Source organism: Nicotiana tabacum, chromosome 3 (assembly GCF_000715075.1).
Source record: "Nicotiana tabacum cultivar K326 chromosome 3, ASM71507v2, whole genome shotgun sequence".
Taxonomy (NCBI): Eukaryota; Viridiplantae; Streptophyta; class Magnoliopsida; order Solanales; family Solanaceae; genus Nicotiana; species Nicotiana tabacum.
The window spans coordinates 136,088,705-136,160,793 of NC_134082.1; the positions used below are offsets into that span (position 1 = coordinate 136,088,705).

Consider the following 72,089-nt stretch of genomic DNA (forward strand, 5'->3'; position numbering starts at 1 on the left):
AATATGAACATGAGAAATACATTTGGAACAAAGACTTCAAGGTGGGTGATCTTGTATAGTTGTTTAACTCAAGGTCCGGGAAGCAAAAGTCTAAATGGAGTAGTCCCTTTGAAATTGTGGGTGTGACACCTTTTAGTGCATTAGACTTGAAGAACAAAAACAATGAAGTATTCTGAGTTTACCGGGTAAAGAACTACTTGGTAAAGGTTGGAGATAGCCATATTGTGGCGGTCATTGATATCACTTGAGGGTATTCTACGACGTGCTGCAACGTTAAATCAGGCGCTTCTTGGGAGGCAATCCATGTTTCTTTTGCCTTTTCTTTTGTAGTTAGGTGTCATTTCTGTTCTTACTTGATATGAAGTGTCCTACAAGGGTGAGTGTGACTTACATGAACTATGGACAAAAATATGACTAAGTGTTCTGAGGGATGTTGACCGCATTTGAATTTTGTGGACCACACAATTGTTGGTGCTATGACAGAAGAACATTGCGGCCGCAATTTATATTGCGCACCGCACAATCGAGTTGTCAAAAATACCAACTCTCTGAAGTTTTAGCTTGTCAGTGCGGAGGTCGATCTGCAACAACACGTGAAATCTGTTGTTGCACATAAAAATAAAGATGAGGTCCCAAGTAATAGAGTGCAGACCGCACATGAAAATGTGCGGCCGCACTCGTCCTTCCTCCTCTTAGCAAACAATTGGTATAAATAGAGGAATAGGGCCGATTGTACACTTTTCACGCTCTAAACTAAAAATTATGCTCGGTTGAATTTTCTTAGAGATTTCTATCTGCCCACACACACCACCACCTTGATCATTCACTCATTACACTCATTCTATCGGGTATTCTTCAATTTCACGCTACTTTTTGTGTTATTTTAATTTGTAGATTTTTATTTCTTTTTTAGGCCATTTATTATTAGAGTCAATTATGTGTCTATGTGGGGTAAATCTGAAATGGGTTAACTTGATACATGCTCTATAGGGACTGGTTAGTATAATTTTATGATTTTATAATGTTTCCATGTCTAATTGTACAAGATATTGAAAAACCTACATAGAAAAATTAGCTTTGTACATAAAATTTTAAATCTGCGGCTGCAGTTGAATTTGTGCGGTCTGCAGATGTTGAATTTGGACAACTAAGTGAAGAAGAAATCTGTGGCCACAAATTAAAATGTGTGGACCGTAGAATTCCCTTTACGGCCGTAGATTAGCACATTTACTGTCATCACAAAGTCCTCACTTTGAGACTCTAATATGCTTGCTGCAAGTCTAGTTGTGCAGACCGCAGAAATCCTTTTGCGGCCGCATATTAGCCAATTCTCTATCATCGGAGAGTTGGTATTTTTGGGATTCAAAGCTATGGCTACAGCTCAAATTGTGCGGACCGCACTTCACTTCTGCGGTCGTACAACAAAAATGTGCTATCCACAAGTCCCTATATACGGACGCAAGAGAAATTGTACGAACCACATATCACTTTCCCTGCAAGTTTGATTTAACTTTCCATTCCCACTGTGTCTTATGGTTTCCCGTTTACTCACATGTCTCCTGTATGTGTTCAAACATCGACCTACAACTAACAATTGCCTTTTCTTGATTCAGACAATGGTTCGATCTAGAGGATGAGGAGACACTTCAAAAGGGAGAGGTCGACCTTCTCGGGGCCGAGGCAAAAGTTACTTGCCCTTTGGCCAGCAAAAGACAATAAGAAAGAAAGCAATAGCCGGCAGAGGGAGAGGTGCAGACCTCTCCTAGTCTAGCTCTGATGTCCCGTCTAGGGAAGTTTCAAAGGGCAACTTAGCCTCTGTTCAGGAGTAGCCAGCCACACAGCCGAGGTTGCAGGGGAGATACCAGCTCAGGGACGAGCTGTCTTCATCGCATAGCAGTTCCGAAGGATTAGAGAGCGCTAGTCGGGCTTTTGAGCCATCAGCTACACTAGTTCCTGAGGAACAAGTTTCTGCACCAGTTCATGACATCCCTGATGATGGCAGAGGGGGAGATGCTACAGCTTTTGTCCTTGAAAGATCAAAGAATAAAGAGGTTTGGGAGGATTGCTTGTCAGCCTGGCTGCCTTCACCAGCTTCCGCATGTGGTAGCTAGCGAGGTGCTAACTCTTGAGCGACAAATTCTGCTGAAAGATTTGGAGAGGTAAAACCCAGCTATATTGAGATAGTTCATGGAACGAAAGGGGTTAATGTGGTTCACCCAGAGTGTAGTGGACGCAAAAGAATACCTTGTCCGCAAATTCTATGCCACTGTGGCTCACATAAAAGAAAGGACAAAGATGACCAAAGTACGCTACCTCAAGGTGAGGTTTGATCAGCATACGCTAAATGTGTACTTAGGATTTGAGGATGTTGAGCCAAAGAAGTATTTGGAGAAGTGTGGACTGGGGGAGGAAGACTGACCTTGGTTAGCTAATATTCTAGCACCACTAGGGCCACCACCACCATGGATTGCCACCGAGGTTCCCATTCAGTAGAACACATTGATTTTTGAGGAAAAGGGGTGGCGGACATTTATTTGTAGTAGGTTGGATCCAAGCCATAATGAGACTCACCTTCCCATCCCTCGGGCAGTGCTTGTGGCTTCCATCATGGTCGGCTTCCCAATCAATGTGGTTGTTGTGATGTCAGCCAACATCTCTTTGATAGCACGACAGGATATCTCGTCCTACCTGTATCCCAACACTATTACATAATATCTTACCGATGAAAAGGTAGAGCCAAGGGATTTTGACACAAAGGTGAAACTGAAGAAACCTTTTGATTGGTATTCACTTATGGATGCGAGTAACCCGAAGAAGAAAGTTCAACCTCCTACCACCACAGGCCACACTGATGAGCCAGCCATGGTAGTTTCTAAGGGAGTTGATGTCCCATCTACTTTGGTCGAGCCTTCCTCTAGTGTCGTAGTTATGCCTCCACCATCATCCACAGCCCCTTTTGCAGTTCCTGCCACAGTCTCCACTTAGGCTTTGACCTCAGTTCTGAGGCTAGTGCTCATGCCTACTGCCTCATTATCTACGCTGTGAGTCTCCCAGACATTGGTGAGTCTCAATAACTGAATGCAGACAACTACTACAAAGCTGTCTAACTTGTCCAGTACTGTTGTAGAGTAGTCCACTTATTAGGCACCCCAAGTTCCCTCGACCATTAATGAGACACTGAAGGAGCTCTTGGAGAACCAGAACACGATTATAGCTACCTTGGTACAACACAGGTCAGTGATTGAAAAGCTAGGAAAGGAAGTAAAGAAGATGAGGAAGTCCCAGGCCAATAAGAAATCACTGGATAAGCTTCAGAGAGAGGTGAACAGAATTGGTACAACTAGAGACCTTCCCTTTGACATGCTGCTTGACCCCCGCCAGACCACCCCAGATCCTTCAACCCGATCTGCACCGGTAGTACCAACTGGCTAGTCTAAAAAGCTAAACCTTGCTACTGACACTGCTGAGGCAGTGCGTGAGATGTTCACCAACCCAGCCACGCCTAGACTTGAGGATGATGAGATTCAGTTGGATGATCCTGAGAGCGACTATATTGATGGGGACACTGAGATGTCCAAGGATCCATAGGGAGTTTTCTTCACCTTCTCCTCTTTTACTCTTATTTTGCTAAGCATTAGGGACAATTCTTATTTTTATTCGGGGAGGTGGAGTTTATTTGACATATTGGGTACACTTTGATACATTTGGCGTGTAATAATTTGATGATACTTTTTCTTTTTCTTATTTGTATTTAACGATTTTCTCTGTCTCTCTTACTATGTATATTCATTCTATCTTTAGTGGTTTTGCCCATTAGCTTCTTTATCATTATTTTTTCTTATTAGCTTATTTATCTTTTCCATATTTGTTCTTGCTTGTTAAGTAGCTTCATTTTATGCTTTAGTAGATAATAAGCCTTTGTTTTTCTTAACGCCACAGTTCTTTTCAAAGGTAGTTGTGTGTGAACCGGGTGACTCATCCCAAAGATGGATGGCCTGACAACTTTCTTAAGGGAATGAGTCTGTTTTTGTGTTTAGGTAATAATGGTAGTAGTAAATGAATAAAAAGACCTAATTAAGTCATGCTCGAAGTGTCAACCATGCTTCAATTGGCACCAACACACCTAACTATATGATTATGGTTAGAGACAAGGTTTTCAAAAGAAATAGCTCTAGTTAGTGACTTTGTGAATCTTGAGTTGACTTTGGCAATCATCGAGTGGTTTAACTGGACCAGAGTGATATTTATACTTGAATGTAGTCGTTGTAGGTTTTCGACTCTATCCTCTTTTACAATCTAATTATGTGAGGGGGTGAGATGAATTGTTTCTAGTCCAAGTATCCGTGCGAAGGGTCAAGAACTTGCTCTGAATGTGTTTCAAGGCAAAATCATAAGTTTTCCTTGGTTTAAGAAGTGATTGTAGTCTCTCCTGGGCCCGTTTGAGCTTACTATTGCCAACCAATGTTGCCATCCCTAGTCAACCCCCTTTAAGCCTCTAACCATTATCATTTGACAACCATGTTATAAGCCTTTACCCATTTTGTCGTGACCCTCTCTTGGCACCCGAACTTTCCTTAACACTCTTGTGAAACTTATGGCTTAAAACATAAGTTTGGGGAAGAGATGAGGAATTTAAAAAAGGTATCAAGGCACAAAAAGAGAAAACAAATGGTCTCTATGAAAGAGAAGGCAAGAAAAGAAAATAACAAAAAAGAAAAATGCAAAACGTGAATAAGTAGAAGGACTGGTGGATTCAAAAAGAGGTAATGATCCCAAATATTGATAAATCAAAAAGGGAGAAAAAAGAATGAAATGATCAAGAAATAGTGATGCTAAGTCTCTCTAGTCCCCAATTAAAAGTAAGTGCCTCTAAATATTGGCATTTGTGAGCCGAGAAATGAAAGATGGAGTACTTAAGGAAAGGTGTAACTGCTTACCCATACGATATCCTACACTAACCGAAAAGCCTTCATTACATCCCGAAAGAAGTCCTACTTGATTTCAAACCGAGGGAACTTACATTAGTGGCGATCTACATGAGGGGCAAGCCTATGGTACTTGAAGTCGTACTTGTGGCATTCTCTTGTGAGAAATGAGTGAGCCTTTCATGAATCTTCGGATTGAGTGTTAACTTCTTATGTGAGCTTGGTAAATGGAAAGTAGAGGAAGAAGAGTTTGGATTCCATCATGGCCTACATGATAGAATAAGAGTTCTTGATGAGTAAAGTCAATTCTTAAAGCTCAAATGTCACATTAGAACTATATGTGTATAAATATTTGACTTGTCACCTTGTTGATAATGCATGAGTAGTGTGGGTAATTGTTGATCCCAACTGATGTGTGAATGGATCACCTTTTACTAGCTGAAATGACCCTTAAATTTTGGAGGTGGGAACTAATTTATTTGCTTGAGGACAAACAAAGACTTAAGTTTGGGGGTGTTGATAAGTGGGGATTTTGACTACTTATTAGCACTGTTTTTGCTTTTGTCTTAGTCTGAAAGTATTGATTGATGTTCCCAAAACTAATGAAAATATACAAATTGTAGGAATGTTGGAAGTTCGGTCTACCATGATGAAATCCAACTCAAAAGGGAGTGTTCCGAATCACAGGCAATAAAGGGTGAAGAATCGAAGAAGTGCGGTCTGCAGAAGGATTTCTGCGATCGCAGAAGAAAGTGCGGACCATAGAATTCGATCTGCAGCCACAAACCAAGTACAAGTCTAGCAGAACTTCGGCCAATGTACGGACCGTGCATGAATTGTGCGGCCACAGAACAAAGTATTCACTGACAGATGATTCCAAGTTCAGAGAGTGTACAAAAGACCAAGTCTTGAAACCTTGATGAAGTGCGGACCGCACAAAAATTGTGCGGCCGCAAAAGATACTTCGCAGCCGCAACCCAAAAATGTGCCACTGCAAAACCCACTCTCCCTCCAACTAAAGAAATATGAGAACCTCACATGGAATTGTGCGGCCACAGAACCTCCCAATCAACAAAACAAGTATTAACGTATTTATCCCATTAGGCGAACACCTAGGTTATGGTCACATCCCTAGGATTTTAAACTATTTGGAAAAATACCAAAAACAATCATTCATTTATAGATTATTTCCCTTAGCTCACAATTGTTAGAGTAATAATAGAAGTAGAAATCAAAACTTTTTGTGGAAGTGCAAATTTAGTTAATCCATTCACTTTCTTCAAGCATATACTCCTAACACCCCTTATAACTCCCTGTGGATTCGACCTCGACTCATAGTTAGGTAATTTATATTGCGTGTGACCATATCATATCTCTAATCTAGGCGTGTTGTGGACGTTATCAAGTTCTTCCAAAGCTAGTTAGCAGTCTAGGGTCCTAGAAAAGTCATTCTCCTTCTTCAATAGTGAGACGAACCGATGGCTTTTGTCTGAGGACCTCAATATGAACGGCCCAAGGAGGCTATACGCTCAGTTAGCCTCTGAATGGCCTTGACAGTGTCCACCATGGTGATGTCTTTTATAGCTTTTATTTTTTCAGATTGATCTCAATCCCCCGGTTGAACACCATGAACCCAAGGAATTTTTCGATCCGACCCTGAATGCGCATTTTTTCGGTTTCAGCTTCATATTATATATCTTCAATATGTCAAAGGTTTCCTGCAAATGTTTCAAATGGTCCTATGCTCGTAGGGACTTGACTAACATGACATCAATATAAACCTCCATTGATTTTCCTATTTGTTCTTCGAACATCCAGTTTACTAGGCGTTGATAAGTGGCTCCGGTATTTTTTAACCCGAATGGCATTACATTATAGCAATAGGTGCCGAATTTAGTGATAAAAAAAATTCTTTTCTTGATCTCCCGAGTCCATTCGGCTTTGGTTGTACCCGAAATAGGCATTGAGAAAGCTGAGTATCTCGTGCCCGGTAATCGTATCGATCATGCGATCGATGTTAGGCAAAGAAAAAGAGTCCTTAGGACATGCCTTGTTCAAGTCTTTGTAATCCACGCACATTCTTAATTTATTCCCTTTTTTAGCCACTACCACTACGTTAGCTAACTAGTCCAGGTATTAACTTCCCGAATAGAACCTATTTTAAGGAGTTTAGATACCTTGTCTTTGATGAATGCATGTTTGACTTCGGACAGAGGCCTCCTTTTCTATTTAATTGGGTGAAACTTCGGATCCAAACTCAACTTATGAGTAGTTATCTCCGGCGGGATCCTTATCATATCAAAATGGGACCAAGAGAAACAATCTATGTTAGCTATACAAAATTAAATGAGTTTTTTCATTAGCTCGGAAGTTAACCTTGTGCCCAGGTATACCTTCCGATCGGGAAAGTGTTCGATCAATATGACTTGCTCCAGCTCATCGATCATCGATTTGGCGGCATAAATCATCAGGGGTGATGAACAACCTAGGGACTCCGTAATCATTATCCTCGCGTGCTCCCCGCTTCTTCAGTTCGATCGGGGCCGGTATCGGTGATTGCTATTTAGTTTCTTCCTTCCTAATCAGCTCCATGTTCTTTGATATCGAGAGCACGGGCATCAATATCACCTCGTAGAATGCGAACATTTCTTTTCCAGCCTGCTGCTCTCCATAAACCGTTTTGATTCCTCCTGGTGTGGGAAACTTTAGTGCTTGGTGTAACTACTGCCCTCAATGAACCCATGGTCTTCCGAATTGAGCGTTACATCTCATATCCCCTTCAATCACATAGAACTTTATTTCCTGGACGGTCCCGGCGGTGTTCGCTGGTAGGGTTATCTCCCTTTTAGTGGTTTCGCATGCCATGTTAAATCCGTTCAACACCCGGACTGTCGGTACTAGTTGGTCTTGTAAACCCAACTACTCCACGACCCTCGATCTAATGATATTGGCCGAGCTACCTGGATCAATCAACACACGCTTAATTTGAGATTTATTTATAAGTATAGATATTACCAGCGTGTCATTATACAATTGTATGATGCCTTCGGCGTCCTCATCGTTGAACGAAATGGTTCCCCCGGGATATAATCTCAGGTTAATTTTTCCCTTGTGATGGACATTTTAGTGTGCTTTATCATTGGTCCCTAGGGGACATCGACCCCTCTAATGATCATGTTGATGACATGCTGAGGTTTTTGTTGTTCGGTCTATTTGTTGGAGTCCTTGTTACTGAAGTGATTTTTGGCTCGATAGCTCAGAAATTCCCGGAAATGCCCGTTATTGAATAATCGGGCCACTTCTTCTCTTAATTATCGGCATTCCTTGGTCCTGTGGCCATGAGTGCCATGATACTTTCACATCAAGTTAGGGTCTCTCTAGGTAGGGTCGGACTGCAATGGTCGAGGCCACTTGGCATCCTTGATGCGCCCGATGGCAGATACGATGCTGGCAGCATCATCACTAAAGTTATATTCTGATAATCTTGGTGTCTCCCTGACTCCGAGTGGCTTATCAAAATCATTTTTGCTCATTAGTCTTCGGTTAATGCGGCCTCGATCGCTCCTCTTCTCATTCCCCGTATGATGATGCCCAGATCTGTTACCCTCTCGATCTCCATTATATGCTTGGTCCCGATCTCTGCTTGGTCTCGGCTTATGATCGACGACTTTTCTATATCTGTCATTAGTTCTGATGGGATAGACGAACCCAGAAGGGGCCCCGATCTGATCGTCCTCGACTCTGACTTTTGACTGGTACCTGTTGTGGACGTCTGCCCAAGTTACCATCGGGTACTCCACAAAATTTTGTTTTAATTGCTACGAAGCTGAGGAGCTTCGGGGGTTAAGTCCTTGAGTGAACGCCTGAACTACCCAATCATCCGTAACTAGAAGAAAGTCCATCCGTTCTATTTGAAACCTCGATACGAACTCTCTGAGCATTTTGTTGTCTCTCTGTTTTACCTTGAAAAGATTCGAATTTCTGTTCTCGACCTTGATGGCCCCGACATGCGCTTTCACAAAAGTATCTTCAAGCATAGCAAATGAATCAATAGAATTTGGGGGTAAGTTGTGATACCATATCATTTCTCCTTTCGAAAGGGTTTCTCTGAACTTCTTTAGCAAAACCGACTCGATTTCGTCATCGTCTAAGTCATTCCCCTTGATGGAACACGTGAAGTCACGTGCTTATTTGGATCCGTGGTTCCGTTATACATTGGAATATCGGGCATACGAAGCTTCTTCGGGATTGGCTTTGGTGTCGCGCTCGGAGGAAAAGGTTTTTGGACAAATTTCTTGGAGTCCAGGCCTTTCAATATCGGGGGCGCTTCTGAGACTTGATCGACCCTGGAGTTATAGGTCTCTACTTTTTTGTCGTTAGCCTCAATTTTCTTCTCCCTTGATTCTATCCGTTTTGTCATTTCCTCAAGGATTTTCATTATTTCGGGGTTGGTCCTACACTCAGCTTCATCCGGCCTTTCTATGACCTGCTCATTTCTTCGAGCATTTTCCTGGGACGGTTCGGGGTTCAACTCTGATGGCGACGTGGATTTGATTCTGCAGTTGTGTTGTCACTGCCTGTTGGGCCTGTAACGTTTCGAAGATCACCCGCAGATTGATCCCGTCGCTTTCACCTTCGATCGTACCTCGAGCCATTAGTCGGGCTCCTCCACGAACGCTGTTCTCAGGGTCGGTCGGCAGGTTGGCGTCGATGGACATATTCGAGTTGGCATCGACTGGGTCTGCAATTGGGACTCCGTTGGGATAAGTAAGGGGCACCTCGTTTCTAGGCACCATATTGTTGTTTTCGCCATGATGGCCAGACTCAGCATCAATGTTCAAGTGAGCAGATTGAGAGTTTGACATTTTTAGGTCGACCTGAAATTAATATCTCAAAGAACAAGCATAAAATAGAGTATGGCTATCATGGTTCTTGGTACCATTAAGTGCATACAACTAGCTAGGGCAACGAGAAAGGCGATTAGAGAGAGAAAGTTGAGTTTCGAGCTCTCATGGCCAATCCGGCCGGTGGTCAGCCACCTACTGTGGCGGGGCCACCTCTACAACCACCCCCCAACAATCCCCAGCCATCGACGACCACAGATAATACCCAAAAACCAATGGATTATGCGAAAGTTCTGAAGCCTCCGATGAACAGTACCATGCAGACTACTGCTGCTGCGTCTGTGGAACCAATTGCACCTCGACGAGTTAAAATCTTTCAGGGACAGCCAACTGTGTTCTTTACTGAAGCTGAGGTTCGACGAATGAATATAATTGAAGGGTTGCAGTATGCAATTGTGTGCAAATTCTCTTATGGTTGGCCTGATATTAATGAAATACGTCGGATAGTTTATTGCAATGTGGAATTAAGGGTGAGTGTAGTATTGGATTCTTATGTGACAGGCACATTCTAATTCGTATGACTTTATGGCAAGACTATGTTGATTTTTCTTCAAAAAGTGTTTATCATGTTAAAGACAAGTATGGGGAGGAGTATCAGCTAAGGACCTTGATTTATGATGAAAAAATTAAAATTGGAGAGGAAACACCTAAGGTTATGGCTTGGATTTCTTTTCCTAATCTGTTGCCTACTTATTTTGTCAAAGAATGTTTATTTTCTTTGGCTTCAGCAGTAGGAATTCCACAACACCTAGATTTGGCTACTATTAAAAAGACGAGGCCTAGCTGTGCTCGTGTGAAGGTGTTGGTGAATTTACTGGATGAGCTGCCAAAGAAAGTGAGAATGGATATTATTGATGATGATTCAGGTGGTTTGAGAATGGAGTGGGTGAACATCAAATACGATTACATTCCTAAATATTGCAAGGAGTGTAAATTGCAAGGGCATGATATGATGGATTGTTGGAGGTTACATCCTGAATTGTTACCAAAGAAATCAGATGAGAAACAGGACATTAATGTGACTGACAAGGTTGCTAATAATCAACATGGTAAGGGGGCAGGTCCTTTGATGATCTTGTCAAGTGGTAAGGTAGTTGGCAATCCAAGTGCTAAATGGAAGGAGGTACGGGATAATAGAGGCAAAGCGAAGGAGAAAGTAAATGAAGGAGGTACAAAAAATGGGAAAGAAATGGTGCCTGTTAAAACAAATGCTACTGTGACCATGAACAATTAGCAGGTGCAGATCACAAACAAATTTGCAGCACTAGGTGATGATGAATCTAATGAAGTGCAGGGTAAAGAGTTGGCAATCATAGAAGAGGTGCAGGAAATTAGTCATGTGGATGTTGCATCCCCCTCAAAGAAAAGAAAGCAAGGCAATGGAAAATATAATACTCAAAGTGGAAATGGTAATCAAATGGCAACGGGTGAGGTGCAGACAACTCCGAGAAGTACAGCAGGAAGGAAAAAAGAAGCAGCATTTCAGCAAAAACAGCAGATAGGCAATGAGGGTGAAAAACTTAATCCTGCAGCTCCAGAGTTTAATAGAAGTTCAGCTGGTATAGGTTCAACTAATGGAGGAAGTGAGGCAATGGTTAATAAACCCAAGAAAACAACAGCTCAATGGGTCCAAAGGACCTTCATAGGCAATACATTGGTGGGAGTCAACACATCTTGTAAGGACACTCCTTCACAGGATACAATGGTTGAAATGGAGATGGCCAACATTCCAGAAATCCAAACAAATGAGAATTTCCTTCCTCAGATGAAGGAGAGAGTACAATGGAGTGGAGGTAAACTTTGGTCAGAACAAAGGGAAGATGATTCAGAAGAAAATGAGGTTCCTGTAGGGGCTAAACATGATGAAGAACTAGTTCTTGAAGAAAAAGAAGAAGAGGAAAAAAGTGTAAATGGAGAGGAAACTGTTACAGTCACAAATAAAGAAGAAATTGCTGCAGAAAAGAGGAAAATTGAAAGGGACAACAGCAATGATGAAACAGCTGTCCCAAAGGAAAAAATTGATGCAAAGGAACAACATACAACAAAACAGATTCAGGAAGGCAACACAGATCAGTTACATATAAAAGAAGGAGTTGGCATGGATGCAATTGATTCAGGAGGAACTGGGGATGGTGTAGTTGTAACTGGTAACTTGGAACAATCTAGAATGCAGGATATGAAAGAGCAAACTTTGGTTCCTAATCTGCAACACAAGCATGATGTTAGTGTTGCTGATGCTCAGAAGTTTAAGGAAGTAGAAGATAAAGATGCAAGGGCAGGCCAAGATCTAGATGAAGAGTCCACAACTCAAAATTTCCAAAATGTAGCCAGGCAAGGTGATTTGTCTCCCATAATCATTGAGACGGCCAAATCTGCAGCAAAGGGGAGGAAGAAACATCAGAAAGAGAACCCAACTGTGCATGTAGGAGGAGTTCAAACAAGGAGAAATTTGTCACTTTCTTTATCCAAACAGTAATGGATGCTCTCATATGGAATATTAGATCAGTTAACACTCAGCAAGCATTTGAGATGCTGATCAAATCACATAGAAAGAATCACTATGATTTCATTGGTTTAATGGAGCCTATGCAACAAGCAAGAACTTTGGAAAAGTATAGAAACAGAATAGGCTTTGCTCAGGCGATTGCTAATGTATCAAATAAGATCTGGGCTTTCATAGATGAAGTATATGAGGTTACAGTTATGTATAACTTGGTGCAGCAGTTAACTCTAAGGCTATATCACTCTGAGACTCATGTGAAATTTGTTCTAACTTTGGTATATGCTAAGTGTGATGCTATTGAAAGGATTGAACTGTGGGATTCATTGTATTATATGGCATCAGATATGACTATTCCATGGTTGGTAGGAGGTGATTTCAATGTTATATGGGATGAGGAGGAAAAATTTGGAGGTCTTCCAGTACACTTGAATGAAATAGATGATTTCAGGTATTGTATAAATACTTGTAACCTGTCAGATCTTGGTTTTAAGGGTAGTATATTCACATGGTGGAATGGCAGGGCAGAGGAGGATTGTATTTTCAAAAGGCTAGACAGATGTGTGGCCAATGTAGAATTTCAGCAGATTTTTCCAGGTATTGAAGTTCAACATTTGGCAAAGATAGGGTCTGATCATAGCCCTATGCAGCTTAGATGTGATATAAAGAATCCCCCAGTCAAGAAACCCTTCAGGTTTCCGAATTTTTTGGTGGAACATGCTTCATTCAAAGAGGTAGTAAAGCAGAACTGGAATGCTGACTTCAGTGCAAACCCATATGTTCTGTTCAATCATAAGCTGAAGAAGGTCAAGAAGGCTCTATCTGGATGGAGTAAATCAACATATGGGGACATATTTCAAAAAATAGCTAGTTTGGAGGAGGTTGTAATTGTGCATGAAGCAGAGTTTGAAGCTAACCCTACAAAACAAAACAGACAAAGGTTGCAAAAGGTACAAGTTGAATTGATCAGATATCTAGCATTGGAAGAAAAATACTGGAAGCAAAAATCTGGAATGTCCTGGTTTAAAGATGGTGACAGGAATACTAAATTTTTCCATGTGCAAGTTAGAGGTAGAAGAAAGAAACTGCAACTGTCCAGAATTCAGAACAGTCAGGGTATGTGGATAGAAGAAGAAGAGGAGATAGCTGCAGATGCAATTCAATTCTTTCAGGATCAGTTCTCAGAATCTGCAGCACCTACATCTTTTGATATCATAATACATGTTCCTTCATTGATAGATTCAGGCCAAAATGAAGATTTGATCAAGCAGCTAACGTTAGATGAGGTAAGGGCAGCTGTATTTGGGCTCAATGGAGACAGTGCAGGTGGCCCAGATGGATTCACAGGGAAATTTTATCAGTCATGTTGGGATATTATAGGAGATGATCTATTTGACATGGTGAGAGCATTCTTTAATGGGCATGAATTGCCAAAATGTGTGACCCATACTAACCTTGTGTTGCTTCCAAAGAAAAAAGAAGTTTGCACCTTCTCAGATCTTAGACCAATCAGCCTCAGTAACTTTACTAATAAGGTAGTGTCAAGGGTTATCCATGAAAGGCTTGTGGGGCTGCTACCTAATTTGATATCTGAAGAACAAGCTGGTTTTGTTAAAGGGAGGAGCATTGTGGAAAATATTTTGTTAACTCAAGAGATTGTCACTAATATGAGACTAAGAATTAAGGCAGGTCCAAATGTTGTATTGGAGCTGGATATGACCAAAGCTTATGATAGGCTTTCTTGGTTGTTCTTGACTAAGGTTCTGAGAAAGATGGGATTCTCTGAAAGATTTATTGGCATAGTTTCAAATAACTGGTACTCAGTGCTGATAAATGGTCAAGCACATGGTTTTTTCAAATCATCAAGAGGGGTAAAACAAGGAGATCCTCTGTCTCCTACTTTGTTTATCTTAGTTGCTGAAGCACTCTCAAGGGGTCTTAATGCTCTGCATCTGAATTTGCATTTCTGTGGATATGGTTTACCTAAATGGAGCCCAAAGATAAATCATCTTACATATGCAGATGATACAATTATTTTCTCCTCATCAGACGACACCTCCCTTAGGCACATAATGGAGGTACTTGCAGCGTATGAAGAAGCATCTGGGCAGCTAGTCAGTAAGGCAAAGTCAGCTGTGTATCTCCATCATTGGACTGATAGTGAAGTAGCAGAGAAGGTGGAGAGAGTTACAGGAATTAAAAGGCAGGAATTCTCAATTGTGTATTTGGGATGCCCTATTTTTTATTCAAGAAGGAAAATGGAATATTATCAGCCAATGATTACTAAGGTATTGGACAGATTACAATCATGGAAAGGCAAGCTATTGTCTATTGGGGGAAGGGAAATTCTTATTGCCCATGTGCTTCAGAGTATGCCAATTCATTTGTTATCTGCAGTCAATCCACCTGCATATGTGATTAATAGACTTCACAAGATTTTTGCTCAATTTTTCTGGAGCAGTTCAGTAACAGGTAACAACAGGAATTGGGCATCATGGAGTACCTTATGTATGCCACAGGAAGAAGGGGTATTGGTTTTAGGTCCCTTCATGATGTAGCAAAAGCCCTGTTCTGCAAACTGTGGTGGAAATATAGAACAAAACCTAGTCTGCGGAGCTCATTGATGAGTCAGAAGTATTGCAAAAAGATGAATTCAGTGGTAGTGCCATGGAGAAAAGAATCACATGTTTGGAGAAAGATATTGGAGTGTAGAGACCTTGTTGAACACCTGATCATTTGGCAACTAAGGATGGGTTCTTCTTTGTTCTAGTATGACAACTGGACAGGTTAGGGGCTTTGTATATTTTGATTCCTCAAAATTTTGGAGTTGATGAATCAGTCCATAATGTGTGGGATGTGGTGGATGGAGGAGAATGGAATACACAAAGGCTTTATGAAATATTACCTGAAGAATTTGCAGAACACATCATAGTAAACCTTCAGCCACCTGCAGCTTAAGGAGTCTTGGATGTACCTGTTTGGAGTTTGGAATCAAAGGGTCAGTTCAGTGTTAGAACAGCATGGTAGTATGTGAGGAACAGAGCTGAACCAATGTCAGCTTATAAGAAAATTTGGGTGAAAGGTCTGCCATTTAATATAGCCTTTTTCATGTGGAAAGTATGGAGGAACAAGCTGCCATTGGATGAGTTTTTCAGAAGACTTGGCTATCAGATGGCATCTAAGTGCTGGTGTTGTGCAGATCCTTTGGAGGAAACAACACAACACTTATTTTTTACATCATATGCTGCAAACAAAGTATGAAGGTATTACCTTGGGCATGCTGGTATTGTAACAGAAGGACTCACACTACACCAGGCAATTATCAAATGCTGGACTACAGATGTAGTACCTCGACTGAAGCCAATTTTGCAAGCCTTGCCATCAGTCATAGTATGGGAATTATGGAAGAGGCGAAACAGTTATAAATATGGAGATGCAGTCACTATTAACAGGGTGGTGTACCAGATCTCTTCTACTCTGCAGTCATTGATTAAAGTAAGGAAGTCAGGAATTAGTCAGGTTTCTCATAGGTGGCCAGATATGTTGAAGATGATGGAGCAGTTCACACCAAATCTCAGGTATACAAAGGTGAATTGGGATTTTCTAGAACAAGGTTGGGTGAAAGTCAACACAGATGGAGCTTCAAGAGGTAATCCGGGAAGGATTTCAATTGGTTTTGTCCTTAGAAATGAGGAGGGTGATGTCCTGTATGCATGTGGCAAAGAGATCCAAGAGGGCACAAATTCAGTTACTGAAGCTAAAGCTATCTCTGAGGCTTTGAAATTTTGTGTACAGCATGACTATGTCTTGATTGACTTGCACACAGACTCTATGGTGCTGCAGAAAGTGATTACAGGAGAATGGAAGCCCCCTTAGGTCTTGGGAAGTCTGGTAGAGGAGATTATGGATTTTATGAAGAGGGCTAATGTTAAGATATCTCATACACTCAGAGAAGGAAACAAGTTAGCAGATCACATTGCAAATTATGCCCTGGACAATGGCTTGTTGGAGTGTTATGGATTTGAAGATTTGGATGTTCAGGGGAGAAAGTTGGTGAACTCTGATAAATTACAATGTCCATACATAAGAGTCTCAGCTTCAAGGAGATAGGAAGAGGTGGAGGAGCTACATCACCTGCAGAGGGGGATCAAAGGAGTCTGTATAAACATCATCATACTCAAATCCTTTTGGAGGAGAGTATGATGAGATTTTTATCTAACAATTTTTTCTTTTTTGTAGGTACAAATGCTGTAGCTATGTTTTGGATCTTAAGGGAACTTTTTATGGTGGTATTAGTGCTTTGCACTCAGCCCAGAGAAGGAAACTCAAATCCAAACATAGCTACAGAAGAAAATCAGAAATTTCTGATGTCACTGAAGGTTTTCAGCAAATATAAGGTCACAACAGGAGCTTTAAAGCCCAGAATGTCTAATCGAAATGGGTTACCTGATCTTGGCTATGTCAGCAGCAGGGGGTACACTTATTAGAGGGGATAGGAGCATGGAGTTCATGTAGAAGGAAGGATCAGGTGGAGGAGCATTTCAGCGGAATAAGCAGGGTCCAGAATCTGGTTTTGAGCAGCAGGGCATTCTCAGGGATAGGGAGTAATATGGAGTTCAGGGGTTGGAAGGAAGGGGTCTATCCACAGCAAGAGAGGGAGTAGTAGACACACATTGGGATTCAGGGAGCCAGGCAGGTGCTAGAGGAAAAGGAATGGTGACAAAAAATGAAAAGGTGAGGAAAAATGAAGTGCAGCAGCATTGCAGCTGCAGGTTATCTGTATGGCCTCAAGAAGTACAGGATACCTTATCATATGATTTGGTGTTGTCTGAACGCAGTAGAGGGATGATATTAGGGTGCAAGGAGCAGGTAATGAGGAAGGGTAAGGAGATAGGCAGAAAAACAGAATATACTCCAAGAGAAGATGGGGAACAAAGATGCTACTATGATGAACATCATGCTCAAATCCTATTTGAAGAGAGCATGATGAAGCTTATTTCTAACAAAGTGTTCTTTTTTGCAGGAACAGTCTCTAGGCCCTATTGTTCACTGAAGTTCTTACTAGTGGTATTGGTGATTTTCACCCAACCTAGTGGAATGAAGGTAGAAATAGGATACAACCTAGAGGAACCAAGGTACAAAATTCAGACATCAAGCAACAGGACATATAGATCATTATGGCATATTAAGTCAGGGGTGCACAGCATAAAAAAATTCACAAGGAAAGGAAAACTGCAAGCAATCGAGAAAAGAAGCACTCAAATGGTTGGGGTCACACCTGAACACACATTGTGGACAGTTGATGTACATAAGATCAACTGGATGAAACAATCTTGGACATCATACAGTGGGAATTGATTAGCAGATCTTCAGTTTACATGGATTTTACACAACCTTATGAGGAGCTTGCTGCTGGTGGTATTAGTACTTTGTACTCAGTCCAGCACAAGTGAATTATGGGGGAGTGTAATTACAGTTCAGGAAGTCATAGGTACTCAGTCATTAAGCTGGTACTGTTCTCGACTTTTGGACTACAGCAGAAGAAACATTCAGGAAATGGAGCTCATGCAATGCTCGCTGCAACTGAAATGGACAAGGCAAGGCACAGGGCAACCTTGGATAGGTTTTTCAAACAGGAGGGGATCAACAAGGAACAAGAATACAGCACATCAACACAACAGAAAATGCAAAGAAGGAATTCAGAAGTGGAAATCAAGCAGACATATCATAATGGCGGAGGAAAACTACAACAAAGTAGAGGCAGATGGACGCGAAAAGCTGGAACACTGTTACATTGGTTATGATCTCAGAAGGACATTTTGGCACTCACCCTTGATCTGGATATCATTTACAAATATGGCTAGATTAGTTACACATTTTGTGATGCCAATGGTGAATTCAATACTCAATATTGGTAATAGGATTAATGTAATCTTCATTTGTTATTATTTTTATAGCTTAAGACCTCCTGACAAATTCATTGTATTCTTTTGATTTTATGAATAAAACCTAGCCCTAGGTCATGGCTAGTGGATTGCTTAAAAAAAATAGAGTGTGGCTTAAATAATATTTTAATGTGCACACAAGGTTTAATATGGAAGGCATGGCAGACAACTCATGCTGGTGAGCAAAGGAATCAAATGGAAAAGTGGAATGCACATGAAAAGTTATCTAGGATACATAAAAGCATGCAATACTCTAGGATGAAGGTAACATGGGATATATTTCTTTATGATGCTGCTGTAGGTGGAGCTCACGTGCTTCCACAAAGCTGTCTTCATGAGCTCAATCAATGAAGCAAATTGAACGCAGCAAGGGGAAATTACAGCAGGAAAGCAGCAACGGGAAAACTGAACGCAGCAAAATGAATGCAGCAAAATTAACGCAGCAAGGGGATAACTATTCGATCTTCAAATAGTGTGCTGATTTTGAGATTTTGGGAGTGAAGATTACAGCAGGAACAACAACAACAAGAATGGGAATAGGTGCATAATGCTATCGACACTAACGAAAGTAATGCACGCGCAAAGGAAAGTAAACACAACAGCTGAAATTGTTAAGCACGAAAAGAAGGCAGCTACATCGAAATGTGCTTTGTGGCTTTTTCTGATTTATAATAATATTAATATGGAAGGCATGGCAGACAACACATGTTGTATCTCACTTGCTTCAAAGCAGTCTTGAACTAGGCGTCTTCGATGTCGTGCTACAGCAGATGTGGGCAACGAGCAGATGTCGTGCAGTGCAACCAGCATGGACGAACGAATAATGGCAGCTGAAACGTGATCGAACATGGAGGAACGACAGTTGCGAATGGATTTGCACGCCAAGACAAGTTGATAAACGTACCTCGAGGAGAGCATGTGAGTCTACTATGGAGAATGGAGGGAACTCGATATGGAATCAAAGTACAGAATGCTTTAAAGAAGGAACGTTGCATTATGCCTTTCACATGCACAGTCGTGGATGCTGAATAGCTTAATAGCATTAATGTGACGTCAATGTTGAGGGCAAAACTCAATTTTGATAATAGGATACTTGTTAAGTTCAAACTTTATTTCTTTCTTTCCGTTCATAGGATATCATGACATTGTATTTCGTATTTTATATGGTTATAAATAAAACTAGCCCTAGGCGTTTGCCTAGTGGATTGAAAAAAAATAGAGTATGTTATGAAAATTTGTATCAAGCCATCACTATTATCTTTAGCCCCACGGTGGACGTTAAACTGTTTACCCTTTAAAATGGATAATAATTGAATTTATACGCAGTTTAAGGATATGTGGATTAGTTCAATACAAGTGATCGATAATGTTAGATATGCGCATTAAAGATAAAATAAATAACCAAACCAGTCGTGATGTTAAGTCCGAGCTCGAATCTGAGCTTAGTGATTGGTCTTCCCTCGATTCGATGCCAAATACTTATGAAGAACTATTAGCAAAAATAAGAACTTTGAATAACTTTAAAAGCAGAGAAAACAAGTGTATATTGCCTTGATATGAGTATTACAGTGTCCCTCTTGAATAAAAATCATCCACTTTATATAGTAGGAGAGTTTCATTCCTAGTACGTAAAATCTCTTTTTTCATTAATCACTAATTTGATGCCGATACGGGTGAGATCTACGCCGTATATCCGGTTGGGCACGGATATCACGGCCCTTTGTTAGTCTTGTGCAGACGTTTGATAATGCTTTCTGAGGTCTTGGAGCTCGAACCAGATCCGGGGGGACGAGGTCTCGATGGCTCTGGTGGTAGGTGCTTTGATGGGGCCTTAGTACGAGCAGGGGCGAAGGCACGCTACCTCAAGCGGTGTCTTACTATAGGAACATATAGAGAATCTGGTTTCCTATACTGTTTGATTTTACAGTCTGCTGCTTACTGTGGGAGATTGGTGAACTCTTAATTCCTATGAAAAGTATTAAATTTTTACACAAATATAAAATCTAAGCAAAAGTTAATTCGTTTGTTCAAACAAGGGAGAACTACAACTTTCTCAAGTTGAAAGTTGCGGCGTCAACGGCACCAAATAGTACAATCGGAAGGATTACTCAACCAAACATTATTCAAATAATAAATTTTCCAAATTAATTGTTCGGCTCCTTTGGATGGATTCTGAACGAGACACGTAAATATTTCCCAGAAAAAATAGACTGAAGATTTGTCGTTTCTAGAAGGTTCGATGACAATAAGATCAAGAATTGATGCTTTGAGATCAGATGTCAAACTATTAATAGCGACGATTGACCAGCAGAAAGCAAAGTTTCGAGTAGAGATGCTGTGCTTCTATCTTACTTAACAGTAGTCCTTATTTATTACTATTGCCGTGTGAAAACCAAAAAGAAAAGACGAAAAACAAAGGAATTTCATTTTCCTCCGTTCATATTGGGTGTAATAATACGTAGGGAATAGCAGGTTAATTATCTTTTTTAATATGAATTAATTAGCTATGTAATATTTATTATATATATTTAATTGTAATACTAGTAATATAACTTTGTAATTATTTTTTATATCTTTCAGCACATAAAACTTAAAATCTTTGAATAGTACGCTACAATTTTTTATGCTTGTTGTTTATGTAAACCGTGGTTAGAAAACGTTAAATTTACTTCTCTTAAAGGGAATATGCTTGCTCTAATTAGTGATCACATGAGATGCTCTCCGATAAAATAAGGCTTATGCTTTGCTAAATTTTTTCTTAATGATAAATTTAATTAAAGATAAAACGTCGAAATACAAGACTGATTGAGTGGTAAAGAGGAAAAAATGTCCAGATTTTAGATCCTGTTCCACTGACCATTTTAAACTACCAGTTGAAGTACATTTTGAACAAGACAAAAGTAAACGAAATAGTTAATTAGGTGAACGATATTGCTACCTCAAGAACTGGATAGATCCCATCTGATTCCAACTGGTGATTTTGACTCCAACCATTTACTTCATTTTTTTCACAGTAATCTTAATTGAGGTGGCCGAAAATTTAATTACCTATATCACTTTGGAAATTTAAAACTTTGAGATACATACAAAACAACTTACATAGATTTTAATTAAAGCCACTAACTGATACTTAAATATCGCAACCACTCACTTATTTTTCGTTGTAAGCTTACTTAAGTTGGCAGGCAATTTATGTACTTACTACTTGAAATTTTTAAGACTTTTGATCCATGTCGAAAGCAACTGAGATAGATGGCAAAGCCGCTGACAAATAAATATCAAAAGTACATTTTCCCAAAGAGGCGTACTTCTCCAAATTTCCTATCTTATCCCATTTCCTCCATCTTTTTCCCCTTACCAAACTAATCACGTTTGCATTCTTAAGACTTATTAGACACTAACCATGCATATCGATATAATTCTAACGTGGAAAATAACAATCACTTGGGTAGAAAAATTGTATAATATTTTTATCGAATTACCTCTGTTGGTTAGTTTGCATTATGCAACTTTTAAATTTTTCTTTTTCAGAAAACATTAATGTCTAAAATGCATGTCATTCTCTTCCACTCAGGACTTAAAAAGACTTCTAATAATAATTGTCCATCTTTAGTTTGGGGCAACACTTTACCAGACAAGGAAATCAAACCTTCATATATGTTATTTGAAGCAATCAAAGAAAAAAAAGCCCAATAATTGTACAATAAAGACAATATCGAAGAAAAATGCAATAATTAATGGCAATGAATTTGGAAAAAATCGTCCAGCTAATCCTGCCTTGGGTACTAAGAATAATGAATGAAGTTTGGAATAAACGAAATGCCTTACAACAACATAAATTATTAGCAAAAAGAAACCTTCAGATATACAAGTATTATTGATAACTTAAAACTAGTAATGGTGAGGTGATGCTTTTCGATGGTTATAGGGTCGACATAACAAAAGAGTCCAAGACTCATGAATCAAGTTTTGTATCAGAACCTCTTACCTTTTCTTTTTCCTTCTACAAGTGGCTTTAAAACCATAATTCATGTAACACGTGCGGAATTGATATTTTTCTTTATACAACTTTTTGCTATCTTAAATCTCACGTGAAAATTGCGACGATTCTTTAAAAAATAAAAAAATAAAAATGTGTAACAATGCAGTTGTATTTCGTGCCGCAAAGAAAGTTTAGATGTTTTTAAGGATAGAACTTTGCGGTATTATACGGAATATTATGTCAATCAATGATGTAGTGTAGCTTAATATTTAAAAAAAAATACGTTTGCGCGAAAAGGAAAATTAATAAAAGATACTGGAATATGTGTAAAATTAGGAAACTATATAGATATTCTTTACAAAACAGATTACTAGTATACGTCCTATTCGGAAATTCGATAATATTTCTTTGACTATTCTAAAGGAGTTTTGACACACTTACCCACAAAAACAAAACTATTTATCTTTGTCTATCCATTTATTTTTTTACCCATAAACTAATTATATTTCTTGCTCATAGTAGGTTTTGTGGGGAATTTTTTCTTTATTCTCCAATTCTTTTTTATTTCTATGCTTCTTTTCTTTTCTTTTTTCTTTTTTTTTCTCCTTTTCTTTTTTCTCGTTTTCTTCTTGTTTTTTTCTTTTTTTCTTTTCTAATTTCATTTAACTTCTTTTTTTTATATTCCTTTTCTCTTCATAATCTAATTTTATTTACTATTTTTTATTATTTTTTTATATTATTACTAAAGAAAAATCAAATTGTATACCAATTAAATGTAGCTAATATAACCAAAAAAATATTAACTAACATATGATACTAGTATAGTATATAGCTATACCAACAGGGTATACAATTATACGCAAAGAGTTAAAAAAATTAATTCAATTATTAAACTGAAATAATATCAGTTGTTAACAAAAATTTCAAAAAATTCTAAAAGTATCTAATTGTAAGAGTATACCGTTACATTATATATATATATATATTTTTGCATTTTCAATTTGCCTCTCACGCTGGGTAAAAGCTTAAAGCAAATTAAAAGTGAAAAGACAAGTGAATTTACGGGTAAAGTATACTATAATAGTATACAGTATACTATTAATATTATAGTATACTGTATACTATTACACCATATTGTTCCAGTATATTGCATATTATTACAGTATATTATAACAATATATTGTATACTATAATAGTATATTGTTGCAGTATAATTATATACTCCTATAGTATATTGTATACTGTAACGGTATACTATTAGGTAATTGTGTTTTTCTTCGATTATTACAATATATCATTGCAGTATATTGTAAACTATAATAGTATACTATTGCAGTATAGCTATATACTCCTACAATATATTGTATACCGTAGCGGTATATTGTAACTGTGTTCTTCGATTTTCAACTGAAAATTTCGATCTCAATCACCTCAAATCAGCTCCAAATGCTATCAAATTTCAGTATGAACTTCCAGAAAGTACTATAAGTAATATTTAATAGCACTCACTTTAAATCAAACAAGAAATCTTCAAAAACAAAATTGAGTTTCAAGCCCAACAATGGTGGATATTCAAATACACATAAAAGTTTAGATCTAGGAAGCTTATTCGAAGATACTATAAGCAATATTTTATAGCACCACATCGAATCAAACAATAAATCTTCAAAATAATAGTGCCACTTCAACAAAGCAACCATGAAAGAAGACTGGAATTTTTGTGGATAGACAATGGTCACTAATTATATGTGGATTCTTGGAGTCTTCCTATTTCGTTTTATTTAGTTTTTCATCAATTGAGGGGTCTGGATTGCAGTTGAACTTTATTACTTTGATATTATTCATCACTTCCATCTTTGTCCAAGAAGCAACTGGAATTAGCGGGTAAATAATTTGGATTGTAGGGATAAAAGAGTAAATAGTTTGGGCCTGGACATTAATGGATAAATAATATGGAATTAATGGGTATAAAGCGAGATTTTCTCTATTCTAAATACAGAACCATTATTTACATAATTTAATCATATATGTAAAGTTTAGCCCTTATTTGGCCTTCCACAGGAAACTTTTACCCTTCGTTGGTGCACAACCCAGAACTACGCTAGTAGACAAGAACAAAAAGAAGAACAGACCTCTCTTATTTAGAAACACCAAGGAAGAAGACAGAGGCGGTGGAAGTTAAGTATTTGGTCTGAAGGGTTTCTTTGTTTTAATATAGATGTTGGACCCGGGTTGGATTCTTTATTGGTTTGGGTTTGTACCGACTTGGGAGGAAATTTAAAAATAGCTAAATTTACAACTGGTCGTTCAAAAATAGTCCAGTTTCAAAAGTAATCGAAATTTAGCCACTTTTCAGTAAAGATAAATCTTAGCGAAAATACTGTTTAAAACCCGAAAAATACGCCAGTATATTATACTGGAGTTCCAACATAAGTATGTTTGAACTCCAGCATATTATACTGGAGTTCCAGGATAAGTATACTGGAACTCCAGCATAATATGATGGAGTTCCAGCAAGTATAATTGTCCAGTATAATATACTGAAGTTTGGAGCACCGGTGCTCCAATCTCTAGTATATTATACTGGAGTCAGCAAAGTATACCGGTCCAGCATAATATGCTAGAGTTCATACACAGGTGGACCGAACTCCAGTATATTATGCTGGACCGGTCTCTGTTGCAGCAAAATAGTGGCTATTTTTCATTAACTTCGTAAATGCTGGCTATTTTTCATTGACTTCGTAAACACTAGCTATTTTTGAATGACCAGTCCGAAAACTGGCTATACCGTGCTATTTTTACACTGACTTGGGCTTCATTTGGTATCAGCCCCAGCTGAAGCAAAGGTCCAGTTTTACTTTATACAAGAGTTCAGCTGGCTACACAAATCTTCTAGAAACAGAACATGCCAAAATAACACCTGTAAATATTTTTCATACATATCATTATTCATTAGTTTGTTCTAGCATATACAATTAGAATAGGACACCTGTACTAGGTTGTTGTTTGAAAGATTCTTTTTTACTGTATTTATACAAAGCACTGTACAGGATAATTTCATCATCAATACAAAGAAAATTTTCCTATGTTCCTTTTCTATTTTTGACACCCTTCTGATAAATTAATTCTCTACGATGGATTTTGCGGCTACCACTTTGCTCTATTCTATTTTTGCACACGAGGACAAAAAATGGATTCAACTTATTCATACGTACGCTACCAAAAAAGTCTACACCATTTGTATTTTTTAATTAATAATATTATAGAAAGTTACTTACATTATGAACCGTGTAAATTCTTTTGGATTGCCATTGTATATACGTAAACTTATAAAAACTTGGGTTTAATTCATATTCATTTCTAATGTAATGATACTTCTTCAATTTAATGCACTTGTTTTACTAATCACATACAAATTAAACTGTTGAGACAATAATGTACTCCCTCCGTCCCAATTTATGTAAAAATATTTTACTAGGTTGAAGTTTGAAAAAAAAAACTTTAAAATTTGTGTTGCTAGAAACCATTCCATTAAGGATAAAGTAAAAATTTAAAGTTGAATTGTTACTAACTATAGAAAAGTATCATCTTTTATTTGGACTAACTAAAAAAATACCACATAAAGTGAGACGAAATGAATAATCAATTAATATGTTTTTTTACTATAGGTTACGCTTTTAAATAAGACTAGATTTAGTGTACGCGATTTGCGCGTGTAACACATATCAAAAGAGATAAAAAAAATTAAAAAATAACCTAAATAACACTATAAAGATGTATCTCTGTTATAAAATAATGATGAAAAAAATTACAATTTCCTGAAAATAATAAATAATCATATGTTAATTATAGGAGTAATGTTTGATTGAATGGTAAAGATGTTGTTTCATTTATATATATATGGGACCAAGCTAGGAATACATGTATTTATGCCATATTATGCATTACCAACAATTGAAAATGTTTTATCCATATTTTACTTATTCTATGAGCGTGCTAAAACTTGTATCCTTATTCTAATCATGTATTAGTAATCACATTAGGCATCCCAACTTGACAAATACTAACCGTTATGTTTAAGGGTTTGGATCCAGTCTAGTCGTTCTTTTTCCAGTTCGTTTCCATTAGTTTCTTTATTGTATAAAAATGTTGTAGGAGTAATATTTGATTGAAAGATAAGGATTTCGTTTGATTTCAGATATCGGACCTATTTAGGTAACGTGCGTTTATGCCATATTAATTTATAATTATCTGAGACTGACAATTGAAAAGGTTTTATCCATATTTTCTTAATTTATGAGAGTGCTAAAACTTGTATCCTTATTCTAATCATGCCTTAATAATCACATTAGGCATCGCTAACTATTCTGATAAATGATATCTTAATCGTATCTTACTCTACATATGATGTTTTACTAAAGCATTTCATCCACGTGATCGATTACATAATACAATCATATCTTATTCCTATTAGTGAGACAAAGAATATACACAACACTTATTAAAAATAATTTTTTTATCTTATATATGTGTAAGGCGGGTACTAAGATTTGCTTATTATATTGACTAATTAGTTGAATGTTGAGTAAAATTAACTTATATAACTTATAAGCTTACTCAAAAATACTCTTCTTCAAGTTGTTGGTGTGGTTAAACTGCTCAGAGATATCTTGGCCAAATGTATATCCAGCATCCCTAGGTGAGATACCCCAACCACAACGATCATCAGGATCAGACCATAAAAGATAACATATTTAGCACGAAGATACATAACTATTACATCAAAGGGAAAGATAGCATGAGGATGGATACTCCTAAACAAGCATGCTGGCTTGTTAGGAAGATTTTTGATATCAGATAATGATTTCTGGAAAAGTATACATGTGCTGAGTTATACAAATACTATAAAAATGGCAAATTTAGCATCAAAAAGCTATATATTGCTATGAGATCTTAATTTCAAAAAAGCTTGTAGAAAAAGTATTAACTGGATCTAAAGCAATACCAAAACACAGATTCATACTATGGTTAGAAGTACACAGGAAACTGGCTACAGTTGATCGGTATGAGAGATGGGGAGTAACAGTAGAAAAAGAATGTGTACTATGCATAACAAAGGAAGAGGAGTCAATGGAGCATATATGGTTTGGATGCGATTATGCCAGAATAATATGGGCTCTACTGCTACAATGGCTCAATAAAAAACATCAGATTGGAAGCTGGGAAGAGGAGATTGAATGGTTGAAAAGAAGGACTGCAAATAAAACTCGAAGTGAAATATTGATACTCCTATTCACACTAATGGTGTACCATGTTTAGGCAGAGAGAAACAAAAGAAGATTTCAAGAGGAAATAGTTGTTAGTAATCAGAGAATCAAAGACATTGCAATGGAGTTACATATAGCAGGGAAAGAGAAACAAAGTGGCACAAAGAGCTAGAAAAGTTGAAGAATTTTTCTTAATTCATATAGTTCATTGTAATTGTTATAGGAAGTTTTTGTTAACTGATTAGTCAGATAGTTCTATAGATAGGTCTAGTTTTGGCGTCCAAAAGAACTAGCGGATGTAAATATTCTTACTTGGTTAAATAAAAGTTTAAAAGTTTAACCAAAAAAAAAAATACTCTTCTTCATTTTTGCCTGATTTATTGGGTCTGTATCGTAATTGATTGGATTAAAACTTATGACATATAGGATTAAATTTAAATAAAGAAATTAGTAATAGACTATTAAAATAAGAAAAAAAATTCAAGGACATAACTAAAATGAAAATAAATAAGTCATAAAATATAAACTAATGAATTAATGAGTCATCTTGACTCTTGATACAACAAAATAATATTCTTAGAATCAATAAAAAGATCATGCAAGAAAAAACCTACGACAAAAATTGGAAAAAGAAAGTCACATAAACAAGCAAAAAAAAAAAAAACTAACGACAATTATAGGGGAAATCAAATAGTATTTGGTTCAATCGATTTGGTAAAATCTTATTTGATATTGAAATTCCAATTTTAGAACTTTTTACATAGTTTAAATAAGAAAACACTTAATAATTAAAATTCTAGTGTATTTCAAAGTCCTAAAAATTAGGAAAAATAATTAAATGACAATTTTACCCAATATAAAATTTGATTTTAAGGGATAAAAAAAGCGAACGATATTTCGCTAAAGGTCTTCCTGCTTTAATATAAACTAGTTTTAGTGTACGTGCATTGCACGTGTATTTTGCGTCAATGCTTAGCATCAATCAATAAAATATATGTACAAGAAGAACAAGTAAATGAAATTATCAAATACTAAGTTTTAAAATGCCTACATTAAGATAATATTTTACAATAAGTAACTTTGTACGTAGAAAAATATAGAGAGTTGTCATTTGATTAAATGAATATCGAAAGAAACAAAAATAAGTAATGACAACTCACTGAGAATATATTTTGTCTCTAATGTTTCATCTTATTGTATAATGTTTGTATTTTTAACAATTACCTATAACCGATTTATATGATGAATTTTAAAAAGAATGACTTGGATTTTCTACACATTAGTAAAATCAAAGACTTTCTGGTTAATTAGGATTTAATTATTTATTCTTAACATTAAAGAGAATAATTATTATTCTTAAGGGAATTTTCTTAATAATAATGTTTGATCATATTGAAATCTAGTTTTAGGATACGCGCAATGCACATGTATCCTATATCAATAAGTATATATAGTTTAAAATTATATAAATATTATTAAATAATATGTATGAGTTATAATATAAATTTTAAAAATATAAGTTCTTGAAAATGATGAATATTGATCTTATTTAGTCAACAAAATAGAAGATGACCTAGCTAAGCATGAAAACAATCAAGATAATTTTGATAACTTAGTGATCTATCATTTATCCTTCTTTTGTTTTACCTTAAAATGAAAATAATTGTCTAGGTAATATGTATTCTAGACAGAGCAACTAAAAAAATTACGACAAATAAATTATGTAGCTAAACAGTAAATATTAATTTCTAAGTAAACTTTAGCTATGGATTAGTGACAGATTATCAAAAGAAAATTCCCATTAGCTATGAGACGAATTCCATACTTAATTTCTATTTTTCTTAAAGTCAAATTATGTAACAAACTTTTTTTTTTAACCCAAAAAAAAAGTCATTCATCTAGTTGAAGGAAATATGCATTATAGTAAATTAAGGTATTGCCTTGGAAATAAAGTGTTTTAATTCAGTATTTTCTAATATATGTTTTTTTCTTACTGCTTTTAATATATGGTGAAGTAATTAATTTTTTTTCTAGAATAAAATAAATTTTCGATTATATAAGATCAAAAGATCTTTAAAATATAGAGTGAAAATTCATACTATAAACTTTAAATTTAAATGTTAATTTATTTAAAATTAAAATACTAAAGTCTTAATCGATTCATGGTCTTATAGTTAGTATATATCCTTAGTATCATCAACCAAATATACAAAAGAATAGATAATTGATTTTGATCTCCTTGCAGCAATCTTGCTAAATTTATTTATTATCACCATCTTCTAATCAACACGACCATTAAGAAGTTTTAACAAAATTGGAAACATTAATTGTTATTTAAAAAATAATAGAAGAAAAGAACGTGGTAAAAAATTAGTTAGTTTAAAAAAGAAATAAAAGTAAAAATATTTCGAGTAATTAGGAGTTTTATATAGTTCAAATAAGAAAATGTTTAATGGTTAAAATTTTATTAATTTAAAAGTTTTAAATTTTAAGAAATTTATTAAATAATAATTTTAAATTGTACTTTCTGTAATCCAATGTAAACTTTATTTTTAAAGGTAAACTTATAAATCACCTAACTCTTTGTCCACGTGTGAAAAATTAGAATCAACACAATTGATATTCTCACGTAGGATGCAGTATATTTCATATATTCACAATAAATTTATTATTATTTAATTTAGAATGAAAATTAAACAAAAGAAAATCGACAATAGATTAGAATTCCAGTAATTGCTTAACGATTCTTATGTGTTAAAATTTGGAAAGGATTTTCCTAACATTACCATGCAATGAAATAAAGGTTCTTATTGATTATTAAGGTCATACTAAATTCTAGAAAAAGTTAAAGTGGTTTCTATCTAACTTTATTACCGAACATCTATTTAGTCTAAATATGATTAAAATAATTCTGACAAAAGAAAAAAGAAATATACAAAAACTTACAGCTTGTTTGGATGGTTATTATCCATTGTATTGTATCGTATTGTTATGTTAAACACAATATTTGTTTTGATTGTTACTTAAATTTTATTGTATTGTATCGTTAAATTTCTCGTTACATAACGATGAAATGTGCCACTTTATGTAACGACCAATTTGGTGTGGTCGCGTCGTTACCTTGTCTTTTTCTCTCAATCTCACCCTTCATTATTATTAAATAATTTTATTTTATCATTTACCCCACCTTTTTATATAATAAATTTACTCCTTATCATAATTTTTCTTTGTAATATTGCAAGTTTATTCTTCATATTAGTGGTGCGTGATACCAATCTATCCAAATATTATATTTGTAAAACGATACAGTATAATATAATACAGTACGATACGATAAATTGTAAAATGATATGTAACAGTAGATAATTTCCAAATGATTCCTGTTTAACTAAAACGATCATAATTCTAGGAAACTTTAAAGAGAAAAAATAGGATTCTTAGTTTTTACATCATTAGAATCGTGGCAAATTCATAATTACATAGCAAACCACAAAACAAATTAATATTTGTATTTAATTTTCATATATCTGTTTATGAACATATTGCTATTTAAATTGAAGTTTACTTCAAAATGAAGACAAAAGCGTTAAAAAAAAGAAGCTTTAATAACAATTTGTAATATTGAAAACCTTAGAAACGTGAATGTATTATGTTTAAGGAAAATAGTTGCACAATTAAATAAGGTAAAATCTGACTCAAATTTAAAGTCCTTAATATTAGAATTTCCTACGTGGAAAGATTTAGTAACTAAAATTTTAATAGATTTCAAAATACTAAATATTAGGACGATAATCAAATGACTATTTTGTCCAGTGTGAACTCTATTTTTAAAGGATAAAAAAGGCGAACGACATTTCGTTAAGGGCTTTCGTGCTTTTAATATAGTATAGATATAATTATTATAGATAGATACTTCAATATAATTCAAGCACTTCAATGCTAACAACATTATATTTACGCCAACTTGATACCGACAGGAACTAGTTTTACCAGATAAATTTGTATATAAAGACCCCATCATATCCACCCAAAAACAGATAGAATCATTTTGAGTTGCAAATTCATCATACAACACGCTTACTATCTCCTAAATCTCCACTCAAAAACAAAGAAGAGAAAGATTTAAAACTAATAATTATGAAAGAGATGGTGCAAAACAATATGAGCACTTCTCTTCTTGAAACTTTACAAGCTACGCCCATGATATTCTACTTCATCGTCCCTCTCTTCTGCTTATTCCTTCTCTCCAAATCTCGCCGTAAACGTTTGCCTCCAGGTCCAACTGGCTGGCCTCTCATTGGTAACATGATGATGATGGACCAGTTAACTCACCGTGGCCTTGCCAAACTAGCCCAAAAATATGGTGGTGTTTTTCACCTTAAAATGGGTTATGTTCACAAAATTGTAGTCTCTGGTCCAGACGAAGCTCGCCAAGTATTACAGGTACGGTCATTAGCGAAGCCATAAATTTTTCTGAGTGTTGAGACTTGAAAGAGTTACAAAAAAAGATTCGACAAAGGGTGTCCAATATATGTTATGTACATCTAAAGTTAATATTTTACTCATATATATATGGTGTAGTTTTTCGTAATATTTCGACAGAATTAAAGATGGTCAATTGACCAGCTGTAGCAAAAGGTGGCTTCGCCCCTCGGTACAGTTTGAGTTGTGTGACCATCTTATCTAAAAACTTAAGATTTAACTTATTTACACTAATAATATAAATAAATTTTACACAATTTGTATATTAATATATATAATATGTTGTAGCAAGTTATCTTAATATAACTAATTCCACTTATTATGACGAGTTACCTATACATATCGTTTTAGATGATATGCAAATGTAAGAAATATTTCACACTGCAGTGAATAAAATATACTCATTAGTGCTTAATTAATTACATTATGTTTGAACAGGAACACGACATCATATTTTCGAACCGTCCAGCGACCGTAGCCATAAGTTACCTAACATATGACAGGGCAGACATGGCTTTTGCTGACTATGGACTCTTCTGGCGGCAGATGAGAAAACTATGTGTAATGAAACTCTTCAGCCGCAAACGAGCTGAGTCATGGGACTCAGTTCGAGACGAAGCGGATTCCATGGTTAGAATTGTAACAACCAACACAGGCACAGCTGTTAACTTAGGTGAACTTGTTTTCAGTCTCACTCGTAATATTATCTACAGAGCTGCTTTTGGAACTTGTTCTGAAGATGGACAAGGCGAGTTCATTAAAATTATGCAAGAGTTTTCGAAGCTATTTGGTGCTTTCAATATAGCTGATTTTATTCCATGGCTAGGGTGGGTTGGTAAGCAGAGTCTAAATATTAGACTTGCTAAGGCTAGAGCGTCGCTTGATGGGTTCATTGATTCGATTATTGATGACCATATTATTAGAAAGAAAGCTTATGTTAATGGCAAAAATGATGGAGGTGATCGAGAAACTGATATGGTGGATGAGCTTTTAGCTTTTTACAGTGAGGAAGCAAAAGTAACTGAGTCCGAAGATTTGCAGAATGCTATCAGACTTACTAAGGATAATATCAAAGCTATCATCATGGTAAGTTGCAAAGAAATATCCCCTAATGCTTTCCCATATATATATATATATATGTTTTATCTTTTTTTGGTAGTCACATATATTCAAGAAAAGTGGAACAGTTAAAGAGAATACTTAAAAAAGGATGGCTTGAAAATCTTGTCCAAATATAGAGTTTCCTTAATTATTTAGTGGTGGCGTAAGCCATGCAAAACAAGAAAGTTTAATTTAGGATTTGAATCATTTGCTAATAGCTAAAGAACACGGCTGTCTCTGGCAGCTGGTATATTCCTATCAAGAATTATTGAAGCGTAAGTAGCACAAATGTTTTTCGTGAATTATATTTTTAGTAGTAGTATTTGGTTTAACCTGCTTTTGTAAGATGCAGGTTTTGGTAAATTTTTAAGTTGCTTATATATGTTCGACAGCAGAAAGTAGATTGGTTTTTAGAATAAGAAGATTCCTTAAAGTCTGACAATCATCAGAAAATAGTACTAAGAAAAGAAAAAAATAAATGGATAACCTAAATAGTAAAATTTTGTTTCACTTTAGTCCTCTTCCTTTTCAATATAAAGTTGGTTTCAGTGATCAGATTTCTATGATTTTAGCATCACCTGGTGAGACTTATTAAATTAATTTCATCTTGAAACTTATTAGTAGTACTCCATCAAAAAAGAACTCCTTTACCGATGTAAACTACTCATTCGATTTTGTAATATCTCAATATCATGACACAAAATATGATTATGAGACTTTATCAAGTCATATGATTGTTAATGTCCCAGCTGGTATAATCTATTACTAGTAAATTGTTTTCTAGAATTAAATACAAAGGAAGTAATTAGCGTACTGTAGTTAGTAAATTCTTTCAAGTCTGTCTTTTGATGAACTTACCATTTACCGTTATTCTATATAAGGCTCCAATTCTTGATATAGCTTAGATGCTATTCAACTTAAAGCATATAAGTTTTGCCAAGTGGCAAAAATGGAATGGAGTAGGTAACAAAAATTGCTAGTACAATAACTGAAATATTTTATGCGAAAAAATAGCTCTAAAATGAAGTAATTATTACTAACATTAAAAAATAAAAAGAATCACACTACATATGAAGCCAATGAATATAGTTAACGTGAGAAAATTGATCTAATGTTATAGTAATCACTTCATTTGTGTCCCTTAAATCCAATTACTCTATGATTAAAATTTAAACTAGCCAATTAAAGCCTATCTACAAAATTTGGTGCCGTGTATTATCCCTTTGAAAATTGATGTTTCAATTTACACAGCTGGTTACTAAGCTATCCTTGAAAACGATGTAAAATCTGTAGTTAATCACGTAATCTTACTCCTACCTAACCCCCACCACCCACATAAATAACTTTTATACACTTGCAATGTAAAAAAAAAAAAAATTTATCTTGTTATAACAGGTTAGGGGTAAGTTGTGTATATTTTATCCTCTCCAGACCTCATTTGTAAAATTACACTAGGTTGTTGTTGTTATAAGAGGTTCATCTGTTTTTCTTAAAGTAACTAATTATGTTATGTACGACGTCGGTGTATACAATTTAAATCTCATGAAAATTGGCACCTAACTCAGTGAAAAAATGGCAGGATGTAATGTTTGGAGGGACAGAAACAGTGGCTTCTGCAATAGAATGGGCCATGGCAGAGCTTATGAGGAGTCCTGAAGATCTTAAAAAAGTACAACAAGAGCTGGCTAACGTTGTTGGACTCAACAGAAAAGTTGAAGAATCTGACTTTGAAAAATTAACATACTTAAGATGTTGTCTAAAAGAAACTCTACGACTTCACCCTCCAATCCCTCTCCTCCTCCATGAGACCGCCGAGGAATCCACCGTCTCCGGCTACCATATTCCGGCAAAGTCACATGTTATTATAAATTCATTTGCCATTGGGCGTGACAAAAATTCATGGGAAGATCCTGAAACTTATAAACCATCTAGGTTTCTCAAAGAAGGTGTACCAGATTTTAAAGGAGGTAATTTTGAGTTTATACCATTTGGGTCGGGTCGGCGGTCTTGCCCCGGTATGCAACTTGGGCTTTATGCATTGGAAATGGCTGTGGCCCATCTTCTTCATTGTTTTACTTGGGAATTGCCAGATGGTATGAAACCAAGTGAGCTTAAAATGGATGATATTTTTGGACTCACTGCTCCAAGAGCTAATCGACTCGTGGCTGTGCCTACTCCACGTTTGTTGTGTCCCCTTTATTAATTGAAGAAAAAAGGTGGGGCTTTTACTTGCATCAAAGAGTGGTGCTTGTGATTTTTCCACCTTTTGGTTAAATATACGAATTATTATGATATACGAATTCTTGGGCACAAAAAAGGAGCATACGACATGGTTTGTTTTGATATTTTACTTTTTATTTTTGTTTGTTATTCCATTATAGTATATATGTCGCATACATATAATTGAGTAGAGTCAAAAGCAAGGACGAAAATAATTGCTTGAAGGAGTTGAAAGGGAAGGAGGAGGGAATTGAATGGTATTGTGTATATTAGACGCTCTCTTTGTTCTCGTAAATTTCGACATTTGGCTTGTAAATGTCTTTTTTCTTCTTTTGAACACACAATCCTTATCAAATAAAGACTTGGTCCTGGTTGAATTAGTTGTGATTATTTTTCTTCTTTTTTCTTTTTTGTACCTGTTCATTTTGATTGAGTTAGTAAGTAGTTTAATTCAGCTCTGTTACTGGGTACATATATGCATAAAACAAGAAATAGATAATTTACTAGTTAGATAATTCGATTGATATAATGAGAATTGGTTAACACTTATTATATGAAACACCTCCATCGATATCACTGGATTATAAATGTTGGTAGTTACTGATGAAAATTTAATTTAAGCTATGGTTTAAAGATTATTTTTTTTTAATCTTTTATCCTTGTAAAATGTTGGCGATTTAGCTTTGGTCATGTGCACAGGATTCACCTCCTCTCCATTTCCCCAAGTTCCTACTTGGATGGATGGCACATGTCACTTTTTGATATTAATGGTTCAGAGTTAATTTACAAAAGATAGGTCTAAATCATGGTTAGAATAATAGTATTTCCATTTGCTCCCGAAAATTTGTGGAAATCCCACAATTCTAGCAAAATAAAAGGAACTTTAACTATATTTTCAGAATTTATAAATAATGTCAAATTATTCTGATCTGCCAGTTCCGTTTGCTACTAAGTTTTTATTTCAATTTTATATTACCACTTGGTTTTTCAAATAGTCAAGAATTTTAAAAAGAAACTTTTTCCGAAGAAATGTAAATCCCCATTCGACTTTCATTCATGAAAGAAATACATGCAAGTTTTTTTTTAGAAAAAAGAAAGAAAGTGTTGCAACAGACTTAAACATAAACAAGATACAAACTTACATGTAATAAATAAATAATATAAACTTATTTATCGATAAATGTACACCTTTTGATATTTTGTTTTACCTTTTTAATTCGCTGCCTTTTGGAGTGGGTGAGGGGCTTGATAAATTGATTGCCTTCTTCTCCGAGGGTTCGAAACTGGAGCGTCATGGTATATAATTCCTCAGTAATTTGTTTTTTGGAAATTTTTTTTTACTGATATAAGTAATTTTCAGTAATTTGTTTTTTGGAAAAAAATTTACTGATATAAGTAATTTTAAAATTCTCTTTGTCTCATCTTTAAACTGATATTACACACCATGTCTTTGCTAACCTGAGGTGTAAAGTCAATTTATCTCCAAGTAACAATATAACTTCAATGTCTAAATTATTTGTTCTCTGTTTTTTCCTCTTCTAGAGCTTAATTTTAGGGTGTTTCCTTTTTGTTGAATTTTGCTGTAACAATGATCTCACAAAAACATAATATCCATGGCAAGAATCTGTATAATTGTATATGCAGCAGGATTTTCGGTGCTATTTTTGGAGTAATTTTGGGCAATATATATTAATACTATCTATTAACTCCACTAACCATGGTTAGGACCAATCTTTAGATAATTAAATCTACACCATTAATGATAAAGGTGACATGTGTCATCTATCTATATGGGGACTTGGGGAAATGGAGACTATGAGAAATGGAGAGGAGTCGGATTCATGTGCACAAACATATCATAACGCAAGTCAGAATTTAAAAGCTAGCATTTTTTAGAAACTGAAGGCAGTAATTATTACCGGTAGGAGAAATACAAGGAGGAGCTAAATATTGGTGTCAAATGTCACAACTCACAATCACTTTATTGAATCTGAAATTTGATGCATGAATTAAATGCAAAAGGTGGTTGTTACTTGAAGTTGACGGCATATATAAGCACCACTCTGTGCATGTCGCTACCAATTAATGCATTCTTCAACTCCACCTTTCTCATCCTCTCGAAAATGAGAAAGGAAAATATAAACATATTTGATGAAAAATTATATATACTAATTAGGATCTTGACAAGTCTATCAATTCCTAAAAGAATATAATTTTTCATCAAATATATTTATGTGTAAATTGATTCATCGACTTATAACCTACTCAGATGCATCGTTGAATATTAAAAACAAAACGTCTCGACCTATATATATATATATATATATATATATATATATAACACGCTTCGTTGTACTACTTTAACTACATATATAGCATGTTAGAGTATATTTTAGTGTATTCATCTCTTGTATTACAAAAGTGTTAGGGAATTATATTTATATTATTTAGATAGTAAATACAAATTGATTTTTAAGTTTGACCAATGTTGACCTGAAAAGAGACCAACTTTGGTCGCTAATTATCCAGAATTAAAAAATAGCGACCAACGTTGGTCGCTAATTTTAAATAAGATTTATTTATATTTTATAAAATATTTTAAATAATAATATAATTATTAAACGTTATAACTGGGTCCCAAATTAGCGACCAAAGTTGGTCGCTACTTGCTTCCCCTTTCATAACCGACCAACTTTGGTCGCCAATTTTAAATAATATTTATTTATATTTTATAAAATATTTTAAATAATAATATAATTATTAAAACGTTATAACTAGGTCCCACATTAGTGACCGAAGTTGGTCGCTAATTTCAATATTTCTTTGACCAAGCAAGTCTGACCAGCCCAGTCAACATGTTGATCATTTTACCGACTAAATAGCGACCAACCTTGGTCGGTAAATTATTTAAAATAATTATTTAATATTTTTCTCCACATTAGCAATCAAAGTTGGTCGTTTTTTTTGACCAACCAACTTTGGTCAGAAATTTTTGATCGGTAATTCCCAGATTTCTAGTTGTAATAAATTAAAAAAGCTTTAATGGATTTCTTTATTTTTTCCAGATTCTCCTCTCCTCTACACTCCTCCCCTCCCCCTTCCCCTTTTCTTTCATAATATTTTCCAGCACAACTTTTTCGTGACCTCCTCTCTCCCACTTTGCTAATTCTTCTTTTATTAATTGTCTTGTCTCAAATTTCATAGAAATTAATTCGAGAACCTTGCAGAATTTATTTTGGTTCCCTATTTAGAGGGGTTTAGTTTGAGAAAATATTTTAGTTACTATATTTGTTGGACTTCGAGCAGAAGTAATCGGGTTTTTGATAGGTGTTCAAAGAAATATTTTGATATTATTTAGGCAAAAAACATTGTTGTGAATATTTTATGGAGAGTTTCAATTCTGTCCAAAATTCACAAAGTATAGAGTTTGAAATAATGGCTCCAATTTGTAGCAGCAATGACTACTTCATTGAGAGCTGCAGAAGGGGTGATGGAAGTCCGCAGGTTTCTTAATTTTTGTTTGGGGTGGGGATGGAGGGGAGGAGAGGAGGGGGTGAATTTGGAGTTCTTTTATATATAAAATAAAAATGAATGACATTTATCTGATGTGGACACTGAGGTGTACAACACATCAGCGTAATTGAGCAACACGTATTGAGAAAGTGTTTATTAACACTCATTTTATCGAGTTAAGGTGCTAAATGAAACTTTACTAAGTTTATTTATCGAGATGAAAAATGGGTACAAATTCTAGTGGCTACGAGATCTTTTTTCCCTTTGAAAAAACTTGGGTACATGAGAGTATTCATGCACTAAAGTATATATACGAACTTTTTCTATGGTTATAATCCGCTAAATTATTTAAAATGTTATGATAAATATCATATTATGATGGATGTCTACTCTTCCTCCATGATCTTCATGACAAATACTTAATGACATATTCAATGACATATTTTTTATGTTCAATGACATATTTTCTTCACTTTTAATGCCTATATAAAAGGCTTTGTAATAGATAGGAAAATACACACAATTGAAGAAGAAAATCTCTTCTTCTCTCTATCTCTATTCTTGTTCATGTTTTACTAAATTGCTTTTATTTCTTGTTCATGTTTTACTAAATTGTTTTTATTTCATAACATGTTATCAGCACGAGTCTCTAGCCAATTGTATATATATCTACAAAAATTTTCCTACATCCGAAAAAATTACAATTAGAAGCTATACATATCATCACATGGTTAAATGTAAAGAGAAACTACATATGGTAAGTAATGAAATGTAAGAAGGTATGATTATCTTATACTTGTCATTCCTTTAAAATCTCATATGCACACAACTTCGTACTACACTTGTATTGCATAAGCACATATTAATATTACATCTTTTATATCACATGAATGGAATAAAATTTTCGAAGTTCTATATGTGAAAATCATAGTAGCAGTTAATTGTTGATATGATGCATGCCATGGTAACCAAAGATATTTTATATAAATTGTCTTATGCATATTTGTGCGTTAACTATCTTCAATCTGTCCTGCCGCTTTTAATATTTTCTTTTACTTGGATGAATATTTTTTTTCCTTTTGGATTTTTACACTTGCATATAGTACAAAAAAAAGGAATAAAATATAATAATAAAATTGGTCACACTGAATAAAAGCATAAATCATCTTGAAGAAAACAAGAAATACTTCACATCTTTATCTAGGTTGATTAATTACTTCTTTGAAATTTAAAAAACAAACTAGCTATTGAGAAAGTATACTTCATAATTTATGGTCGTATCATTTGAAAGCAAACAATGATTAGTATGACTACTAGAAGAGGTATTTTTGAGTATTCATGACCTACTTGATGCTTGCTACTGACTTACCATTTTTAAGTATTTTATATGAATGATGCACAAGCTACAACCGGTAAGTTGTGACCTATAATGTCACTTTTCAGGTAATATAAATGTTGAATTTATGTATAAGTACTATATATATGTATTGTTACCTATATGGTGTACTTTTGATAAATTTATATACTAATTGCTTGGTTGAATTGAGTGAAGAAAAGTCATCGTGTTTAATCAAATCCAATAGGTAGGGTATACCCCGAAAACAACAATATTTTTGAGAGAGACTCAATAAATATTATGACAATGATTTTATGATCCTTTTAAACTCTGATAGAATTTAGAAGAAATATTCTGATTACAAACGGTTGTATTTCATATAGATGCTACAAATGATTAATAAAGCTTTACACTGATTTGAGATTTGTACACTTATTTAACAAAGCAAATTTGATTTGCTAAGATGCAAATTAGTTGTGTATAACTTTCTTGGCATGTGATTGAAATTAAGTCTTGAGAATGAATCTCAATATTGTTTAGCCTATTATGCCATTGATTGAGGGTAAGACATCGGGATCAAGTCCTGATGCTCCATAATGATAAGAGTTGGGTTTGAGTCCCAATTTATTATGGCCTAACATGCCTTTATATTGGTAAGATATTGGGTTTGTGTCCCAATGTACCATATTTATGATATAATGATGACTAAAGAAAAATAATACTCCCTCCGTTTCAATTTATGTGAACCCATTTGACTGGGCACGAAGTTTAAGAAAAGAGAGAAGACTTTTGATCTTGTGGTGTAAAATGAGGCACATATATTTTGTGTGGCTATAAATCATTGTGTAAAGGTAAATTGTTTCCAAATAAGGAAAGGGATCATTCTTTTTGGTATGGACTAAAAAGGAAATAGGTTCACGTAAATTGAAACGGAGGGAGTATATTTTTCATGAAAAGGCATGAAAATTATCCCACTTGATTTGCTACATTCTTGAAGTAAATGTGATAGCAGTGCATAATAAGTCTAAATGAAGACAAGTGGTTGAACAATGAACGAGAGCGTTCCAAATAATAATAATCATCACATTGATTATAAAAGGAGAACAACAAGGGTTCTCAAAATAGTCCTTCAAAATGTGAAGGCAATGTTTACCATCAAATTGGTATGAAGCATATCGCTGATTATGATCCATCCTTGAAGAGAATGTGACTTGTGATAAGCATTGAGAATGCAGACCCATTCCTAAAGGTGAATGTGGTAATATGTGATAAAAGTAATAAATAAAGACATGCAAGACATGATTGGATGAGTACCACACAACTCACCTTTGAGGGAGGTTTGAGTGAAATAAAGAGAACAAATATTATTGTGTGGTTACATGAATATGTCATTGGTCTCGTACCTGTGAAAAATATTTTGGCATACCTTATAAAAATTGTTAAAGGCAAAATTAAAGCAAGAAATAATTTTGCTTATGATAATTTTGACTATGACAATTTATTATGATATAAGTTTCTCCGTGAAGGAGACATTTACCATATGAATGGTATGATAAAAGATCTAGTAGTACAAAAGTTGTTAAGAGCCCCGGAAAAACTAATTTGTTACTACCCAGATGAATAAAATTATTCATGACATTGATATTGTAAAGTCTCAAAAGAAACTTTTTGAGTTTCAAATGTATAAGTCAAAGTGGTTGTCAAATTGAGACTATAAATGAAAGGAAGATTGAATATCTTCATATTTCTATAATCATACCGGGTAAATATAAAAGGTTACCCAATTTTCTTCCTATTTGTACTACACAAATATAAGCATGATGATAGAATCATATGCCATAAGTAAACTAGAGGTTTACTAAAATAAATATTAGTTGGCATAACCGGTTGACCATCCCGGTTCAATTATGAAGCGAAAAATTAATTAAGAATTATATTGACATATATTGAAGAATAGAATATTCTTCAAGAATTCTCTTGTGCTGCTTATTCTCATGATATACCAGTTAAGGTTGGGATTGAATCCCTTGATTTCTGGAACGAATAAAAGGTGATAAATATATGGGCCCAGTCACCTGCCATGTGGATCGTTTACTAATATATGATTTTTAATTGATGCATCTGTCACACCTCCTTTTTCACCCGCGCCAGCAGGGGCGTAGGGGGAGTTTTTCCAATTAAGGGACAATCGAAACGGGATTTATTATTTAATTCAGAGTCGCCACTTAGGAGATTTATGGTGTCCCAAGTCACCGGTTGAATCCCGAATCGAGGAAAAGATTGACTATGTATTACAGTCCGCAAACCAGAAATCCAAGTAAGGAATTCTGTTAACCCGGGAGAAGGTGTTAGGCATTCCCGGGTTCCGTGGTTCTAGCGCGGTCGCTCAACTGTCATATTCGGCTTATTTATCTGATTTTAATACATGTTGAACCTATGTGCAAATTGTTAACTGTGTACCGCTTTTATTATTATTATTTTTACCAGGAATTGCAACATCGTAAAAATACATCTCTAACCACGTCACATCAATGCACCCGTGGTTATTGATATATTTCAACTCTATTGAAATTTGGATTTGGGTCACATAAATGTGCACCCGAGTTTAAGAAGATAACATTATTAAATACGCGCCTAAACCGACTAGCGTATCATTATTTTGGGTAGGGCCGTAAAATTTTGCTAAACGGCCCATCCCGAGGTCTAAGTAACATTACCAACACGTATAGAGGGCCCCGCAGCTTGTGTATTTTTGTTTGTCGAGGCTCGTCTCATTCATTATTTTTTAAAAGGAATTTGCAACGTCGTGGAAATGCATCTCGAACCACGTCACAATCAATGTACCCGTGATTAGCGACACATTTCGACTTCGTTGAGATTTGGATTTGGGTCACATAAATGTGCACCCGGGTTTGAGAAGGTAATGTTATCTAAAGTACGCGCCTAGAGACTGACGCGTGGTTATTTTGGGAAAAGGCCGTGAAGTTCGCTAAGCGGCCGATCCCGAGTTCTAAGTAATTAATACATACATTTGTTAGGGCCCCGCAGTCCGTGCGTTTTATTTGGCGAGGCTCATATCGTTTATCTTAAAAGGACGATCCTAAAGTGACTACATTTTTTTATCATATTTTGTCTCTAGTAATAAGAAAAGGCCCTAATTAATTAGCATGTCACTGAACCGTGATTAAGTACTCAAATAGATTCAGTTCAATTCGATAACCGGTCCATTATGGGCCTCTGTACAGGGATATCATGGCTTTATTCAATGCTCTATAGGCAAACAAACTGCCAATTTCAAAATCTTATTTGTTATTTGGATATTACCTTTCCTACATGCAAATTAATACGCTGGGACTCAGCTTAAAATCACCAATTAAAACCACCTGCTCGCCTATGATTATGATCTACACGACAAATGCTACTGGGAACTCTATCTCATAACATGAATTTTCTTCAAACAGATTTGAAAATAGTTGACATGAATTTAACTAAAGCTAAACATGAACTTCTTCCAATTAATCACAACTGGCGCTCAACGACTAAAATTCCTGTACGTTTTGTATACATGAATACACGATTTTATGATTCAACTAGACACATTCATACTTAGCAGTTTATTAGCCACTTAATACAACATAAACAGAAATCTAAACCACATCAATAAGCTGAATGTTGAATATACAGTTACAGAAATTGAAATAACTTAGATTTCATGCTTCAATCCTTTCATATTTCAGCTCGCAACTATCAAAGGCAAAGCCTGTACCTGGAATTGGAATATAAATGGAGTAGAAGAGGTCAGCTACAACAATAACTCGAACAACAACAACAGTAATCAATGCCTAGTAATATAGAACAACGAGCAGACCCAAGTGATAAACCAAAAATCCAGAAGTGTTTAAAACCAAACAGAATTACCAGAACTGACTCAAAACCAGCCTGAATAAACCCAAAATCACTAGAAAACCAACCAGGGAACCTCTGAAACTCTCACAATCAGAAATCAAGCTAGAAACATGCAACTCATCAACTGGAATTCTAATTTGACTTCAGAAGCACTAATGCAACAGTAGGTTTTCTCAATCTTTGTCATCTCTCAATGTCTGTTTTTCTCTCTATATGTATGTGTGACGACCCGACCCGTCGTCTCATGAGTTACTACCCCGTTCTTCCCATTTTCTGCTTTCTTATGTTTCATTATCGGTATTGGGTGCGTTAGAATTTATTTGGAGTAATTTTGATAAGACACGAGACACTTAGTCTCTTTTAAGAAGGCTTAAGTTGGAAAAGTCAACCGGATGTTGACTTATGAGTTAGAGGTCTCGGAATTGAATACCGATGATTCGACTAGCTCCGGGTGATGATTTAAGGCTTAGGAGCGCAATCGGAAGTAATTTTGGAGGTCCGGTGAAGAAGTTAGCCTATTTTGGCGAAGTTAGAATTTCGGCGATTTCCGGTTGATAGGTGAAACTTTGATCCGGGAGTCAGAATGGAGTTCCGAGAGTTTTAGTAGCTTCGTTAGGTGATTTTGGACTTGTGTGCAAAATTCAGTTGATTCAGATGTGTTTAGGTCGGGTTTTTGATTGAATGCAAGTTTTGGAAGTTTTAGTTTAACTTAAGCTTTGATTTGATAAAATTTGGTGATTTTGATGTTAACGATAGTGTTTTGATGGTTTGAGAAAGTTTGAATGAGGTATTAAAACATATTTGTTCTTTTGGTTGAGGTCCCGGGGGCCTCGAGTGTGTTTCGGATGCCCAACGGGTCATTTTTGGAAGATTTTTGCCGTTTTGAGCATAAATGTAATGATCTAAAGGTTTATTTTTAGTTCTAGAGATCCAAATTTGATTTCGAGACTTCAAGAATTTAAATCATGAATTATAGGATTGATCTGAAAATTTTGGTTTAATTTCATCAAGTCGCGATTAGGTTTTTGACGTGAAATGTGAGTTAATTGTTTAACGAGCGAAATGGGTATTGAACTGGGCAAACAAGCTCCGAATTGAGTTTCGATTAAAGGGTTGTGTTTGTATTATTATTTTTGACTCATAGGAATAAGAATCGTCTAATTCCGAGTTCGTATGATAGAGTTAGAGCCATTTTAGTGAAAAATGGTTGTGCTGTAAATTTCTTAAAAGTTGTTGTATTTTCTGCAGTAGTGAACAGTACCTGCGCGTGAACAGTAACCGCGCGGGTGAACAGTGAGCAGTGACCTCACGCGCATGAACAGTAATTCTGAAAAATCTGGGTAGTGAGTTTATATCCGATTTTGGGTCATTTTTCCACCATTTTCAGTCATTTTGAGAGCTTTTGGACGGGGATTGAAGGGAGTTTCAACTGAGATCGATTGGAGGTAGGTTTTATGAGTTAAATACATGATTTTATTGAAGAATCATCCTTAAAATCCATGAAAACATAGCCAAATTATAAGAAATTAGGGCTTGAGATTGAAATTCTAAAATGGTGATTTGATGGATCAAATGGACTCCGATTTTTGTGAATTTGGTATGTATAGACTCCTGGCGAGATAAGGATCGTATTGATGTAAGAATTTCTGAGTTTCGAGACGTGGGCCCGGGGCTCGGGTTTTGCCAAATCCGTGAATTTTGATATTTTTTGATTGTTTTTGATTGGGTATTGTCTCTTTAGTATAATGCAACATATTCGTTGTAATTTTGGGCAGATTCGTCATGCGAGGAAGCAAAATCGAAAGGCAAGGGCATCACAGAGTAGTCTTTTGGTCGTCTTGAGGTGAATAATGATTTTAAATAATGCACTGAGGTTTTGAAACCCCGGATTGCACAACATACTCTATGTTGAGATGAGACACGCGTTGTATGACGAGCGCGGGGTCATTTACTATTGGGGATTGTGACTTGGTCCATCCCAGTTGATATTTTTACCGCGTAATTGATAAAGATTTATTGTTTTTCACTATGATTGGGGCTTATTGCCATATTTGGGCTTCATGCCAATTATCTAAAATCTTTTGTGAATTTACATCACTATTTTCCTCACGAATTGAATTATTATTTGAACTCAGTCCAATTGAATTATATTATTTTGTGAACTCAGCTACATTTATACTCAACTCGAGATTTAATGTTATTTATAATGCTGTTGAGCTGAGCACTATTGTTTTACTGATGCCCAAGAGACTTATGATTATTTTCTGGACTGATTGAGGCTGAGGGCCATACGTGAGGATATGTTGAGTGATGTGAGGAGGCTTTCGGGCCTCGAGTGTTATAAGAGGAGGCTTTCAGGCCTCGTGTGTGATGTGTGAAGGCTTTCAGGCCTATTGATATTGCGCTTGGGCTGTAGGAGCCCCTCCGGAGTCTGTACACACCCCCAGTGAGTGCAGGGTACCCAGGTGAGTTGGGAGTGGGCCCGAGAAGGTCGTTGCTTGTGTGTGGTGAGTTGGGAGTGAGCCCGAGGGGCTGATGTTGTGTGCTGGTGAGTTGGGAGTGAGCCCGAGGGGTTGATACTATACTGAGATTTACATATTGAGCCCGAGGGGCAAGCTTTTGATTTATCCTTACTGTAGAAATTATTTGTCTTTACTGTTTTAAAAGAAAAATTATCTGATACTCACTATTTTACTGTATAACTAATTTTACTACTTGAGATAGCGCTATATTGTGTTTTTATGAGATTTCATGATTTCAGTCATTATTTATTTTTATTACCCACTGAGTTGGAGTACTCACTTTACTCCATGCACCTCGTGTGCAAATGCAGGTAATTGTTCACCCGATAGCGGGTTTTGAGCTAATTGGAGATTTTGCCATCGTAGCTGAGCAAGGTGACCATCAGCGTTCGCGGCACCGTATCACTTCCTTTGATTCTAAATCCCATTATGTATATTACTGGTCTTATAATAGTGTTGGAGGTTTCCTTAGATGCTCGTGACTTGTGACACCCCGATTTCAGGCTGAGTTGTGCTGGTTCCCTGTTTTATCATTTTCTTCCGCATTTATGACAATGTACAATATGGTCTTGACTTATTCGTGTTAAGTAACTGTTAAAAGAGGTATTGTTAATCTGTTGGCTGGCCTTGTCTTCATGAGAGGCGCCATCACGACCGGGTTCAGGAAATGGGTTGTGACAAGTTGGTATCAAAGCCTAGGTTAATAGATCTCACGAGTCATGAGCAGGTGTAGTAGAGTCTCGCGGATCGGTACGGAGACGTCTGTACTTATCCTCGAGAGACTGCAGAACCTTTAGGAAAACTTCACATTCTTGAATTCTTATCGTGCGTCCTTGATCCAGCTTGAAATATGACTCTTGGAATTCCTTCCACGCGTTCGCATGCACGCATGAGCGCTCGGTATTAGATGTGCCTTGATAGCTTGTGATTCCCCAATCGAGGGGCGAGAGGTAACTTCTATGAGTTGATGTTGGGCCAGTCTGGAGGACTTGAGGCCGGATCTTTGCCTATGGCTTGAGCACCAAGGTGCTGATTGTGCGAGCTAGTGTTATGAACTAATATGTTCGGTATTGTCCCTAAATAGTGGGAATGGTAGCTGGATAGCTACGTGATGAGAATGTTAGTACCGTGAGATGTATCTATATGACTGGACGTGGCGAGGAAGGTCTGCTGGATGATAGATGAACCATTAAGTGTTTGATTTCCATCGTAATTGGATGTGTTGCCCGAGTTATGGGTGCGTGGAGAATCTTTTCAAGTCTCCTAGTTGGGACTGAAGTAAATTTCCTATCACGGTTTGAGTTTAGACTCAGGAAGACTGGTTGACTGTGTAATGTACATGAAGGTGGAAGGTATACCGAAATGTTATATTGAGATTAATGTTGTTGATATACATTGTGATGCTTTGTCAAGTTGTGGATGTGTTGTTAGGATGGTTTTGGTGATTCTCTGGCAAGTGGATATGCCCAATTACAAAGAAAACTCTGCCGAAATTTTTGAAAATTTTGGGATTTAGTAAAAAATAATTGTCGCTTAAAGAGTGGGCTTAACTGTTGTGTGAATGAATGCAAAAAATTGCAGAAGAGTTAAAATTTCAGATGATTCGTGTTTCCACAAGCTTATGGAGGAGTGAGTTTAATCTCACCATGGTATTACGGCAGCAATAGCGTACATGCACAGTGATTTATTGAGTGTGTTTTGATCTATGACTTTGAGCCAAGTTGGAGAGTTTGTTATTAAATAAGTTGATCGCACGATTATATGCTATATTGGTTCGAGTTTGATGCATGTTGGCGAATCAGTTCTGGTTGTGGAAGTTGGGCCGAGAATGGCACGAGTGAAGGAAATTTTTTGACAAGATGTCATAAGCTCAGATGGGCAGGAGATGAGTTTCGACGTTTACGGTAAATTGGTATTGTCTTCAGCATCACCTAAGATCGGTGTTTTGTAAAAAGGGTTTGCGTCCTGGTTAATAATTCTTGATCACTCTTCAGCGTTAGTGCGACCGGTGGTTTGGAGGTACGCTCCAGATATTGTTGTGGTAAGTTGTGGGAGTGTGTCCCATGGGAAGATTTTTAAGTGTGGCATGTGATTCACTTGATTGATTAAAGATGTAAACCAAGTATGGAGTTTATGATGGTGTCATTAAATAAAAAATTCATGCCTGGAGGGCACTTGGCATATTGGGTTGTGAACTGGGAAGGATTACTCCGATTGTGATGGTTGTTCTTGTGTTTATGAAGAAAATGGAAGTTATTATGGACCTTTGAAAGGTTATCGGACTAGTTCAGTGGGATCAGAATCGGCTTGAAGTCGATGGATAGCTTTAATGTGAATAATGGCTCTATATCAGGCCAGATGTGTTCATTTTAGTAATGCGGTCCTCATGGAGGAGTAGTTACGTTGATGTTTCATTGTCAGATATTTTGCGTAGTGATGCATTGCGCCGTATGAGTTGTGGGACAACTTGAAAAATTGCTATATGTGGAGAATCTGTGTAGGAATGACGTTATATGAGCATCTTGGCTCTTGAAATTCAGATTGTACATCGCACCTCAGTTGTGCTTGCGTTTTGTAGCTTATAATGCTATATGTCCCTCAAAGATCTTATTATGCACTTAACATACTTACGACCGATACTCGGTATTTTATTGTAATGAGCAAATTTGGCTCGATGTGCATCTCCTTATATGAGATCTATGTGTGGATCGGGTGGCACGCCGCCATGGGTATGTTATCTGGATTGGGTTGCACGCCGCAACAGTGTGATTTTGATTATAGTTTTCTATATGCTTTTTCGTATGCCTTGCTTCCTATTTTCTAAGGAAAGTCCGTAGTAGTGCGTAGGATAGGTAATTCCTTTCGGAGTTTGTTTTCCTTTTGTACCACGTTAGAATTGGTAGCCTATTGGTATATTGAGGCATCATATGCGACTTTTGATTATATTTATTGCTTGAGCAGTTCGTAATGGGTGAGACGCGATCATTGAATTCGAGATCAGTACAATCTGAGTATATGAAGTAAATTAAGGGGCTAAGACCATTATTTGGTTCAAAATGAGGTGATAGTTCTTGCCAGAAGTATAGACCCAATGAATATTTGATTCGGCGGTGTTATGAATTTATACAGACCTCATCTGTCGTGTCGGTATTGTAAAAAAAAAAATTGAACAAGATCTATGTATGTCCTGTAGAGCATTGGATGTGTAATAATTTTTCTTCTAGATGGGATCAATGGAAGTTCTTGACTAATTGAGTACGTAAACATTCATGGTTCGGAAGGGAGGCGAAGTCCTCATGTTACCTTAGGATGATATGGTATATGCGACATGTTGTGAAGGATTGAGATTTTCATGTGTAAGGTTATGGTTCAGTTCTGAATGGAAATTCATAACATTCTTAGGCAGTACGAGAAACTTTAGGTGATTATAGGAATGAGCTTCAGATGATTAGGGTGAATGATCTTCAGATGATTAAGGAAATTGTAATTCTAATCATAGTGATTTGTAGAGGTTATATGTTTCAGAAAAAGGCCAATGTGAATAAGTTGATGACACTTCAATAGTATTGCGGCACTTTAAGGCTGGATCGACTATTGATATTCGAGTTGCTTGTATGACGCATGAAACTTTAGAGTATTTATTGTGGGATGATTGTGTATTAAAGATGTGCATGTATTCACACCGTGGAAATTGGGGTCAGATATGATGATGCGTGTGCTATATGGAGTTGGAGACTGGGAGTTCTCATGTACATGCTATATTGTGGTTGTGGATAGTGTGTGTCGGTACTGTTTAACGGCTATCAGGATTTGGAGGCTCAAGTGGATCTTTACTTGCTGGTATGTTAGATTTTGTATGTGATGTCAAAATTTAGACTGGTTGTCTTAGCGTCGGGCAATTTTGAACTATTGTGCCATGGGCTATGCCGGAAATGCCACGGGTTGAGTGGCGAGGTGAATTGGATTATGTTCTATCAGGTTTGCGTGGTATGTATTATTTGTTCACCGTGGGTGTAATGATTTGCTCTGGCTCCAGCCATCAATTGAGCATGGTTGTCGATTTCAAGCATAGTGACTTGAGGTGTTTCATGTGGAGTAGTATTTGGAGAAGATCGCACGTTGCAGCAAAGTTGTGTGGAAACATGACTTTGCGGGTCAAATTTGTGTGTCCTATTTCTATGATGTGAGACAGGGTCTCAGCCTTGTGTTGTGGCAGTACTAGTGAATTTGAGGTACAACTCTCTCAGTTGAGTCATTTTCATGATTTGAGTATGTTCTAACAGTTTCTTATTGGTGCGCGTATTATAAAAGTTGTGACTTAGTCCTGTATTAATGTGTAATATCACCAGAGTGGTGTGTTGGATTCGAAGTGATCGTTGGGGTCATTAATGAATACAATCAGATTTGATTTCAGCATGTTTGATGGGTAAATATCGAGGTTCGATTCAAAATTTTATTATGATAATTGCTAGAGGAGAAATGGCATCATGAATGGTTGATCTGAGCAATGGTTATGATTTATTGCGTGTTTCAATTATCGTTGGCAGTATATGAGAGTGTTGGAATGAGGCATTGGCGAAAAAGAGATTTCTATCTGTATTTGGTTGTTGCGGGCAGCTGCTGCAAATGGAAGTTATCGCTTCATTTGTTTGAGTTATTGGTATATCATATAATTGCACCTAAGGTTGCAGGCATGGTCTACTATAGCTGGTTCAGACATATTTTTGAATGTAGGTGTGAGGTTCTGATCTTGTGTATGATTTCCGAAAAGGTGAAATGTGGCTCTATGATTTATGGGGTAGACTGGATTGTGTAAATTTGATAAAAATGTGTTATTGGACCTATATGAGAGAGGGTGATATGGGATCATCCACGGGTTTATGCTGATAAGGTCATTCAGCTTTTGGTTGGCTGCTAGGACAACTCTGGGTACGCTCGAGGACGAGCGTTTGTTTAAGTTGGGGAGAATATGACGACCCGACCCGTCGTCTCATGAGTTACTACCCCGTTCTTCCCATTTTCTGCTTCCTTATGTTTCATTATCGGTATTGGGTGCGTTAGAATTTATTTGGAGTAATTTTAATAAGACACGAGACACTTAGTCTCTTTTAAGAAGGCTTAAGTTGGAAAAGTCAACCGGATGTTGACTTATGAGTTAGAGGGCTCGGAATCGAATTCCGATGATTTTGTTAGCTCCGGGTGATGATTTAAGGCCTAGGAGAGCAATCGGAAGTAATTTTGGAGGTCCGGTGAAGAAGTTAGCCTATTTTGGCGAAGTTAGAATTTCGGCGATTTCCGGTTGATAGGTGAAATTTTGATCCGGGAGTCAGAATGGAGTTCCGAGAGTTTCAATAGCTTCGTTATGTCATTTTGGACTTCTGTGCAAAATTTCAGTTGATTCGGATGTTAGGTCGGGTTTTTGATTGAATGCAAGTTTTGGAAGTTTTAGTTTAACTTAAGCTTTGATTTGATGAAATTTGGTAATTTTGATGTTAACGATAGTGTTTTGATGGTTCGATCAAGTTTGAAGATGGTATTAAAACATATTTGTACTTTTAGTTGAGGTCCCGGGGGCCTCGGGTGTGTTTCGGATGCCCAACGGGTCATTTTTGGAAGATTTTTGCCGTTTTTAGCATAAATGTAATGATCTAAAGGTTCATTTTTAGTTATAGAGATCCAAATTTGATTTTGAGACTTCCAGAATTTAAATCATGAATTATAGGACTGATCTGGAAATTTTAGTTTAATTTCATCAAGTCGCGATTGGGTTTTTGACGTGAAATGTGAGTTAATTGTTTAACGAGCTAAAGGGGTATTGAACTGGGCAAACGAGCTCCGAATTGAGTTTTCATTGAAGGGTTTTGTTCGTATTATTATTTGAGATTCATAGGAACAAGAATCGTCTAATTCCGAGTTCGTATGATGGAGTTAGAGCCATTTTAGTGAAAAATGGCTGTGCTGCAAATTTTTTAAAAGTTGTTGAATTTTCTGCAGCAGTGAATAGTACCCGCGCGTGAACAGTAACCGCGCGGGGAACAGTGAACAGTGACCTCACGCGCATGAACAGTAATTCCGAAGAATCTGGGCAGTGAGTTTATATCCGATTTTGGGTCATTTTTCCACCATTTTCAGTCATTTTGAGAGCTTTTGGACGGGGATTGAAGAGAGTTTCAACTGAGATCAATTGGAGGTAAGTTTTATGAGTTAAATACATGATTTTATTGAAGAATCATCCTTGAAATCCATGAAAACATAGCCAAATTATAAGAAATTAGGGCTTGAGATTGAAATTCTAAAATGGTGATTTGAAGGGTCAAATGGACTCCGATTTTTGTGAATTTTGTGTGTATAGACTCATGGCGAGATAAGGAGCGTATTGATGTAAGAATTTCTGAGTTTCGAGTCGTGGGACAGAGGCTCGGGTTTTGCCAAATCCGTGGACTTTGATATTTTTTGATTGTTTTCGATTGGGTATTGTCTCTTTAATATAATGCAACATATTCATTGTAATTTTGGGTAGATTCGTCACGCGAGGAAGCAAATTCGAAAGTCAAGGTTATCGCGGAGTAGTCTTTTGGCTGTCTTGAGGTGAGTAATGATTTTAAATGATGCACTGAGGGTTTGAAACCCCGGATTGCACAACATACTGCTATGTTGAGATGAGACACGCGTTGTATGACGAGCGCGGGGTCATTTACTATTGGGGATTGTGACTTGGTCCATACTAGTTGATATTTTTACCGCGTAATTGATAAAGATTTATTGTTTTTCACTATGATTGGGGCTTATTGCCATATTTGGGTTTTGTGCCAATTATCTGAAATCTTTTGTGAATTTACATCACTATTTTCCTCACGAATTGAAATATTATTTGAACTCAGTCCAATTGAATTATATTATTTTGTGAACTCAGCTACATTTATACTCAACTCGAGATTTAATGATATTTATAATGTTGTTAAGCTGAGCGCTATTGTTTTACTGATGCCCAAAAGGCTTATGATTATTTTCTGGACTGATTGAGGCCGAGGGCCATACATGAGGATATGTTGAGTGACGTGAGGAGGCTTTCAGGCCTCGAGTGTTATATGAGGAGGCTTTTAGGCTTCGTGTGTGATGTGTGAAGGCTTTAGGCCTATTGATATTGCGCTTGGGCTGTAGGAGCCCCTCTGGAGTCTGTACACACCCCCAGTGAGCGTAGGGCACCCAGGTGAGTTGGGAGTGGGCCCGAGAGGCCGTTGCTTGTGTGTGGTGAGTTGGGAGTGAGCCCGAGGGGCTGATGTTGTGTGCTGGTGAGTTGGGAGTGAGCCCGAGGGGCTGTGTGACGACCCGAAGGGTCATCACCGTAGTTCTTCCTTGTTCCATGCTTTCGAGGCCTTGAAAACCTCACTTTTAGTTGCCTCGATTGGCATGCATAGTTCGGGCGTGTAGCCGGAAAGTTTTTATGTTAGAATATGTGAATTATGTGAAACATTTGATGAATTTTGGTATTAATATGCATAATGTTGACATCAGTCAACATTTTGGGTAAACGGACCCGGACCTGTGATTCGATGGTCCCGGAGGGTCCGTAGAAAAATATGGGACTTGGGCGTGTGCCCTGAATCAAATTCTGAGGTCCCAAGCCCGAGAAATGAATTTTTGAAAGAAATTGTTTTTTTGAAATTTGATATGAAAATTTGAAATGAAAAGGAGTTAGAAAATATAGGTATCGGGCTCGTATTTTGGTTCCGACGCCCGGTACAATTCTTAAATATGTGTTTAGCAGTATCTGTAAAGTTTGGCTAAAAACGGACGTCATATGACGTGTTTCGAACTAAAAATGGAGAATTTGAGTTATGAAAGTTGAAGAAAAGAAAATAATGTGTTTGAGGCATGATCCTATGTATATGATGTTATTTTGGCGATTTGATCGCACGAGTAAGTCCGTAAGATGTTTTTAAGGTTGTGTGCATGTTTGGTTTGGAGCCCCGAGGGCTTGGGTGAGTTTTGAATGGGGCCCGGGAGGTCTTGGACTTAAGAAAATGCAGGTTCAGGTGTTGCAGACACCAGCGCGGCCGCGGTCATTTCCGCGTGGTCCGCGCTGGAGACGCGCGGCCGCGATGCCTTTCTATGCGGTCCGCGTGGCTGAGTCTGCGGGCTAGGGTTTCAGGTCAACCAGCGCGGCCGCACACCAAAACAGTGCGGTCCGCGCTGGAAGTGTTCAGAGAAGCCCCAATTTTCCTCCCACTCGGCGTGGCCGCAACACATTTTTGTGCGGTCCGCGCCAGGTCCTCAGAAAAGTATACAAGTTCGGAAATCTCAGTCATTTTTCACTTTTCAAAAACCCAAAACCTAAGAGGCAATTTTCCAAACAACTTTTCTTCTCCAAAATGATTGGTAAGTGATTTCAAACTTAATTTTTTATCCCTTAACGTCTTTTAATATAATTTCAACTTCAAATCAAAGATTTTCATGGGGAAAATTGGGTGTTTTGGGTAGAACCTAGGTTTTCTACAAATTGAGAAGTTGGACCTCAATTTGGGGTCCGATTTAAAAACAAATCATATATTTGGATTCGTGGGGGAATGGGTAACCGGGTTTTGGTCCGAACCTCGAGTTTCGACCACGTGGGTCCGGGGGTATTTTTGACCTTTTTGGGAAAAACCTTGAAAAATCTATTTTCATGCATTGGGGATGATTCATTTAGTAATTATTAATGGGATTAAGTAACTTATGACTAGATCCGAGCGGATTGGTGGTGGAATCAAGATGTAAAGCTATACTAGAAGCGTGAGTTGAGTTTGGAGCATTCGAGGTAAGTGTTTGTTCTAACTTTGGCTTGAGGGATTAGGATTTGGATATTATTTGCTACGTGTTAACTGTGGAGTACGGTGTATAGGCATGGTGACGGTTATCTATACACCGGAGTCTAGCATGACCGTGAGTCGTAGTTGCTTTTAAATTCGAAAGATGTGAAACAGTTGAGCTAATTACTTGCTAATATAATTATGAAGTGATAGTTGAGAAGCAGATGAGTTAAAGAAGGAAGTGTGGTATTTTTCCCTTGCCGGGACCTATTGTTGATTTGTTCTCCCTTGCCGGGATGTTTAATCTTGTTGTATATTCCCTTTCCCCGATTGGTTGTGACTGATGATTGGGTGAGGAAGAACGATTATGCACGAAGGGTCTTTCCGTGCCATGTTTTGATAATTATGCACGAAGGGTCTTTCCGTGCCATGTCTCTAATTATTTATGCACGAAGGGTCTTTCCGTGCCATGTCTCTAATTATTTGAGCACGAAGGGTCATTCCGTGCCTTGATGTGAGAGTTATGTGAGGAAAAGCACGAAGGGTGATGCCGTGCACTATATTTGACAGTTTTGGTGAGAATTGAGAGTAAAAGCACGAAGGTTGGTGCCGTGCAGTTGTTGATTCACTTGCTCTCTTTCATAGATGCTAATTATTCAGTTTCCATCTCTCTGTTCGTTGGTCTTATATCTAAGTTGTTACACCCCACAGCATGTCCCCTACCTATTATCTGTTTAAATTCTGTATATCTTTCCGTTGTTGCACATATATTTGTACAGGTTATTTGAGGTAGGTCCGGTCTAGCCTCATCACTACCTTGCCGGGGTTAGGCCAGGCACTTGCTAGCACATGGGGTCGGTTGTGCTGATGCTACACTTCTGTGCCCTTTTTGTGCACAGATTCGGGAGTAGCTTACGGACCGCAGTAGTAGTAGATTGGGAGCGTGCCTTCATTCTAGAGACTCCTAGGTAGTTCGCTGGCGTGTGTGGGCCCTGAGTCTCATCTATTTTATTTCTGTTTGTTTTCATTGTATCGAAGCAGACTCCTTATGTATTTTCTTTCAAACTCTTATTTGTAGTATCTTATAGTAGTCCGTGAGTATTGTGACACTAAATCTTGGGTAGAGGATGATGTTAATTTTTCCGCATTTTCGATTCATTTAATATTAAATGAAGGCTTCCGCTTGAATTTATAGTTTTTATTATTATCTTGTTGAAAATTAGTTGAAAAGGTATGTTAAGGTTGGCTTGCCTAGCTCCGATAGTAGGCGCCATCACGACTCCCAACGGTGGGGAATTCGGGTCGTGACAAGTTGGTATCAGAACCCTAGGTTACTTAGGTCTCACAACTCAAGGACAAGCTCAGTAGAGTCTGAGGGATCGGTACGAAGACGTCTGTATTTATCCCACAGAGGCTACCAAGTTAGGAAAACTTCACCTTGTTCATTCTTGTCGTGCGATTCTATTTCTCAAGTACTGATTTTCTTTCCACTCTGTTCTTTCGCAGATGGCGAGGACACGTGCTTCCTCTTCTACCGCGCAACAGCCTGAGCCCCCAGCAGCGGCCCCTATTAGGGGCAGAGGGCGAGGCCGTGCCAGAGGCCGAGGCCGGGGTAGGGCTCAGCCCCGAGTAGCATTTCCAGCGACGGAGCCTCAGGTCGATTTTGAGGAGGAGGTTCCGGCCCCAGCTGTTCCAGTGGGCCCAGCTCAGGTCCCAGAGGGTTTCATAGCCACTCCAGTGCTTCAGGACGCTTTGGTCCGACTGGTAGGCTTTATGGAGGGCATTTCTAGAGCGGGTTTGCTTCCCGCAGCTCCAGCCACATCTCAGGCTGGGGGAGGAGTTCAGACTCCCGATACTCGTACTCCAGAGCCGGTAGCTCCTCAGGCTCAGGTTCCAGCAGTTCAGCCAGCTGTGGCAGCCCAGCCAGGTATTGCGGCTCAGTCCAGTGATGGTGCGGCTATGTCCGCGGATGCTTTTTGGAGGCTTGATCATTTCACCAAGCTCTTCACTACTACATATAGTGGCACTCCCTTAGAGGATGTTCAGGATTTCATATTCAGCTGTCATGAGATTCTACGGACTATGGGCATTGTAGAGACCAATGGGGTCGATTTCGCCACTTTTCGCCTGGCAGGATCCGCCAAGACTTGGTGGAGGGATTTCTGTTTAGCCAGGCCAGCATGGTCGCCATCATTGACCTGGGATCAGTTTTCAGAGTTATTTCTGGGGAAGTTCCTTCCAGTTACTCAGCGAGATGCTCTTCGTAGGCAGTTTGAGTGTCTCCAGCAGGGTCCTATGACGGTCACCCAGTATGAGACCCGGTTCATTGATCTCGCTCATCATGCCATTGTGATACTCCCCATCGAGAGAGAGAGGGTGCGAAGGTTTGTTGATGGGTTGGCCCAGCCGATCCGTGTTCAGATGGCCATGAGTGCCGGTGGTGAGATTTCATTTCAGGAGGCGACAGATGGTGCCCGCCGGATAGAGATGGCACTTGCTCAGGGAGGTGGTCACGGGTCTGATAAGAGGCCCCGTTATTCCGGTAGATTTAGTGGTACCTCGTCTGGATGTAGGGATTCATATGATAGAGGCCACTCTCAGAGGCCCTTCCAGTCGGCACTTCAGGTTTCTCATGGTACTCTAGGCGGTGGTGGTCCTCAACAGTATTATTCGGGTCAGCAGACCTTTAGCGCACCACTAGCCCCCATCAGTGCACCGCCACTTCAGAGCTTCAGGGGAGGACATACAGGTCGACAGGGCCAGCAGCCCCAGCAGCCGAGGGCATGTTATAGTTGTGGTGACCCGAGTCACATTGTCACGTTTTGCCCCCGAGCCTCGAGTAGTTCTCAGCAGCAGGGTCCTCGCCCTACGATTCAGGCAGTAGATGATCCACAGGCCACCCAGCCAGCTAGAGGCAGGGGTAGGGATCATAGGGGTGGAGGGAGAGACCGTAGAGGTGGAGCTCGAACCGCCAGAGGCAGGGGTCAGCCAGCAGCCTATCGCCCCAGAGACACAGTTCAGGGAGGTGGGGGTCAGCCCCGTTGTTATGCTTTGCTGGCCAGAGGCCGAGTCATCAGATGCTGTGATTACAGGTACTATTCTGGTCTGTGGTAGGGGTGCTTCTATGTTATTTGACCCGGGATCTACGTATTCTTATGTGTCGTCCTATTTTGCACCCTATTTGATCATGCCTAGTGAGGCTTTGGGTATTCCTGTATATGTGTCCGCACCGGTTGGTGAATCTATTGTGGTCGACCGAGTGCATCGTTCATGTGTGGTGTTATTTGACGGTCTTGAGACCCGTATCGACTTATTGCTTTTAGATATCGTGGACTTTGATGCTATATTGGGGATGGACTGGTTGTCCCCATATCATGCAATTCTGGATTGTCATGCCAAGACCGTGACATTGGCCTTGCCAGATTTGCCCCAACTTGAGTGTAGAGGGACCCCAGGCCATGCCACCCGCAGTGTTATTTCGTATGTCAAGGCTCGACGTATGGTCGAGAAGGGGTGTCTAGCATATCTAGCGTATGTTCGCGACTCTAGCGTAGAGGTTCCATCAATTGACTCTGTTCCTATTGTTCGGGAGTTCCCCGAGGTTTTCCCTTCAGACTTGTCGGGTATGCCGCCCGACAGGGATATTGATTTCTGTATTGATCTAGCTTCGGGCACTCAGCCTATTTCCATTCCGCCATATCGCATGGCCCCGCCAGAGTTGAAAGAGTTGAAAGAGCAGTTTCAGGACTTGCTTATTAAGGGTTTCATTAGACTCAGTGTATCACCTTGGGGTGCACCAGTGTTGTTCGTAAAGAAAAAGGATGGGTCGATGAGGATGTTCATTGATTACCGGCAGTTGAACAAGGTGACGATAAAGAACAAGTATCTACTGCCGCGAATTGACGATTTGTTCGACCAACTTCAGGGTGCGAGGGTGTTTTCAAAGATAGATTTGGGATCTGGCTACCACCAGTTGAGGATTAGGGCGTCTGATGTCCCTAAGACAACATTTCGCACTCAGTATGGGCACTATGAGTTTTTGGTCATGTCATTCGGATTGACTAATGCCCCAGCAGCGTTCATGGAGTTGATGAACCGAGTGTTCAGACCTTATTTGGACTTGTTCGTGATAGTCTTCGTTGACGATATTCTTATATACTCCCGTAGTCAGGAGGAGCATGAGCAGCACCTCAGAGTGGTCCTTCAGACCCTAAATGATAGTCAGTTGTATGCTAAGTTCTCAAAGTGCGAGTTTTGGTTGAGTTCGGTCGCATTCCTGGGTCATGTCGTATCAACAACAGGTATTCAGGTAGACCCGAAGAAGATAGAGGCAGTCAAGAACTGGCTTCGACCAGCTTCAGCTATGGATATTTAGAGTTTCCTGGGGTTGGCAGGTTACTACCGTCGGTTCGTGGAGGGGTTTTCATCCATTGCAGCCCCTATGACCAAATTGACCCAGAAGGGTGTCCAGTTAAGGTGGTCGGACGAGTGTGAGGCGAGCTTTCAGAAGCTCAAGACGGCTCTGACTACGACACCAGTATTGGTTTTGCCTACAGGTTCAGGGCCATATACGGTTTATTGTGATGCGTCTCATATTGGGCTTGGTGCAGTGTTGATGCAGGAAGGCAAAGTCATTGCCTATGCTTCGAGGCAGTTGAAGATCCACGAGAAGAATTATCCGGTTCATGATCTCGAGTTGGCAGCCATTGTTCATGCCTTGAAGATCTGGAGGCATTACTTATATGGCGTGACGTGTGAGGTTTACACTGATCACAAGAGTCTTCAGTATCTGTTCAAGCAGAAAGAGTTGAATTTGAGGCAGAGGAGGTGGTTAGAGTTGCTAAAGGATTATGATGTTACTATCTTATACCACCCGGGGAAGGCCAATGTGGTGGCCGATGCATTGAGCAGGAAGTCCGCCATCATGGGTTGTCTTGCTTATATTCCAGTCAGCTAGAGATCGCTTGCTTTGGATGTTCAGGCCTTGGCCAATCGTCTTGTGAGGTTGGATATTTCTGAGCCTAGCAAAGTGTTAGCTTGCACGGTTGCTCGTTCTTCACTATTAGAGCGTATCCGCGAGCGGCAGTTTGAGGATCCCCATTTGTGTGTCTTGAGAGACACGGTGCAGCGTGGAGGTGCCAAGAAAGTAACCTTAGATGATGATGGTGTATTGAGATTGCAGGGGCGAGTTTGTGTGCCCAATGTTGATGGGATTCGAGAGTTGATCTTAGCAGAGGCCCACAGTTCTCGGTATTCTATTCACCCGGGCACCGCGAAGATGTATCAGGATCTGAGGCAGCACTATTGGTGGCGTAAGATGAAGAAAGACATCGTTGCACACGTGGCTCGATGTTTGAATTGTCAGCAGGTTAAGTACGAGCATCAAAGACCTGGTGGTCTATCTCAGAGGATTGCACTTCCCGAGTGGAAGTGGGAGAGGATTACGATGGATTTTGTTACTGGACTTCCGATGACTCGGAAAAAGTTTGATGCAGTTTGGGTCATTGTTGATAGGCTGACCAAGTCAGCGCATTTTTTTCCTGTTGCAGCCACCTATTCGTCCGAAAGGTTAGCCGAGATTTATATCAGGGAGATTGTTCGCCTTCATGTGGTGCCGCTATCTATCATTTCGGATCGGGGTACGCAGTTTACCTCATATTTCTGGAGAGCGGTTCAGCGAGAGTTGGGCACCTAGGTTGAGTTGAGTATAGCATTCCATCCCCAGATGGACGGTCAGTCCGAGAGGACTATTCAGGTTCTTCAGGACATGCTCCGAGCCTGTGTCATTGATTTTGGAGGCTCGTGGGACCAGTTTTTGCCTTTAGCAGAGTTTGCCTACAACAACAGCTACCAGTCCAGCATTCAGATGGCTCCGTACGAGGCGTTGTATGGTAGGCGATGTCGGTCTCCAGTTGGATGGTTTGAGCCGGGAGAGGCTCGATTATTGGGTATGGATCTGGTTCAGGAAGCCTTGGACAAAGTCAGGATTATTCAGGATAGACTTCGTACAGCTCAGTCCAGACAGAAGAGTTACGCAGACCGCAAGTTCAGAGATGTTGCCTTCATGGTTGGTGAGCGGGTATTGCTCCGTGTATCGCCTATGAAGGGCGTGATGAGATTTGGGAAGAAGGGCAAGCTCAACCCTAGGTTCATCGGTCCATTTGAGATTCTTGATCGTGTGGGAGAGGTGGCTTATAGACTTGCCTTGCCACCTAGCTTGTCAGCTGTGCATCCCGTGTTTCATGTATCTATGCTCCGGAAGTATCGCGGAGATCCATCGCACGTGTTAGATTTCAGCACTGTCCAATTGGACAAGGATCTGTCATATGAGGAGGAGCCGGTGGCTATTCTAGACCGGCAGGTTCGACAGTTGAGGTCGAAGAGTTTTCCTTCGGTGCGTGTTCAGTGGAGAGGTCAGCCTCCTGAGGCATCGACCTGGGAGTCCGAGTCCGATATGCGGAGCCGTTATCCTCATTTATTTCCCGACTCAGGTACTTCTTTCTTTTGTCCGTTCGAGGACGAACGGTTGTTTTAGAGGTGGAGAATGTGACGACCCAAAGGGGCATCACCATAGTTCTTCCTTGTTCCACGCTTTCGAGGACTTGAAAACCTCTCTTATAGTTGCCTCGATTGGCATGCGTAGTTCGGGCGCGTAGCCGGAAAGTTTTTATGTTAAAATATGTGAATTATGTGAAACATTTGATGAATTTTGGTATTAATATTCATAATGTTGACATCAGTCAACATTTTGGGTAAACGGACCCGGACCTGTGATTCGACGGTGCCAGAGGGTCCGTAGAAAAATATGGGACTTGGGCGTGTGCCCCGAATCAAATTCTGAGGTCCCAAGCCCGAGAAATGAATTTTTGAAAGAAATTGTTTTTCTAAAATTTGATATGAAAATTTGAAATGAAAAGGAGTTAGAAAATATAGGTATCGGGCTCGTATTTTGGTTCCGACGCCCGGTACAAGTCTTAAATATGTGTTAAGCACTATCTGTAAAGTTTGGCTAAAAACGGACGTCATATGACGTATTTCGGACTAAAAATGTAGAATTTGAGTTATGAAAGTTGAAGAAAAGAAAATCATGTGTTTGAGGCTTGATCCTATGTATATGATGTTATTTTGGCGATTTGATCACACGAGTAAGTCCGTAAGATGTTTTTAAGGTTGTGTGCATGTTTGATTTAGAGCCCCGAGGTCTCGGGTGAGTTTTGAATGGGGCCAGGAGGTCTTGGACTTAAGAAAATGTAGGTTCAGGTGTTGCAGACACCAGCGCGGCCGCGGTCATTTCCGCGCGGTCCGCGCTGGAGACGTGCGGCCGCGATGCCTTTCTGTGCGGTCCGCGTGGCTGAGTCTACGGGCTAGGGTTTCAGGTCAACCAGCGCGGCCGCGCACCAAAACAGTGTGGTCCACGCTGGAAGGGTTCAGAGTAGCCCCAATTTTCCTCCCACTCGGCGCGGCCGCAACACATTTTTGTGCAGTCCGCGCCAGGTCCTCAGAAAGGTATACAAGTTTGGAAAGCTCAGTCATTTTTCACTTTTCAAAAACCCAAAACCTAAGAGGCAATTTTCCAAACAACTTTTCTTCTCCAAAACGATTTGTAAGTGATTTCTAACTTAATTTCTTTATCCCTTAACATCTTTTAATATAATTTCAACTTCAAATCAAAGATTTTCATGGGGAAAATTGGGTGTTTTGGGTAGAACCTAGGTTTTCTACAAATTGAGAAGTTGGACCTCAATTTGGGGTCCGATTTAAAAACAAATCATATATTTGGATTCGTGGGGGAATGGGTAACCGGGTTTTGGTCCGAACCTCGGGTTTCGACCACGTGGGTCAGGGGATATTTTTGACCTTTTTGGGAAAAACCTTGAAAAAATCTATTTTCATGCATTGGGGATGATTCATTTAGTAATTATTAATGTGATTAAGTAACTTATGACTAGATCCGAGCGGATTGGTGGTGGAATCAAGAGGTAAAACTATACTAGAAGCGTGAGTTGAGTTTGGAACATTCGAGGTAAGTGTTTGTTCTAACTTTGGCTTGAGGGATTAGGATTTGGATATTATTTGCTACGTGTTAACTGTGGAGTACGATGTATGGGCATCATGACGGTTATCTATACACCGGAGTCTAGCATGACCGTGAGTCGTAGTTGCTTTTAAATTCGAAAGATGTGAAACAGTTGAGCTAATTACTTGCTAATATAATTATGAAGTGATAGTTGAGAAGCAGATGAGTTAAAGAAGGAAATGTGGTATTTTTCCCTTACCGGGACCTATTGTTGATTTGTTCTCCCTTGCCGGGATGTTTAGTATTGTTGTATATTCCCTTTCCCCGATTGGTTGTGACTGATGATTGGGTGAGGAAGAGAGATTATGCACGAAGGGTCTTTCCGTGCCATGTTTTGATAATTATGCACGAAGGGTCTTTCCGTGGCATGTCTCTAATTATTTATGCACGAAGGGTCTTTCCGTGCCATGTCTCTAATTATTTGAGAACGAAGGGTCATTCTGTGCCTTGATGTGAGAGTTATGTGAGGAAAAGCACGAAGGGTGATGCCGTGCACTATATTTGACAGGTTTGGTGAGAATTGAGAGTAAAAGCACGAAGGTTGGTGCCGTGCAGTTGTTGATTCACTTGCTCTCTTTCATAGATGCTATTTAGTCAGTTTCGATCTCTCTGTTCGTTGGTCTTATATCTAAGTTGTTACACCCCACAGCATGTCCCCTCCCTATTATCTGTTTAAATTCTGTATATCTTTTCGTTGTTGCACATATATCTGTACATGTTATTTGAGGTAGGTCCGGTCTAGCCTCGTCACTACCTCGCCGGGGTTAGGCCAGGCACTTACCAGCACATGGGGTCGGTTGTGCTGATGCTACACTTCTGTGCCCTTTTTGTGCACAGATTCGGGAGTAGCTTACGGACCGCAGTAGTAGTAGATTGGGAGCGTGCCTTCATTCTAGAGACTCCTAGGTAGTTCGCTGGCGTGTGTGGGCCCTGAGTCTCATCTATTTTATTTCTGTTTGTTTTCATTGTATCGAAGCAGACTCCTTATGTATTTTCTTTCAAACTCTTATTTGTAGTATCTTATAGTAGTCCGTGAGTATTGTGACACTAAATCTTGGGTAGAGGATGATGTTAATTTTTCCGCATTTTCGATTCATTTAATATTAAATGAAGGCTTCCGCTTGAATTTATAGTTTTTATTATTATCTTGTTGAAAATTAGTTGAAAAGGTATGTTAAGGTTGGCTTGCCTAGATCCGACAGTAGGCGCCATCATGACTCCCGACGGTGGGGAATTCGGGTCGTGACAGGCTGATACTATACTGAGATTTACATATTGAGCCTGAGGGGCAAGCTTTTGATTTATCCTTACTGTAGAAATTATTGTCTTTACTGTTTTAAAAGAAGAATTATCTGATACTCACTATTTTACTATATAACTGATTTTACTACTTGAGATAGCACTATATTGTGTTTTTATGAGATTTTATGCTTTTAGTCATTATTTATTTTTATTACTCACTGAGTTGGAGTACTCACTTTACTCCCTGCACCTCGTGTGCAGATGCAGGTAATTGTTCACCCGATAGCGGGTTTTGAGCTAATTGGAGATTTTGCCATCGTAGCTGAGCAAGGTGACCGTCAGCATTCGCGGCACCGTATCTCTTCCTTTGATTCTAATTCCCATTATGTATATTACTGGTCTTATAATAGTGTTTAGATTTCTTTAGATGCTCGTGACTTGTGACACCCCGATTTCGGTCTGAGTTGGGCGGGTTCCCTGTTTTATCATTTTCTTCCGCATTTATGACAATGTAGACTATGGTCTTGACTTATTCGTGTTAAGTAACTGTTAAAAGAGGTATTGTTAATCTGTTGGCTGGCTTGTCTTCACGAGAGGCGCCATCACGAATGGGTTCAGGAAATGGGTCGTGACAGTATGTCTATCTTTGGACTTTTCTATATGTTTTTGACTCTAAACCCTTACTGCCCGTTCCAAGTCCTCTCCTATGTCTCTACTAATCTCTATCTTAAAACCCAAAACCTCAGCCCATTTTCCAACTCTAAGGAGCACTTAGGAAAGTATTTCTGCCCATGATATTTCCTGACAGCCACTACTACATGTTTTTTCTCTTTTTTAATCCAAGGTTATGGGTAACTTAACTTATTTAATCAACTTCTCATGCTATTAAACCATGTTCCCCACTGATTACTAAACAATTCATTAGTTTATTGGTACTTTAATACCCTACTGTCAGGACATTCAACTTAACTAATTTCAAATCTTTCAATCCCGAAATACCCTTCTAAAGTCCCTGAAATTACTGCCCTACCCAATCCCTTTCACTCTGCATTGAACCTACTCTAACCTATTCAAACCTACCAACTAAGTAACTTTACTAAGTTTATTTATCGAGATGAAAAATTGGTACAAATTCTAGTGGCTACGAGACCTTTTTTCCCTTTGAAAAAACTTGGGTACATGAGAGTATTCATGCACTAAAGGATATATATGAACTTTTTCTATGGTTATAATCCGCTAAATTATTTAAAATGTTATGATAAATATCATATTATGGTAAATGTCTACTCTTCCTCCATGATCTTCATGTCAAATGCTTAATGACATATTCAATGACATATTTTCTATGTTCAATGACATATTCCATGACATATTTTCTTCACTTCTCATACCTATATAAAAGGCTTTATAATAGATAGGAAAATACACACAATTGAAGAAGAAAATCTCTTCCTTCTCTCTATCTCTATTTCTTGTTCATGTTTTACTAAATTGCTTTTATTTCTTTTTCATGTTTTACTAAATTGTTTTTATTTCATAACATGTTATCAACACGAGTCTCTAGCCAATTGTATATATATCTACAAAAAATTTCCTACATCCGAAAAAATTACAATTAGAAGCTATACATATCATCACATGGTTAAATGTAAAGAGAAACTACATATGGTAAGTAATGAAATGTAAGAAGGTATGATTATCTTATACTTGTCATTCCTTTAAAATCTCATATGCACACAACTTCGTACTACACTTGTATTGCATAAGCACATATTAATATTACATCTTTTATATCACATGAATGGAATAAAATTTTCGAAGTTCTATATGTGAAAATCATAGTAGCAGTTAATTGTTGATATGATGAATGCCATGGTAACCAAAGATATTTTATATAAATTGTCTTATGCATATTTGTGCGTTAACTATCTTCAATCTGTCCTGCCGCTTTTAATATTTTCTTTTACTTGGATGAATATTTTTTTTTCCTTTTGAATTTTTACACTTGCATATAGTACCAAAACAAAGGAATAAAATATAATAATAAAATTGGTCACACTGATTAAAAGCATAAATCATCTTGAAGCAAACAAGAAATACTTCACATCTTTATCTAGGTTGATTAATTACTTCTTTGAAATTCAAAAAACAAACCAGCTATTGAGAAAGTATACTTCATAATTTATGGTCGTATCATTTGAAAGCAAACAATGATTAGTATGACTACTAGAATATGTATTTTTGAATATCCATGACCTACTTGATGCGTGCTACTGACTTACCATTTTTAAGTATTTTATATGAATGATGCACAAGCTACAACTGGTAAGTTGTGACCTATAATGTCACTTTTCAGGTAATATAAATGTTGAATTTATGTATTAGTACTATATATATGTATTGTTACCTATATGGTGTACTTTTGATAAATTTATTCACTAATTGCTTTGTTGAATTGAGTGAAGGAAAGTCATGACGTTTAATCAAATCCAATAGTTAGGGTATACCCCGAAAACAACAATATTTTTGAGAGAGACTCAATAAATATTATGACAATGATTTTATGATCCTTTTTAAAATTTAATAGAATTTAGAAGAAATATTCTGACTACAAACGGTTGTATTTCATATAGATGTTACAAATGATTAATAAAGCTTTACGCTGATTTGAGATTTGTACACTTATTTAACAAAGCAAATTTGATTTGCTAAGATGCAAATTAGTTGTGTATAACTTTTTTGGCATGGGATTGAAATTAAGTCTTGAGAATGAATCTCAATATTGTTTAGCCTATTATGCCATTGATTGAGGGTAAGACATCGGGATCAAGTCCTGATGCTCCATAATGATAAGAGTTGGGTTTGAGTCCCAATTTATTATGGCCTAACATGCCTTTATATTGGTAAGATATTGGGTTTGAGTCCCAATGTACCATATTTATGATATAATGATGACAAAAGAAAAATAATACCCCCTCCGTTTCAATTTATGTGAACCCATTTGACAGAGCACGAAGTTTAAGAAAAGAGAGAAGACTTTTGATCTTGTGGTGTAAAATGAGGCACATATATTTTGTGTGGCTATAAATCATTGTGTAAAGGTAAATTGTTTCCAAATAAGGAAAGGGATCATTCTTTTTGGTACGGACTAAAAAAGAAATAGGTTCACATAAATTGAAACAGAGGGAGTATATTTTTCATGAAAAGGCATGAAAATTGTCCCACTTGATTTGCTACATTCTTGAAGTAAATGTGATAGCAGTGCATAATAAGTCTAAATGAAGACAAGTGGTTGAACAATGAACGAGAGCGTTCCAAAAAATAATAATCATCACAATGATTATAAAAGGAGAACAACAAGGGTTCTCAAAATAGTCCTTCAAAATGTGAAGGAAATGTTTACCATCAAATTGGTATGAAGCACATCGCTGATTATGATCCATTCCTTGAAGAGAATGTGACTTGTGATAAGCATTGAGAATGCAGACCCATTCCTAAAGGTGAATGTGGTAATATATGATAAAAGTAATAAATAAGGACATGCAAGGCATGATTGGATGAGAACCACATAACTCACTTTTGAGGGAGGTTTGAGTGAAATAAAGAGAACAAATATTATTGTGTGGTTACATGAATATGTCATTGGTCTCGTACATGTGATACGCCAAAATATTTTGGCATACCTTATAAAAATTATTAAAGGCAAAATTAAAGCAAGAAATAATTTTGCTTATGATAATTTTGACCATGACAATTTATTATGATATAAGTTTCTCCGTGAAGGAGACATTTACCATATGAATGGTATGATAAAAGATCTTGTAGTACAAAAGTTGTTAAGAGCTCCGGAAAAACTAATTTGTTACTACCCAGATGAATAAAATTATTCATGACATTGATATTGTAAAGTCTCAAAAGAAACTTTTTGAGTTTCAAATGTATAAGCCAAAGTGGTTGTCAAATTGAGACTATAAATGAAAGGAAGATTGAATATCTTCATATTTCTATAATCATACCGGGTAAATATAAAAGGTTACCCGATTTTCTTCCTATTTGTACTACACAAATATAAGCATGATGATGGAATCATATGCCACAAGTAAACTAGAGGTTTACTAAAACAAATATTAGTTGGCATAACCGGTTGACCATCCTGGTTCAATTATGATGCGAAAAATTAATTAAGAATTATATTGACATATATTGAAGAATAGAATATTCTTCAAGAATTCTCTTGTGCTGCTTATTCTCATGATATACCATTTAAGGTTGGGATTGAATCCCTTGATTTATGGAACGAATAAAAGGTGATAAATATATGGGCACAGTCACCTGCCATGTGGACCGTTTACTAATATATGATTTTTAATAGATGCATCTGTCACACCTCCTTTTTCACCCACGCCAGCAGGGGCGTAGGGGGAGTTTTTCCAATTAAGGGACAATCGAAACAAGATTTATTATTTAATTCAGAGTCGCCACTTAGGAGATTTATGGTGTCCTAAGTCACCGGTTGAATCCCGAATCGAGGAAAAGATTGACTCTGTATTACAGTCCGCGAACCAGATATCCAAGTAAGGAATTCTGTTAACCCAGGAGAAGGTGTTAGGCATTCCCGAGTTCCGTGGTTCTAGCACGGTCGCTCAACTGTTATATTCGGCTTATTTATATGATTTTAATACATGTTGAACCTATGTGCAAATTTTTAACTGTGTACCGCTTTTATTATTATTATTTTTACCGAGAATTGCAACATCGTGAAAATACATCTCTAACCACGTCACATCAATGCACCCGTGGTTATTGACATATTTCAACTCTGTTGAGATTTGGATTTGGGTCACATAAATGTGCACCCGAGTTTAAGAAGATAACATTATTATATACGCGCCTAAACCGACTAGCGTATCATTATTTTGGGTAGGGCCCTGAAATTTTGCTAAACGGCCCATCCTGAGGTCTAAGTAACTTTACCAACACGTATAGAGGGCCACGCAGCTTGTGTATTTTTGTTTGTCGAGGCTCGTCTCATTTATTATTTTTTAAAAGGAATTTGCAACGTCGTGGAAATGCATCTCGAACCACGTCACAATCAATGTACCCGTGATTAGCGACACATTTCGACTTCGTTAAGATTTGGATTTGGGTCACATAAATGTGCACCCGGGTTTGAGAAGGTAATGTTATCTAAAGTACGCGCCTAGAGACTGTCGCGTGGTTATTTTGGGAAAAGGCCATGAAGTTCGCTAAGCGGCTGATCCCGAGTTCTAAGTAATTAATACATATATTTGTGAGGGCCCCGCAGTCCGTGCGTTTTATTTGGCGAGGCTCATATTGTTTATCTTAAAAGGACGATCCTAAAGTGACTACATTTTTTATCATATTTTGTCTCTAGTAATAAGAAAAGGCCCTAATTAATTAGCATGTCACTGAACCGTGATTAAGTACTCAAATAGATTCAGTTCAATTTGATAACCGGTCCATCATGGGCCTCTGTACAGGGATATCATGGCTTTATTCAATGCTCTATAGGCAAACAAACTGCCAATTTCAAAATCTTATTTGTTATTTGGATATTACCTTTCCTACATGCAAATTAATACGCTGGGACTCAGCTTAAAATCACCAATTAAAACCACCTGCTCGCCTATGATTATGATCTACATGATAAATGTTACTGGGAACTCTATCTCATAACATGAGTTTTCTTCAAACAGATTTGAAAATAGTTTACATGAATTTAACTAATGCTAAACATGAACTTCTTCCAATTAATCACAACTGGCGCTCAACGACTAAAATTCCTGTACATTTTGTATACATGAATACCCGATTTAATGATTCAACTAGACACATTCATACTTAGCAGTTTATTAGCCCACTCAATACAACATAAACAGAAATCTAAACCACATCAATAAGCTGAATGTTGAATATACAGTTACAGAAATTGAAATAACTTAGATTTCATGCTTCAATCCTTTCATATTTCAGCTCGCAACTATCAAAAGCAAAGCCGTGTACCTGGAATTGGAATATAAATGGAGTAGAAGAGGTCAGCTACAACAATAACTCGAACAATAACAGTAATCAATGCCCAGTAATATAGAACAACGAGCAGACCCAAGTGATAAACCAGAAATCCAGAAGTGTTTAAAACCAAACAGAATTACCAGAACTGACTCAAAACCAGCCTAAATAAACCCAAAATCACTGTATGTCAACCAGCCTAAATAAACCCAAAATCACTGTATGTCTATCTTTGGACTTTTCTATATGTTTTTGACTCTAAACCCTTATTGCCCGTTTCAAGTCCTCTCATATGTCTCTACTAATCTCTATCTTAAAACCCAAAACCTCAGCCCATTTTCCATCTCTAAGGAGCACTTAGGAAAGTATTTCTGCCCATGATATTCCCTGATAACCACTACTACATGTTTTTTCTCTTTTTTAATCCAAGGTTATGGGCAACTTAACTTATTTAATCAACTTCCCATGCCATTAAACCCTGCTCCCCACTGATTACTTAACAATTCATTAGTTTATTGGTACTTTAATACCCTACTATCAGGACATTCAACTTAACTAATTTCAAATCTTTCAATCCCGAAATATCCTTCTAAAGTCCCTGAAATTACTGCCCTACCCAATCCCTTTCACTCTGCATTGAACCTTTCAACTCTAACCTATTCAAACCTATCAACTAAGTTAAGGTGCTAAATGAAACTTTACTAAGTTTATTTATCAAGATGAAAAACCGGTACAAATTCTAGTAGCTACGAGACCTTTTTTGCCTTTGAAAAAACTTGGGTACATGAGTTTATTCATGCACTAAAGGATATATATGATCTTTTTCTATGGTTATAATCCGCTAAATTATTTAAAATGTTTCGAGTGTTGTGTGCAGCTATTGTGATTAGGAGTTATCACTACAAGCATTTGAGTTATGTGGTCTATCATGTAATAGCACCTGAGGTTAAAGGTGTGGGTTATTACAACTTGTTCGGGATTATTCACAGTATAAATGTGGGATTCTGATCATATGAAAGATTTCAAAAGTGGAAATGTGGTCCTATGGCTTATGGGCTAGATTGGATTGCAAAATTTAAGTTACAATGTATTGTCAGACCTATATGAGATAGGGTGATGTGGGATCACCCCCGGGTATATGCGTGGCGAGGTTACTAAGCGATTGTTTGGCTATTGGGACAACTCTAGGCACGTTCGAGGACGAACATTTGTTTAAGTTGGGGAGAATGTGATGACCCGACTCGTCGTCTCATATGTTACCGCTACATTTTCCCATTCTCAGCTTCTTTATGCTTTATTATCCGTATCTTATGTGATCGAATTGGTTTGGAGTGGTTTTGATAAGAAA

The 72,089-nt window shown here is 37.6% G+C and overlaps 1 protein-coding gene across 1 annotated transcript; it reads left to right on the forward strand.

The window, feature by feature from the left end:
- Positions 1-31,592: 31,592 nt before the first annotated feature.
- On the forward strand, positions 31,593-35,330 carry LOC107799312 (cytochrome P450 84A1-like). Its single transcript, NM_001325668.1, is given in 3 exon segments — positions 31,593-31,966; positions 32,444-33,091; positions 34,686-35,330. Coding segments are annotated over 3 exon segments (1,578 nt in total). The 5' UTR covers positions 31,593-31,660; the 3' UTR covers positions 35,310-35,330.
- Positions 35,331-72,089: the final 36,759 nt, after the last annotated feature.